Source organism: Chlorocebus sabaeus, chromosome 1 (genome assembly GCF_047675955.1).
Source record: "Chlorocebus sabaeus isolate Y175 chromosome 1, mChlSab1.0.hap1, whole genome shotgun sequence".
Lineage (NCBI taxonomy): Eukaryota > Metazoa > Chordata > Mammalia > Primates > Cercopithecidae > Chlorocebus > Chlorocebus sabaeus.
Genome location: NC_132904.1, coordinates 2119727 through 2189771, shown reverse-complemented (window position 1 = coordinate 2189771; position 70045 = coordinate 2119727). Strand labels below are relative to the sequence as shown.

The 70045-nt window shown below is 51.4% G+C and overlaps 2 protein-coding genes, 2 long non-coding RNA genes and 1 other non-coding gene across 19 annotated transcripts; 3 read left to right on the top strand and 2 right to left on the bottom strand.

Moving 5' to 3' along the window:
• The first annotated feature begins 630 nt into the window (after nt 1–630).
• Nucleotides 631–9943, top strand: LOC140713246 (uncharacterized). Its single transcript, XR_012095138.1, has 3 exons — nt 631–2066; nt 5343–5483; nt 9543–9943. It is a non-coding gene; the product is annotated as an uncharacterized lncRNA (long non-coding RNA).
• Nucleotides 9944–25816: 15873 nt separating this feature from the next.
• On the top strand, nt 25817–34098 carry LOC140709158 (uncharacterized). The gene is made up of 3 exons (XR_012089593.1): nt 25817–26063; nt 26177–26292; nt 34001–34098. It is a non-coding gene; the product is annotated as an uncharacterized lncRNA (long non-coding RNA).
• LOC119624539 (U6 spliceosomal RNA) lies at nt 28811–28917 on the bottom strand. The gene has a single exon (XR_005240705.1). It is a non-coding gene; the product is annotated as a U6 spliceosomal RNA (small nuclear RNA).
• Nucleotides 33656–48545, bottom strand: TSPAN32 (tetraspanin 32). Of its 15 annotated transcripts, none has more exons than XM_037998833.2 (11): nt 48333–48512; nt 47587–47701; nt 46461–46558; nt 41977–42051; nt 41335–41505; nt 38206–38307; nt 37427–37513; nt 35682–35765; nt 35327–35418; nt 34277–34458; nt 33773–33940 (listed from the first exon to the last, which is right to left on the bottom strand). In XM_037998833.2, the coding sequence occupies exons 1-11, from the start codon at nt 48396–48398 to the stop codon at nt 33879–33881; spliced, it is 1134 nt and encodes a 377-aa protein (XP_037854761.1). In that variant the 5' UTR covers nt 48399–48512; the 3' UTR covers nt 33773–33878. The 15 variants fall into 15 exon arrangements, with proteins under 15 accessions (XP_008005179.2, XP_037854761.1, XP_037854760.1 ...); XM_037998832.2 differs by having other exon boundaries at nt 33838–34120; XM_008006988.2 differs by lacking the exon at nt 41335–41505 and having other exon boundaries at nt 33656–33940; nt 48333–48545.
• Nucleotides 48546–48727: 182 nt separating this feature from the next.
• On the top strand, nt 48728–52748 carry C1H11orf21 (chromosome 1 C11orf21 homolog). The gene is made up of 3 exons (XM_008007106.3): nt 48728–48780; nt 49867–49960; nt 52497–52748. The coding sequence occupies exons 1-3, from the start codon at nt 48728–48730 to the stop codon at nt 52746–52748; spliced, it is 399 nt and encodes a 132-aa protein (XP_008005297.1).
• Nucleotides 52749–70045: the final 17297 nt, after the last annotated feature.

Here is a 70045-nt window from a genome sequence, read left to right as displayed (position 1 = left end):
GGTGCTGGAGCAGCAAACTTGCTAAAATCACTCCTGGTGACCTGGCAGGCGGAATACAAGAAGGCTCAGCCAGGAGCCCAAGGGGCGAAGTGGAAAAACACCACATTGCGAGTTTTGTGATAGGTCCAGTAACACGAGACGGAGACCAGCTTGAGGAAGAAGGCCCAGCTTACAAGCAGAGATGAAAGTGAACAGAGAGATGGATCCAGAAATTCAGAGCACTGCAAGGGCGGAAAAGCCAATTGCTCCAAGCGTTAGGATTTTAACAAGCTTTGGGAGACAAAGGCCCAATAAAATGCCTGAGTTGGGCCGATCAACAGAAGACAAAGATGGGATTAAGGCCCATTCAAGCCTGAGAGCCTTCTGACAGCGGCCATTGAGTTGATGGAGAGGAATGAGAGCAAATACATCCTGAAACTTCAGTTTTCTGTGTGCATTAGCCATGGCTTACTGTGGTCTGAATATTTGTGTCCCTCTAAAATTCATGTTGAAGCCTAGTCCCCAACGCAATGGTAGTAAGAGGTGGGGCCTTTGGAAGGTGATGAAGCCATGGGGGCTCCACCCTCATGGGCGGGATCAGTGCCTTATAAAAGGGTGAGGAATGAGCTTGGTGCCTGTATGCACTTTCACTTTCCGCCATGTGAGGACGCGGCAAGAAGGTCTTCTCCAGACACCTCCTGCGCAGCAAGAAGGTCCTCTCCAGACACCTCCTGCAGCGCAGGATTCCCAGCCTCCGGAACTGTGAGCAATCCATTCCTACGATTTATAAATGACCTATTCTAGGGTGTTTTGTTAGAGCAGCACACACAGGCTAAGACAGACATTGGTACCAGGAAGTGGGGCTGTTGCTGTAACAACCACCTGAAAATGTGGCGGCAGAGCTGGAACCGGGTCACGGGAGAGGCTGGAACTGTTTTGAAGGGCACGCTGGAAAAGCGCACGTTTCTGTGAACGGAGGTGGTGCGAAGGTGACTCCCGTGCAGGCCGAGGAGGGCAGGGCTGTAGAGAGAGCCTCTGGGTTGGTAGCGATGACTTCAGTGGTCGTGATCAGAATGCTGGTGGAGATCCACGCAGTCAAAGCCATTCTCGTGAGGTCTTAGACAGACATGAGAACTGTCTTATTGGAAACTGCAGGGGGGCCGGCCCTTTTACAAAGTGGCAGAGAACCTGGTTGAATTGTGTCCGTGCCCTGGGGCTTTGTGGGAGGCAGAAGTTAGAAGCGATGAACTAGAATATTTGTTGGAAGAAATCTCTAAGCAAAGCACTCTGAATGCTGCATGGCTTCTGTTGACTGCTTATAGCAAAAGGCGAGGAAAGAGAAATGAGTTAAAGACATTGATAATAGAAAGGAAACAGAACTTAAAGACTTGAAAACTCTTAGCCTGCCCATGTCAAGAATAAGAAAGCGTGTTCAGGAGAGAATAGCAAGGGTGTGGCCAAACATATTTGGATAAGGAGATTAGTATGGGTAGAAGGAAACCAGAAGCTGCTCATCAAGACAATGGGAGAATGACCCCCAAGCATCTCCGAGACTTTCTAGGCCTTCATGCCCATCACAGGCTTGGAGGGCCTGGGCCTTGAGGGCAGAATGGCTTCAAAGGAAGAGCCCAGGGCCTCCATGAGACCTTGGAGTGTGCTGCCCAGCCTTGCCTCAATCTCTGTTCCTCCCTGCAAGCTGGTGCATCACCCCTGGCCCACCCCCATGGAGGCTCACGTGGGTTCAGGTGTTCCTTGGGCTGCCTGCCCAGAAGGCACAGGCAGTAAACCTCAATGGGGTCAGCACGGTGCCATCTCTGCAGATGCACAGAGTGCACAAGCTGTGGAGGAAAAGCGCCTGCTCCTGGATTCCACTGGGTGTCATGGAGAGCCTGGGGCCCAGGCAGAGAACTGCCATAGCGTCGGGCCATGGAGAGTCCCCACAGGACAATGCCTAGTGGTGCCAAGGAAGCAGAGGACACTCCAGACCTGTAGAGCCACCAGCATGCACCACCAGCCTGGGAAAGCTACAAGCACACAAAGCCGTAGGAGTGGGGCCACGAGGAGTCTTGCCCCAGTGTGCCCAGAAGGTAGGACAAAGAGTCAAATAAAATTATTCTTAAGCTTTAAGATTTAATTTTGTCCTGTTGGGTTTTGGATTTGGTTGTGCTTAGTTAGTCCTTTCCTTCCTATTTCTCGTGTTTGGAATGGAATTTTCCATCCTTGGCCTGTGCCGCAGGGGCTGTAGGGCTGCAGCTGTCCATTTTCCGATAGCGCCTGCCTATGGAGCAGATCACCTGTAAGTATGGCCTGAGTCTTCTCTTCCTGTGTCAGCTGATGAGAGGAACTCCCTGTGCAGCAACAGATGCAGGTGGGGAGAGAGAAGGCACCTGGAACAGGAGTAGGGGCCACAGGCATTTGGGCCACTTCTTCATGTAACTTACTTGTGCCTTCAGGACCTGCTTGAGCCTGATCACACATACATCACTGTAATTCAAATGGAGCACTGCTATGCACGCCCAATTTTATTTATTTTTTAATTTATTTATTTTATGTTTTATTTTTTTATTTTTATTTTTTTGAGACAGAGTCTCACTCAGTCGCCCAGGCCAGAGTGCAGTGGTGCGATCTCGGCTCACTGCAAGCTCTGCCTCCTGGGTTCACGCCATTCTCCTGCCCCAGCCTTCCAAGTAGCTGGGACTACAGGCGCCCGCCACCACGCCCGGCTAATTTTTTGCATTTTTAGTAGAGATGGGGTTTCACTGTGTTAGTCAGGATGGTCTCGATCTCCTGACCTCGTGATCCGCCAGCCTCGGCCTCCCAAAGTGCTGGGATTACAGGCGTGAGCCACCGCGCCTGGCCGCACACCCAACTTTATAGCAACGTGGGTCAGATAATCCCCAGATCATGATGGGCAGCTCAGGCCATGTGGTAACTTGGTGGCCCTTGGTCAAGTGTTTAGTTTCTATGAAGACCTAGTCTCAGGCTGATATGGTTAGGCTTTGTGTCCCCACTCAAATCTCATCTTGAATTGTAATGCCCAGGCGTTAAGGGAGAGGCCTGGTGGGAGGTGATTGGATCATGAGGGCTGTTCCCTCCCTGCTGTTCTCATGATAGTAAGTGAGTTCTCACAAGATCTGATGGCTTTATAAGTGTTTGGTTGTTCCTTTCTTGCTCATTCTTCTCCCACTCACCGCCATGTAAAACGTGCCTTCTTGCCCTTCTGCCATGATTGTAAGTTTCCTGAGGCCTCCCCAGCCATGCAGCACTGTGAGTCAATTAACCCCCTTTCCTTTATAAATTACCCAGTCTAGGGTAGTATCTTTACAGCAGTGCGAAACAGACTAATACGCAGTCCAAGACCTGTTTCTCAAAAAGAGAGTGGTTATCTGTGGATGATGACAGGACCTTGCTCCACAATCCTAAGGGCCTGAGCTATGAGTCACCTACTGGGGCTTGGCAAAGGCTGCACACAGTGTCCCTGTCTGCCACTGATACCTCAGGCTGGATTTGCTGGGTCATCTGGCCCACGTGGCAGAGCAGCTTGCACAGAGCCTGGACCTGCTGCTGGGCCACATTCAAAACTAGCAGCTTTTCAAATCATTCAGTAAATGGGCCAGAGTTGGACACCTAAATGAGGAAGAAACTGTCTTCCTCACATCAAACAGGCTCGCTTGGTGGTGTTCTCGTTGGTTGTGGGAGGGTTCAGATGCAACAATCTATGCATCACTTTAGAGCAGTCCCCACACCACTGGACTCCTAGAAATTTCACCAAGGTAGAAGGTTCTGAATTTTAGTTGGATTTATTTCCCACCCTCTGACTCCAACAAGTATAGAATAATTGCTACTTCTTGTGCCTTATGTCCAATTAGCATAATGTCATCAGTGTAATGGGCCAGTGTGACATGCTAGGGAAGGAAAGGGTGATCCAGACCCCTGAGAATTACCTCTGACACAGGCTGGAGACGTGAGAGGCCCCTGAGGTGGGACGGTGAGGGTGCATTGCTGGTCTGGCTTCTGCTGAGCCTTGTGGATGGGGGTGGAGAAAGACACATTTGCCAGATCAATAACTGTGCACCAGGTAGCAGGAGATGGGCTAATTTGCTCAAGCAATGGAACCAAGTTTGGCCCAGCAGCTGCAACTGGAGTCAAGCTTAGGACAATCCCTTGTCATTCTCCAAAACCCACCTGCCCTCCCTACTGGCCAAATAGATGAGTGGAATAGGGCTGTGGTGAGGATCACTGGCCCTACATCTTTCAGGTATTTGATGGTGGCACTAACTTCTGAAATTCCTCTGGAAATGCAGCTTTTGACTGACTATTATCGTATCGCTTTTGACTATTTTTCTAGGTAGAGGCAGCTCTAATGGCTTCTACTTGGCCCACAATAGTAGCCCTCACCCCACACATCAGGACACCAATGTGGGGACTCAGTTGGTGGCAGAGTACAGTTGTGCACAGCATGAGGATGCTTTGGTCAAGAATGGGTACATGTATGGTGGTGGTCCCATAAGATTATAATGGAGCTGAAAAATTCCTATCACCTAATGATGTTGTGGCACAATGCATTTTGTATTAGTCCATTCTCACATGCCTAGTAAAGACACACCTGAGCCTGGGTAATTTATGAAGGAAAGAGGTTTAATTGACTCACAGCTCAGCATGGCTGGGGAGGCCTCAGGAAACTTACAATCATGGTGGAAGGGGGAGCAAACAGGTCCTTCTTCACATGGCAGCAGCAAGGAGAAGTGCCAAACAAAAAGGGGAAAAACACCTTATGAAACCGTCAGATCTTGTGAGAACTCACTCACTATCATGAGAACAGCAGGGAGGTAACCACCTCCATGATTCAATCACCTCCCACCGGGTCCCTTTCAGAATACATGGGGATTTTGGGAACTACAATTCAAGATGAGATATGGGTGGGGAAATAGCCAAACCATATCAATTACTTCTGTGTTATGTGGCGATGCTGGTGTAAGTAAACCTGCTGTGCTACCAGTCATATAAAAATCTAGCACATACATTTATGCACAGCACCACAGTACTTGACAATGATAACAAACAACTATGTTACTCGATTATGTATTTACTATACTTTTTTTTAGGGTGTACTCCTTCTACTTACATATAAAACAAGTTAAATGTAAAACAACCTCAGGCAGTTTCTTAGGGAAGTATCCAGAAGAAGGCATTGCTATCACAGGAGATGACAGTTGCATGCATGTCACTGCCCATGAAGACCTTCCAGTCACAAAACTGGTCAAGATGTGACAGTGAAAGACAGTGAACCAATGATTCTGACCCTGTGTAGGCCAAGGCTGATGTGTGTGTTTGTGTCTTAGTTTTTTTTTTTTTTTTTTGAGGTGGAGTCTGACTCCGTAGCCCAGGCTGGAGTGCAATGGCGCAATCTCAACTCACTGCAAGCTCCGCCTCCTGGGTTCACGCCATTCTCCTGCCTCAGCCTCCCGAGTAGCTGGGACTACAGTCGCCTGCCGCCACTACAGGTGCCCGCCACCACGCCCGGCTAATTTTTGTATTTTTAGTAGAGACTGGGTTTCACCGTGTTAGCCAGGATGGTCTCAATCTCCTGACCTCATGATCCATCTGCCTCGGCCTCCCAAAGTGCCAGGATTATAGGCGTGAGCCACTGCACCCGGCCTTTGTGTCTTAGTTTTTAACAAAGAAGTTTAAAAAGTAAAAAAAAAAAAGTTATTAAGTAGAAAAAATTTATAGAATATGAATATAAAGAACGAAAATATTTTTGTACACTTGTACAATGTGTTTGTGTTTTAAGCTATATGTTATTATGAAAGAGTAAAAAAGTTTTAAAAAGTTAAAACTTTATAAAGTGAAAAGTTACAGTAAGCTAAGGTTAATTTAGTATTGAAAAAAGGAATACTTTAATAAATTTAGCATAGCCTAAGTATACAGTATTTATAAAGTCCACAGTAGTGCACAGTAGCATCCTAGGCCTTTACAGTCACTCGCTACCCACTCCTTGACTCACCCAGAGCAGCTTCCAGCCCTGCAAGCGCCATTCATGGTAAGTGCACTATGCAGGTGTGCCATTTTTTATCCTTTCTACTGTATTTTTACAGTAGCTTTTCTGTGTTTAGATACATAATTAATTAGCAATGTGTTAGAGTGGCCTATGGTATTCAGTACAATAACATGTTGTGCAATCAGTGTGCAATAAAACACATTGTTTTATTGTGCAATAAAACATGTTTTAGCCTACAATCAATGGGCTCTACCCCACAGCCTGGTGGGGGCAGTAGTCTCTGCCATCTAGGCATGTATAAGTATTTATTGCATGTTTATTTATTTATGTATTGCATGTTTATTTATAAACATGTTTATTGCATGTTTAAGTATTTATTGCATGTTTTAGCCTGCAATAAAACATGTTTTAGCCTACAATCAATGGGCTCTACCCCACAGCCTGGTGGGGGCAGTAGTCTCTGCCATCTAGGCATGTATAAGTACATCCTATGATGTTTGCACAATGATGAAATCACCTAATGACGAAATCTCCTAACAATGCATTTCTCAGAATGTACCGATCATAGACACATGACAGTATGTCTATTCCAATTATGCTTTCTGTAACCTGCAAAATAACCAATAGTGGGTTTGGGAATCCACTGAGCCAACAATGAGATGAAACTCCGCCGATCACCTCATCCCCCACAAGCCCCTTCTCTGACTGCAGGGCCACAGTGACATTTCCACTCTTCTAGAGTCAGTGTCAGTTCAGAGCCAGTGTCCAGTAGTCCTCAGTCAATCTGATTATTTCATTTTCCCCAGTGGATAGTTACTCTGGGAAACTATGAGAAGGCTGGGAGAAAGAGTAACAGTATAAATTTTTGGTAGTGGACCAAGGTCCTTCCTGGAGAAGACCCAGCCTTCTCTTGATTTAAGGAGTCTGGATCTGTAAACTGGCTCAAGTCTGTGAGTTGACTGAAGGACCGTTGACTCTGTGCTTTTATGATTCAGGGCTAGACTTTTGTACATTGAACATGGAAGTTTTATGCTTATACAGATCCAATAAGAATTTAGTAGGCTTCCTGTCTATTTTACTTTGTTGAAAAAAAAAAGAAAAAAAAAAAAGCCCAACTCTGTAAAATATTTAAAGAGGTTGATTCTGAACCAGAAGGCACAGTCTCAAGAGGTCCTGAGAACATGTGTCCATCATGACTGGGTTGTGCCTTGGTTTTAAACATTTTAGGGAGACATCGATCAATACATGTGAGGTTTCTATTGGTTCAGTCTGGAAAGTCTGGACAAGTCAAAGTGGGGAGTGTGGGCTTCCAGGTCATAGGTAGATTCAGAGATTTTCTGATTGACAATTGATTGAAAGAAGTTATTATCTAAAGACCTGGAATCAATAGAAAGGAGTGTCTGGGTTAAGACAAAGGGTTGTGAAGACCAAGGTTCTTATTATGTAGATGAAGTCTCATAGGTGGCTGCCCTCAGAGACAATAGATGGCAAATGTTTCCAATTTGACCTTTAAAAGGTGCTAGACTCTCAGTTACCCTCTTCAGAACTGGGAAAGCCTGGAAGGGGAAAGATCTAATTATGCTAATAGAGACTCCTTAAAAAAATGCAAACCACCCCCCCCCCCCAACAAAAGTCAATGTTGCAGGGCCATCTCAAAATATGGCAAAAAACATATTTTGGAGTAAAATATTTTGATTTCCTTCTTTATCTGTCATGTGATGCTGTACTAGAGTCAGGCTGGAATTCACTATCTTATTGCTACAAAGTCTGGTTGTCAGTCTTAAGGTCTCTGTTTTGTTAATGCAGCTCGGTTGTGCCTGAATTCCAAAGGGGAAAAAAAGGTTAAAAAAGGTAAAAAAAAGACATGCCTGACCACCCTTCCAATCATGGCCTGAACTAGATTTTTCAGGTTTACTTTGGAAACCTCCTTGGCCGAGACAGGGCTCCATTCGGTTGGTTTGAGGGCTTAAAATTTTATTTTTGATTTACAGCTTTCAGGAACACAATGACTAATGACTAAGTAGCCAGTGCCATAGGTCTGCACAGATCAGACCTTTCTGATTGTTGCTTTGCCTCTGCTGTCCATTACAGAAACTATGCCTACCTTGCCTTTGATGGCTGAATGCCATCACTTGGTCCTGCTACTCCAGGATCAATTCTTCTCATTGCATTTATGTTTTCTGATTAAATGGCTACTATTTCCACAGTAAGAGAAGAGCAATTGTAGCACTCTTCAGGAATGCCAGGGCTCCCCTTACAAATCTGTTTCTCACAGTTTTGATGAAAGGTCTGCCTTCTGGACCCTCCCAGAGTGGGTGTGTAGGTCTTATATGACAAATCCACTGTAGCGTTCCAATCTCCCTAAGCTTTTGAATCCCCTCCTCTATGTTCAACCATGGCGTGTCTGGTATTTTCAGGTCACTCACTGTTAGCCACCTTTTGGTTCATGTTTCAACCAACCAACCAAACATACTGTTAGAAAGAGTTCTAACCTTTCTAACTCCCCCAGCTGCAGCCTTAAATTCAGACTCTCTGCTTGGTGGCCCCATGTCAATATATTCAGCCTGCTCCACCTTTATGTTCTTACCCCATTGTCCCACACCCTCAGTATCCATTCCCTCTCATGTCCCCAGATGTCTGTCTGTATAAATTAGAGAACTCAAGTAGTTCCTACGGAGTGTGGCTCACCACCTGCTGGGTTACACTGTGTGTTTCACTTTCAGACGTCTGCTGGGCCATGAGTCTAGTTACAGGTCTCAAAGCAAAGGGAAGGGGCAGGGAATTAGCACTCTCTCACTTAGTGATTACCTTAGGAGTAACACCCTATGATTAAGGCTGTGACTGTTTTCTCAGGCAGTGCAGGTTAATACCCTCAGATGGAGGTGGAAAGGCCAGTACTCCTTGAGGTGGGGAGGACACTTTCATTGACAAAGAAGACTCATCAGAATTTAGGGGCTTGGTGTCCCCAGCTCCAATAGGGTCTCTCCACATATCCACACCCCAACATACAGGATCCCATTGTTTCCCAGCCAATGTCTTCACTTTAACTGTAGGCACCCTGTGAGGCTGAGAATTCAGCTTGTGTTGTAATTCACTCAGTTACAGGATGAGGTTCTGTGTTTGATTTTCAGCAACCTCAGCCTTGGCTGCAGGAGACAAGGCTCTTCCTCAGAACATACTCAGAAGCTCTTAGGTCATCTATGTGGTGCCTGGGCTGGGAATTTTAACCCCCGAACTCGTTCTTTTCTTGAAACACTTCTGTCCAGTGACATTAAGAGAAATGAACTAACAACATTATATTCTTTATTTTTCAAAAAACATTTCAAAGTATTATATACAGGATTACTTAGCTCCTTGCTTCTTAAAAGTGACTGATGGAAAGTATCCAATGCAAATGTTTTGTGTATTTCTGTATGCAGCTTACATCATGGTCTATCAGCATGGTTTACTACTTGAGATAGAGTCATCCATGCCTTTTCAAACTCTAATAGACTGGGAGCACTCATTCGAGAACCCCTGAAACCAACTCAGAAAACTCATCCTTAACTTTCTGTTTTGCCAGAACTGTCAGGCCTCTGAGCCGAAGCTCAGCCATTATAACCTCTGTGACCTGCACATACACATCCAGGTGGCCTGCAGGAGCCAAGAATTCTGGAGCAGCCAAACAACCACAAAGAAGTAAAACAGCCAGTTCCTGCCTTAACTCATTAACCAAAATTACAACATTTTACCAATGTGACTTGTCCCTGCCCTACCTTAGGTGATCAATCGACTTTGTGACATTCTTCTTCTGGACAATAAATCTTATGATCGCCCCACAATGTACCTTGTAACCCCCTCCCCTACTAACAATAGATAACCACATTTTACTGTAATTTTCCATTACCTACCTAACTCCTATAAAGCAACCCCTTCCCCACCTCCCTCCACTGACTCTCTTTTTGGACTCAGCCCACCTGCACCCAGGTGAATTAAAAGCTTTATTGCTCACACAAAGCCTGCTTGGTGGTTTCTTCACACAGACGTGCTTGACAAGAACCACCCCTGGCACCAACATCTGTACTAGTCTGGGTTCTCCAGATTAGGGGTGCTGACCCCCTGCACAGTTGAAAGTGTACGTACAACTTTTGACTCCCCCGAAACTTTACTAATAGCCTACTGTTGATCAGAAGTCTTCCTGATAACATAAACAGCGAATTAACACAGATTTTTTTTTATATGTATTCGTGTGTGTGTGTGTATAAAGTGAAGAATTGGCTCCTGTGATCATGGAGGCCGAAGAGTCCCACAATCTGCCTTCTACAAGCTGAGATCCGGGCAGCCAGTGTTGTATAGTTCAGCTGGAGTTTGAAGGCCTGAAAACCCGGAGCACTGACTGTGTAAATTTCATGCTGAGGGCAGGAGAAGACCGATGTCCCAGCTCAACAGTGAGGCCAGAAAGAGGAGTGAACTCCTCCCTTCCCTGCCTTTTGTTCTCTTCAGGTCCTGAGTGCCCTGGATGAGGCCCCCACACTGGGAGGGGTGTCTTCTGTACGGGGCCCATGGTCTCAGGTGCCAGTCTCATTGGGAAACACCTCATTGGCCCACCCAGAAACAATGTTTAGTCAGGGCACCCAGTCGCCCGATCACACTGACATAGAGATGAAGCATCATACAACGCTAGGCCCCTTGTGTCACAGTCTGGTGTGGGCTGGGTGCCGTCCTCCACCTTGAGCTGTGCTAGAGGGGACGAGTGGCCTCTGGGGTCAAGGTGGTGAGGGAAGGGAGGGCTGGGGACAGGCTGGGCCCAGATGTGCTGTGTGTCACCTGCCTGCCTGCCTGGGTCAGCCATGCAGGAGCACACCTGGGAAGAGGAGGTGGGCCATGCACTGCCTTGCACCATCTGGCCCCGTCCCCTCACCACAGGCCCAATCCCCTCACAGTGGCCCTATCCCCTCACAGCAGGCCCTGCCCCCTCATCACAGGCCCCGCCCTTCATTGCAAGCCCCGCCCCCTCACCACAAGCCCCGCCCCCTCACCGCAGGCCCCATCCCCTCACAGTGGCCCTGTCCCCTCACAGCAGGCCCCGCCCCCTCACAGTGGCCCTATCCCCGCACTACAGGTCCCGCCCCCTTACAGCAGGCCCTGCCCCCTCACCGCAGGCCCTGTCCCTTCACAGCAGGCCCTGTCCCTTCACAGCAGTCCCCGCCCCCTCACAGCAAGCCCTAGACTGATCCCTGGCCTCTGGCCCTGGGGTCTGTATCCCTGAGCTGGGTGACAGCAGCAACCTGCACCTACAGCCTTTGTTGCTCCCCACACTGTGGTCCTCACCTGCAGGACACTGGGCATTCAGTCTCCTCTGCTTAGAAGGTTCCTCTTGCCCAAGACACACATGTGTGTGCACACACACATATGCACACACACGCATGCACACACACTCCCGGGCACACACATGCACACACACATATGCACACACACGCATGCACACACACTCCCGGGCACACACATGCACACACACATATGCACACACACGCATGCACACACACTCCCGGGCACACACATGCATGCACACACACACATGCACACACACTCCCGGGCACACACATGCATGCACACACACATATGCACACACATACATGCACACACACGCATGCACACACACTCCTGGGCACACACATGCATGCACACACACTCCCGGGCAAACACACACATGCACACACACTCCTGGACACACACACATGCCCACACATACTCTTCCTCCCTGCTTTTTGTGTCTCAGCTTGGAATTGCACCGGGGTGTCCCTCCAGCCCCCCATAGCTCCCACTCTTGCCCTTCTCTCCTCTGGGAACTGCATTGCCTGGCCTTCCTCTTCCTCCCCTGCCAGATTGTGTTGCTGGCTCAGAGCTGCTCCCCCCACCCTCCAGGCCCAGACAGGCTTTGTGGTTTGTCTGTTGGGCAGATGAGGGCACGGTTGAGCAGGCAGGTGAGGGGCAAACTGTGGCCCCTCGAACTGGTACTCCTGGCAGTGACACGTGTGGGATCTGGCCCAGTCCTTCAGTGGAAAACCTGGTGGGACCCACCCATGCAGGGGGCTCTAAGGAGACCCCCCAGGCCAGGCCACTGAGGAGCCTTGCTGGAGCCTCCAGCTCCAGGGCTGAGGCGGGATGAGGTGGCAGCTGGCACTTCCTGAGTTCTCTTTCTAATCAGCCCAAGGCTGCTCTTCAGCAGCCGCCTAAATTCTCCTGGCCCCTCCCGCTTCCGCCTGTGCTGTTCTCCCTCCCGCTTCTGCCTGTGCTGTTCAGGAGTTTGGATACTGCAGCCTGGAAGGGAATCAGCCCCAGGGCAGGGGAGGTGAAAACCCAAAGTGGCACAGGGTTCCCTTACTGCACCCAGTTTCAGGCGAGGAGGGGACTGCGCAGCTCCCTGGAGCTCCCTGAGTCTCTGGACCTGCCAAGAAACCCACCAGTCCTCTGCTTGTCAGTTTCCTCCTAGGACAAAGGGGCTGGACAACAATGGGGGTTCCTGCCATTGTCACAGCTGCCTGGAGGTGTCCAGGAGGGAGGCCCCCGAGGAGCCGCTGGGAGAGGCTAAGCCCTCACTTTCCTGGTGCGAAGGTGAGGCAGGCACCACCAGCTATGCTGGGCAGATGAGGATGTGCTGGAGCCTTATCTCCAGACACTCAGGCCTGGTGTGCCGGGGGGTGCTGCCTGGCTTCTACCTTCTGAGGCGCAGCAGGGATCCTGGGCCTGGGAGGCCCACTTGCTATGATTGTCCCCTGTTCCCTGTGGCTGGGAGATTGAAAAGGCTCAGGCTCCCCTCAGTGCTTCTGTGCCTGAGTAGCTGAAACCCCCTGGATGGGTCTGAGACCTGACCAGTGGCTTGTCCTCATGGGTCACCCTGGCATGGTCTGGAGAGACTGCCAGACATACTCTGGGGGAGGTTGGGAGGAGAGCCGGGGTCTGTGGGCACAGGACGGTGCAAAGAGCCCTGGGTGGGAGTGTCTGCCATTGGCCAGGTGCCCACTGCTGCCCACATCACAGTGAGAAGCCCACACAACCAGCCTTCTTTCCTTCCCATGGCTGTGCCTCAGTTTTCGTGCATGATAGGCGGGACCAGACCACACTGGGGCACTGGGTAGGGTGAGTCAGCCCTGGGAGAAGCTCAGGCTTGCATTCAGCTTGGTGGCTGCACCACACCTGTTGGGACCAGGACCTCCTGGAGCTCGAGACCAGGACGCAGAAGCTCAGAGCAGAGGAGGCTGGTGGCAGGGATGGCTGGGCCTGCACAGGTGCTTCTTACATTTGAAATGCTGTGAAATGTGCAATAGACACAAAAAGAGCACGTGCGATGTTGACCCGCAGTTCAGGGAATAATGACGAAGTGACCCCAGCAGAGGAAGGAGGGCGTCAGGCTTCCTCAGAGCCTGCACGACCATCTAGGCAGGGCTCACTCAGAGTGGACGCCTTGAGCGGCCAATGCACTCAGCCCCATGGCCACAGGAGGATGGGCACTGAGCCCCTAGGCTGGGGCTGGCTGTGGCCTCTGGGGACTTTGCTGGGCCCTCCTGTGGGGAGCATGAGGGAAGAGCTGTGAGGATGCTCCGGCAAGCCTGTGGCCGCCCAGCCAGGCCTGGAAGGGCAGTGTCAGGGACAGATAAGGACAGCGGGCAGGAGTGTGCCTCTTTCCATAGCACCAGGTCTTGGCTCCAGTGCTCAGGGCTGGGCCCAGGCCTACTGGGGTGAGTGTCCCCAGATGACCCCAGCAGCAGGATGTGTGGGGAGGAGGGGGCTGTCATTGTCATTCGGTCAATTCAGGCCAAGGACAGAGAGCTGGTCCAGGCTCCCTGGTGAGAGTGGAACGTGGGCACAGGCCCCCTCCATCCAGCACCCCTCAAGGCCTCTCCTCAACACTGGGCCTCGAGGGTTTCAACCAACCTCACTGCTCAGAATCATTCAGACCAGTGTCCCATCCCACCCAAGTAAGCCAGAGGCCCATGATAACAAGGTGGTTTGAACATTTATTCTAAACAACTAAGGGGCCAGGTGTGGTGGTTCATGCCTGTAATCACAGCACTTTGGGAGGCCGAGGCAGGAGGATCGTTTGAACTCAGGAATTCGAGACCAGCCTGGGCAACACAAGAAAGCTCTGTCTCTACAAAAAATACAAAAAATTAGCCAGATGTTGTGATGTGCACCTGTGGTCTCAGGCACTTGGGAGGCTGAGGTGGAAGGATCGCTTGAGCCCAGGAAGTCAAGGATGCAGTGAGCCTTGATCACAACATTGCACTCCAGCCTGGGCGACAGAGTGAGACCCTGTTTCAAAAATAAAATAAACAACTAATAGGCCAAAGAAGAAACTGTGATGAAAATTTAAAAATACGTAGAGGTGAATGATATTGAAAAAGTTGCACAAAAAACTTGAGGGATGTGGTGAAGTGGAGTTGGGAGGAAACATGTGGACTCGGTACGTGTATTAGATGGAGGCTGGAAGTGAATGAGCTGAGCATCCCGGTGAACATGTTGGATTAGATACAATGGAATCATTCCAATAATGCAGGAGGAAGGAAATAATAAAGGTAAGAGTGGGAACTGACAAAATGGGGAGTGTGTAATAGAGAGGTCCAAGAGCCAAAAGCTTCCTTGAAATGATTAATAAAATTAGCAAAGCTCGCAAATCAGATCACGACAAAACAGAAACAATGTTAGGAAAGGGAAAGGGGCCTAAGCGTGGATCGAGCAGGTGGTTAAAACGCCAGTGAGAGAATATTATATAAAGCCAGGGGCTGGTTATAAATCTCAACATGCTTTTTTTGAAGGTTTTTTTTTGTGTCTCTAGCTCCTTCAGTTCTGCTCTGATCTTAGTTATTTCTTGCCTTCTGCTAGCTTTTGAATGCATTTGCTCTTGCTTCTCTAATTCTTTTCATTGTGATGTCAGGGTGTCAATTTTAGATCTTTCCTGCTTTCTCTTGTGGGCATTTAGTGCTATAAATTTCCCTCTACACACTGCTTTAAATGTGTCTCAGAGATTCTGGTATGTTGTATCTTTGTTCTCCTTGGTTTCAAAGAACATCTTTATTTCTGCCTTCATTTCATTATGTACCTAGTAGTCATTCAGGAGCAGGTTGTTCACTTCCCATGTAGTTGAACGGTTTTGATTGAGTTTCTTAATCCTGACTTCTAGTTTGATTGCCCTGTGGTCTGAGAGACAGTTTGTTACAATTTCTGTTCTTTTACATTTGCTGAGGAGTGCTTTACTTCCAACTATGTGGTCAATTTTGGAATAAGTGCGATGTGGTGCTGAGAAGAATGTATATTCTGTTGATTTGGGGTGAAGAGTTCTGTAGATGTCTATTAGGTCTGCTTGGTGCAGAGCTGAGTTCAATTCCTGAATATCCTTGTTAATGTTCTGTCTCGTTGATCTGTTTAATGTTGACAGTGGGGTGTTAAAGTCTCCCATTATTATTGTGTGGAAGTCTATGTCTCTGTGTAAGTCTCTAAAGACTTGCTTTATGAATCTGGGTGCTCCTGTATTGGGTGCATGTATATTTAAAATAGTTAGCTCTTCTTGTTGAATTGATCCCTTTACCATTATGTAATGGCTTTCTTTGTCTCTTTTGATCTTTGTTGGTTTAAAGTCTGTTTTATTAGAGACTAGGATTGCAAACCCTGCCTTTTTTTGTTTTCCATTTGCTTGGTAGATCTTCCTCCCTCCTTTTATTTTGAGCCTATGTATGTCTCTGCGCGTGAGATGGGTCTTCTGAATACAGCACACTGATGGGTCTTGACTCTTTATCCAATTTGCCAGTCTGTGTCTTTTAATTGGAGCATTTAGCCCATTTACATTTAAGGTTAATATTGTTATGTGTGAACTTGATCCTGTCATTATGATATTAGCTGGTTATTTTGCTCGTTGGTTGATGCAGTTTCTTCCTAACATCGATGGTCTTTACATTTTGGCATGTTTTTGCAGTGGCTGGTACCGGTTGTTCCTTTCCATGTTTAGTGCTTCCTTCAGGAGCTCTTGTAAGGCAGGCCTGGTGGTGACAAAATCTCTCAGCATTTGCTTGTCTGTAAAGGATTTTATTTCTCCTTCCCTTATGAAACTTAGTTTGGCTGGATATGAAATTCTGGGTTGAAAGGATGTTGAATATTGACCCCCACTCTCTTCTGGCTTGTAGAGTTTCTGCCAAGAGATCCACTGTTAGTCTGATGGGCTTCCCTTTGTGGGTAACGCAACCTTTCTCTCTGGCTGCCCTTAACATTTTTTCCTTCAGTTCAACTTTGGTGAATCTGACAATTATGTGTCTTGGAGTTGCTCTTCTTGAGGAGTATCTTTGTGGCGTTCTCTGTATTTCCTGAATTTGAATGTTGGTCTGCCTTGCTAGGTTGGGGAAGTTCTCCTGGATAATATCCTGCAGAGTGTTTTACAACTCGGTTTCATTCTCCCCGTCACTTTCAGGTACACCAATCAGATGTAGATTTGGTCTTTTCACGTAGTCCCATATTTCTTGGAGGCTTTGTTCGTTTCTTTTAACTCTTTTATCTCTAAACTTCTCTTCTCACTTTATTTCATTCATTTGATCTTCAATCACTGGTACCCTTTCTTCCAATTGATCAAATTGGTTACTGAAGCTTGTTCATTTGTCACGTAGTTGTCGTGACAAATGAGATAGAGCTTTTCAGCTCTATCAGGTCATTTAAAGACTTCTCTACATTGGTTATTCTAGTTAGCCATTCGTCAAATCTTTTTTCAAGGTTTTTAGCTTCTTTGCGACGGGTTCGAATTCCTCCTTTAGCTCAGAGTAGTTTGATCATCTGAAGCCTTCTTCTCTCAACTCGTCAAAGTCATTCTCCATCAAGTTTTGTTCCATTGCTGGCAAGGAGCTGCAAAAAATCAATGAATCCAGGAGCTAGTTTTTGAAAAGATCAACAAAACTGATAGACCGCTAGCAAGACTAATAAAGAAGAAAAGAGAGAAGAATCAAATAGACACAATATAAAATGATAAAGGGGATATCACCACCGACCCCACAGAAATATAAACTACCATCAGATAATACTATAAACACCTCTATGCAAATAAACTAGAAAACCTAGAAGAAATGGATAAATTCCTGGATGCATACACTCTCTCAACACTAAACCAGGTCTATTCAAGTTGAATCCCTGAATAGACCAATAACAGGCTCTGAAATTGAGGCAATAATTAATAGCCTACCAACCAAAAAAAAAAAAAAAAAATCCAGGACCAGATGGACTCACAGCCGAATTCTACCAGAGGTACAAGGAAGAACTGGTACCATTCTTTCTGAAATGATTCCAATCAATAGAAAAAGAGGGAATCCTCCCTAACTCATTTTATGAGACCAACATCATCCTGACACCAAAGCCTGGCAGAGACACAACAAAAAAAGAGAATTTTAGACCAATATCCCTGATGAACATCGATGCAAAAATCGTCAATAAAATACTGGCAAACCAAATCCAGCAGCACATCCAAAAGCTTATCCACGATGATCAAGTGGGCTTCATCCCTGGGATATAAGGCTGGTTCAACATACGCAAATCAATAAACATAATCCTGCATATAAACAGAACCAAAGACAAAAAACAACATGATTATCTCAATAGATGCAGAAAAGACCTTTGACAAAATTCAACAGCCCTTCATGCTAACAACTCTCAATAAATTCGGTACTGATAGAACGTATCTCAAAATAATAAGAACTGTTTATGACAAACCCACAGCTAATATCATACTGAATGGGCAAAAACTGGAAGCATTCCCTTTGAAAACTGGCACAAGACAGGGATGCCCCCTCTCACCACTCGTGTTCAGCATAGTGTTGGAAGTTCTGGCCAGGGCAATCAGGCAGGAGAAAGAAATAAATAAAGGGTATTCAATTAGGAAAAGATGAAGTCAAATTGTCCCTGTTTGCAGATGACATGATTGTATATTTAGAAAATCCCATTGTCTCAGCCCGAAATCTCCTTAAGCTGATAAGCAACTTTAGCAAAGTCTCAGGATACAAAATCAATGTGCAAAAATCACAAGCATTCTTATACACCAATGACAGACAAGCAGAGAGCCAAATCATGAGTGAACTCCCATTCACAATTGCTTCAAAGAGAATAAAATACCTAGAAATCCAACTTACAAGGGATGTGAAGGACCTCTTCAAGGAGAACTACAAACCACTGCTCAATGAAATAAAAGAGGACACAAACAAATGGAAGAACATTCCATGCTCATGGATAGGAAGAATCAATATCATGAAAATGGCCATACTGCCCAAGGTAATTTATAGATTCAGTGCCATCCCCATTAAGCTACCAATGACTTTTTTCACAGAATTGGAAAAAAACTACTTTAAAGTTCATGTGGAACCAAAAAAGAGCCCTCATTGCCAAGACAATCCTAAGCCAAAAGAACAAAGCTGGAGGCATCACGCTACCTGACTTCAAACTATACTACAAGGCTACAGTAACCGAAACAGTATGGTACTGGTACCAAAACAGAAATATAGACCAATGGAACAGAACAGAGCCCTCATAAATAATGCCACACATCTACAACCATCTGATCTTTGACAAGCCTGATGAAAACAAGAAATGGGGAAAGGATTCCCTATTTAATAAATGGTGCTGGGAAAACTAGCTAGCCATATGTAGAAAGCTGAAACTGGATCCCTTCCTTACACTTTATACGAAAATTAATTCAAGATGGATTAGAGACTTAAATGTTAGACCTAAAACGATAAAAACCCTAGAAGAAAACCCAGGCAATACTATTCAGGACATAGGCATGGGCAAGGACTTCATGTCTAAAACACCAAAAGCAATGGCAACAAAAGCCAAAATTGACAAATGGGATCTAATTAAACTAAAGAGCTTCTGCACAGCAAAAGAAACTACCATCAGGGTGAACAGGCAACCTACACAATGGGAGAAAATTTTTGTAATCTACTCATCTGACAAAGGGCTAATATCCAGAACCTACAAAGATCTCAAACAAATTTACAAGAAAAAAACAAACAACCCCATCAAAAAGTGGGCAAAGGATATGAACAGACACTTCTCAAAAGAAGACATTTATGTAGCCAACAGACACATGAAAAGATGCTCATCATCACTGGTCATCAGAGAAATGCAAATCAAAACCACAATGAGATACCATCTCACACCAGTTAGAATGGTGAGCATTAAAAAGTCAGGAAACAACAGATACTGGAGAGGATATGGAGAAATAGGAACACTTTTACCCTGTTGGTGGGACTGTAAACTAGTTCAACCATTGTAGAAGACAGTGTGGTGATTCCTCAAGGATCTAGAACTAGAAATACCATTTGACCCAGCCATCCCATTACTGGGTATATACTCAAAGGATTATAAATCATGCTGCTATAAAGACACATGCACACATATGTTTATTGCAGCACTATTCATAATAGCAAAGACTTGGAACCAACTCATATGTCCATCACTGACAGACTGGATTAAGAAAATATGGCACATATACACCATGGAATACTATGCAGCCATAAAAAAGGATGAGTTCATGTCCTTAGTTGGGACATGGATACAGCTGGAAACCATCATTCTCAGCAAACTATTACAAGAACAGAAAACCAAACACTGCATATTCTCACTCATAGGTGGGAATTGAACAATGAGAACACTTGGACACAGGGTGGGGAACATCACCCACTGGGGCCTGTCATGGAGAGGGGGTAGGGGGGAGGGATAGCATCAGGAGATATACCTAATGTAAATGACAAGTTAATGGATGCAGCACACCAACGTGGCACATGTATACATATGTAAAAAACCTGCACGTTGTGCACATGTACCCTAGAACTTAAAGTATAATAAAAAACTAAATAAATAAATAAATAAATCTCAACATGCAACTGCCACACGGCCCAGCAATTGCACTCTTGGGCATTTGCCCAAAGTAAATAAAAATTTATGTCTGCTGATAAAAACTGTACTTGGCTATTCATAACAGTTTTATTTATAATAGCCTCAAACTGGAAATAAGTGTCCCTTAAAAAGCAAACTGTTGAATGCACTGTGGTCCATCCATGGACTACTAGTCAGCTCTAAAAAATAATGAACTTTTTTTTGTTTATTTATTTATTTATTTAGACGGAGTCTCGCTCTGTCACCAGGCTGGAGCGCAGTGGCACAATCTCGACTCACTGCAGCCTCTGCCTTCCAGGTTCAAGTGCTTCTTCTGCCTCAGCCTCCTGAGTAGCTGGGACTACAGAAGTGCACCACCATGCCTGGCTAATTTTTTGTATTTTTGGTAGAGATAGGGTTTCACCATGTTGGCCAGGATGGTCTCCATCTCTAGACCTCGTGATCTGCTCGCCTCAGCCTCCCAAAGTGCTGGGATTACAGGTGTGAGCCACCTCTCCCAGCCTTTTTGTTTTGTTTTAAAGAGAGGCTGGGTCTCGCATTGTTGCCCAGGCTTGTCTTGAACTCCTGGGGTCCAGTGATCCTCCCTTCTTGGCCTCTCAAAGTGCCAGGATTATAGGCGTGAGCCACTGCACTGGCACATCAGAATGAACTATTAATACCTGCTCCAGTGTGGGCAGACCTCAAAGGAATTATGCTGAGTGACAAAAGGTAAGTAAGCTCAAAAGGTCATTTGCTATATGATGGTCATTATACAGCATTCTTGAGATGACTCAAGTGTAGGCAGGCAAGCAGCTTAGGGGTTGCCAGGGTTGTGGGTTGCTGGGTTGCCGGGTGGGCGTGGCTCTAAATGGTCTCAGGAGGGAGCCTGTGGTGATGCAGAAGCTCTCATTTTTTATGGTAGTGGTGATTACATGAAGATATGTATCTGCTGCATGAATCATGTGATGTGAGCACATAGAAACACACACACGAGTGTGTGCATAGCTGGTGAAATCTAATATCTAGTCCATATTCCAATTTCCATACTTATCCCCCAAAATGTCTTTTTGTAATTTTGTTCAAACAGCATCTAATCAAAGTTCACATGTTTAGTTATAGCCTCCTTCATCTCTTTTAATTTAAGCCACTTCCTGTGTATGTTGTCCCACATACTGAATTTTGGCCGATTGTTTCCTGTGGTGTCATTTATTTTGTTCCTCTATTCCCTGTAGTTCCTGTAAACTGGAAGTTTGGCCTAGAGGTAGGATTAGACTCAGATTAAGCATTTTTGGCAGGAAGAATTCATAGGCGATAGAGTGTATTCATCCTGTATTAAATTAGGAGGCATATATGACACTTAATGACAGGTTGTTCCACACGTGGCAATACTAAGTGTGTGACGGTGTTAACTGCCCTATCTTCTCATTGTAAGGTACATCTACCCATTTGTAATTAGCAAATCATGTGTGAGGTGATGCCTTCGTGCCACACTCATGAGTAAAATGGTGAAATCTGAGTCAGCTCTTGGATTGGATCAGTGTTGGCTCCTGGCGTTGATACCGTAGTAGAGTTGGGTGCATTGTCAATGTTGGAGCAAAGGCTATGTGGTGCCTTCAGTGCATTTCTTTGCAACTTTTTGTTTGGCTATAATTGTCTCAAGATAGAGTGTTGAAAAAGGTTAGGTCATCAAATTTGAAAGCTTCAATGAGACGAAAACATTGCTAGTTAAATATAAGTGGGCAAGACTGACTTAAGAAATAAAATTAAGAATTTCTCAGTGGTTCCTAAGTAGTCCCAGCTGATGAAGGAAAGAGCTTCTCTTCCCAAGGGAGGACCAGCTAAGGAACACAGAAAAAGTGGCAAAAATCAACGTATTAGTTATTCATGGCTGTGTGCCAAATTAGCCTCAAATTTAGAAGGTTAAAGCAACAGGTTCATTTTACATTTGCATTTTTCTTAGTCGTAGTCAGGTTAAACACATTTTCAGGCTAGTAGTCAGTTGTATTTCCTCAGTGAATTCTCAGTTGGCGTGTCTTAATCACTTAACTATTTTTGAGGGTCAAGTTGTAAATAAATACAAAGTTCTTTTTTAAAAAACATTTTTTAGTCTTGGCATATGGTTCTATTTGGAGATTTTATAAATAGCATTCTCATCATAGTTAAGGTTTAGTACCAAATTTTTTTTTTAAGTTGATATGTCTTGTTGGTAAAAACTGTAGCTTTTAAAAATATGTTCGTCTTGGGGAATTTTCTTAAAATGTGATGTATGTAGTGCCGGAAATAAACAGCATTTCCTTGAAACACACAAACAACAATAACAACAAACCAAGCAGCATTTCTTGTTTCATAGTTTCTGTAGGGCAGAAATCAGAGCGTGGCTCAGCACTGAGTCCTCCAGCTCGAGGCCTCTCTCAAGGTTGCCCTAGTGATTGGAGCTTTGGCTTCATCTGAAGGCTCAACTAGGGAAGGACCCAGCTCCAAGCTCCCTTAGTGGCTGTGGGCAGGATTCGGTTCTTTGCGGGCTAGTGGATGAAGGGCCTTGGTTCCTCACTGGCTCTTGGGCACACGGGCCTCTCCATTGGATGGCTTTCAATATGGCAGCTGACTTCCAGTAGAGAGAGTGAGAGAGGATAAGAAGATGGGAGCTGGAGTCTGTCTGTGTTCATTTGTGTTGCCATAAAGGAATACCTGAGGCTGGGTGATTCATAAAGAAAAGTGGTTTCTTGACTCACAGTTCTGCAGGCTCTACAAGAAGCACGGCCCCAGCATCTGCTGCTGGTGAGGGCCTCAGGCTGCTTCTACTCATGGTGGAAGGTGAGCCAGCGTGTGTAGAGAACACATGGCAGGGTGGTGGGGAGGTACCAGGGTCTTTTAAAATATTTATTTATTTTTTAGGGACAGAGTCTCACTCCATCACCCAGGCTGGAGTGTAGTATTATTTTTTTAGGGACAGAGTGTCACTCTATCACCCAGGCTGGAGTATAGTGGCACAATCAAAGCTCACTGCAGCCTCAAACTCCAGGGCTCAAGTGACCCTCCCACCTCAGCCCCCCAAGTAGCTGGACTACCGGCAGGCACCACCATGCCTGGCTAATTTTGTTGTTGTTGTTGTTGTAGAGATGAAGTCTTGCTATGTTGCCCAGAGTAGTCTTGAATTCCTGGCCTCAAGCAACTCTCTGGTCTCAGTCTCCTAAAGCTTTGGGATTACAGGTGTGAGCCACTGTGCCCAACCACCAGGCTCTTTTATACAACCAGCTCTCGTGGGAACTCACAGAGCAAGAACTCACTCATTACTGTGAGGACAGCACCATACCACTTATGAGGGATCCACCCCTATGAACCAAGCACCTCCCATTAGGCCCCACCTTCAACACTGGGGATCAAATTTCAACATGAGGTTTGGAAGGTCAAATATCCCAACTATAGCAGAGTCCTTTTGCAGCCTAAATAAAGAAAGGAGGAAGTGACTTCCCATCACTTTGACCTTAATCTATGTGTTAGGAGCAAATGACTAGATCTGGCCAATGCTCTAGAGTAGAGGTGGCACATGGGTATCACTATCAGGAAGGGGATCCTGGGACTATTTTAGATGCTGCACAATCAGAAACTTGTACTTTGCAACATCTAGTGGGATGGGTGATTAAGGCAAGGACCATCAATAGATGCTCCAGCTAGAAAAGAAGATATTTGCTGGGGACCTGAATTACATCATAACACTCACAGATTGGTCGCTAGTTGCAAAGACAAGATATCACTTTACAACCGTGTCTTAGTCTGTTTGTGCTGCTATAACAAAAAGCCACAGACTGGGTAATTTACAAATAACAGAAGTTTATTTTCTCACAGCTCTGGAGGCTGGGAAGTCCAAGTTCAAGGCACCAGCACTCAGTGTTGGCAAGGGCTGCTCGCTCTGTTTCCAAGATAGCACCTTGTTGCTACATCTTCTAGAGGGGACAAAGACTGTGTCCTCACATGGCAGAAGAGATGAAAGGGGAAAAGGGTGAATGCTGTGTGAAACCTCTCTCGTAAGGTGTTAATCCAATTCTCAAGGGTGGAGCCCTCACGACTTCCCAAAGGCCCCACCTTCTAATACTGCTGCATTGGGGATTAAGTTTCAACATGAATTTTGAGGGGTCACCAACATTCAAACCATAACAAATGGAAAAATCTGGCTCTCTCCTGGTGGCCTTTGCCTCACTGATGAGGGACAAGCAGACATCATTTACCTCCGATGTGGGCTTTAAGGAGCACACAGTCTAACAGCATCCCCTGAGGAGTCTCCCATATGGTCAAGTCCTCAGCTCTGAGCTTTAGTTACAGGAATTTGCAGGGCAGAGTGGAGCAGGTAGAATGACACCTTTGGGAAATGGGACCTAGAGTCTGGGATCGTCTGGCCGCTGATCCATGCTCCTGAAACAAGTTAGTGGCTTGGGGAAAAGATTATGGGCAGGGGATGGGGAAGAAACTGGACTACAGAGACATTCCCAAAGCATGGGACTTGACTCCATCTTGGCTGAAACAAACAGCAACAAATGTGTTTTGGGGCACTTGATAAAAATTGAATATGGATTATGTTTTCAACGTGATTAGGGAATGATTGTTTAACTTAGCTAGATGTGATAGTGGGATTGTACTTTCATTGGAAAATATCCTCTATTTTTGGAGATGAATGCTGAATTTTCTGAACTATTTATTTATGATTGAGGTGCCACGGCCATGTGTTTGTAATTTACATTAATCACATATGTGTGTGTGTGCATATATATATATATGGAGAGAGAGAGAGAGAGAAAGCAAACAAGGCAAAATGCTTATGTTGTTTTAATCTAGGTGCTGGTTGTATTAGGGTTTTCCAGAGGAACAGAACTAATATAATACACAAACACAGTATATACAATATATGTATGCATTACATATATATCCATATATACACATACACAGAGACTTATTTTAAGGTGCTAGACCCTGTGGTTGTGGGTCTAGCTGGTTTGAATTTTGTAGGGTGGGCCAGTAGGCTGGAAACTCAGGTAGAGTTTGTACGTTTCAGTCTCAAGGCTAAATTATTTCTTCTCCAGGAAGCCTCGGTCTTTTTCCTTAAGGCCTCATTGGATGAGGCCCACTCACCTCATGGAGGGTAACCTGCTTTACTCAAAGTTTACTAATGTAAATGTTAATCATACATTAAAAATACCTGCACAGCAATATCCAGACTGGTATTTGACCAAACAGCTGGGCATTGTGGCCCAGCCAAGTTGACTCATAAAATTAGCTATCATGGTGGGTATTTGCATGTTCATTGTATTATTCTTTCTGCATTTTTTTCTGTATTAAGATTTTCATTAAAAGGTAAAAAATAAATTAAGAACATTTGTTCACCAGAGGTCACCATAAAGAAAGTGAAAGTCAAATCACAAGTTGGGAGACAATATTCATCCTCCATATAAACAACAAATGAATTCCATCCAGTAATACATAGAAAGACCCTCATAAACCAGCAAGAAAAATGCCTAGATCCAATCAGACAATGGGCAAAAGATGTGAACAGGCATTTCACATCATAATGGGAAACAGAAATGGCCAATAAACATGAAAACCTGGCAAGTAAATAGGGAACTAGAAATTAAACTATAATGCGATACCATTTAACACCTACCAGATTGGCAGAATGTTTAGATTTGTGAGCAGGGATACATACCAGAACACACAGGCACAGCTGTGAGCACTGCAGGGCCCCTTACCCACGGGGGCTGTGTTCCAAGACCCCAGTGGATGCCTGGAACTCAGATAGTGCTGATCCCTATATATGCTGTTTTTTTTTTCTTATTCATACATACCTATAAGGTCTAATTTATAAATTAGGCACAATAAGGGATTAACAATAACTAATGAGAAAAAACACAGTTATAACAATATACTGTCATGAAAGGTATGAGAATGTGGTCTGTCTTTCTCAAAGTATCTTATTGCGCTCACTTGTTTTTCAGACTGTGGTTGACCATCGGTCATGACAACTGCAGGAAGTGAAATCACGGAGAAGGGGGATCACCATGCATAAGCTGGGACAGGTGTTTTGTGATTTCCAGTGGAGATGAACAGGCATGTACGCAGAGATTCAACAATCTCTCCTCTACTTGTACACGCCATCAAAGCAGAGTTCTTCAACGTGGGAGCCACTACCCGCTCAGGGAGGTCTTGACATCAGGTAGTAACATAATTGCAGCCCTAGTTTCAGACATTCTTCTTTTTAAAATTTCCAACTTTTTTTTTTTTTTTTTTTTTTTTTTTTGTTATTTATCTATTTATTTATTCTTGTAGAGACAGGGTTTTGCCATGTTGCAGAAGCTGGTCTCAAGCTCCTGGACTCAAGTGATGGATCTGCCCACCTCGGCATCCCAAAGTTCTAGGACTACAGGCATGAGCCGCCTTGTCTGGTCAGTAATTTTTTTTTTTTTTTTTTAATTTATTTATTATTATTAAACTTCAAGTTGTAGGGTACATGTGCACAACGTGCAGGTTTGCTACATATGTATACTTGTGCCATGTTGGTGTGCTGCACCCATCAACTCGTCATTTACATCAGGTATAACTCCCAATGCAATCCCTCCCCCCTCCCCCCTCCCCATGATAGGCCCCGGTGTGTGATGTTCCCCTTCCCGAGTCCAAGTGATCTCATTGTTCAGTTCCCACCTACGAGTGAGAACATGCGGTGTTTGGTTTTCTGTTCTTGTGATAGTTTGCTAAGAATGATGGTTTCCAGCTGCATCCATGTCCCTACAAAGGACACAAAATTTCCAACTTTTAAGTTCAGAGGCACATGTGCAGGATATGCAGGTTTGTTACATAGGTAAACATGTGCCATGGTGGTTTGCTGCACAGATCATCCCACTGCCCAGGTATTCAGCCCAGCATCCATTAGCTATTCTTCCTGATGCTCTCCCTCCTCCCTCCTTCCACTCCCCAACCCAACAACAGGCCCCACTGTGTGTCGTTTCTCCCACTGTGTCCTTGTGTTCTCACCATCTAGCTCCCACTTACAAGTGAGAACATGCCGTGTTTGGTTTTCTTTTCTTGTGTTAGTTTGCCAAGGATAATGGCCTCCAACTCCATCCATGTCCCTGCAAAGGACATGAACTCATTTCTTTTTATGGCTGCATAGTACTCCATGGTGTACATGTACCACATTTTCTTTATCCAGTCTATCATTGATGAGCAGTTAGGTTGATTCCATGTCTTGGCTATTGTGAATTGTGCTGCAGTAAACATACGCATGCATGTGTCTTTATGACAGAACAATTTATATTCCTTTGGGTCTATACCTAGTAATGGAATTTCTGGGTAGAATGATATTTCTGCCTCTAGGTTTCTGAGGAATTATCACACTGTCTTCCACAATGGCTGAACTAATTTACACTCCTGCCAGCAGTGTAAAAGCATTCCTTTTTCTCCACAACCTCTCCAGCATCTGTTATTTTTTGACTTTTTAATAATGGCCATTCTGACTGGTGTGGGACGGTATCTCATTGTGGTTTTGATTTGCATTTCGCTAATGATCAGTGATGTTGAGCTTTTTTTTCAAATGTTGGTCACATGTTTGTCATCTTTTGAGAAGTGTCTGCTCATGTCCTTTGCCCACTTTTTAAATGGGTTTGTTTGCTTTTTTTCTTGTACATTTGTTTATGTTCCTTATAGATACTGGATATCAGACCTTTGTCAGATGCATAGGTTGCAAAATTTTTCTCCTATTCTTTAGGTTGTGTGTTTACTCTGTTTATAGTTTCTTTTGCTGTGCAGAAGCTCTTTAGTTTAATTAGATCCCATTTGTCAATTTTTGCTTTTGTTGCATTGCTTTTGGCATCTTTGTTATGAAATATTTGTCTGTGCCTATGTCTTGAATGGTATTGCCTAGGTTTTCGTCTAGGGTTTTTAAAGTTTTGGGTTTTACATTTGCATCTTTAATCCACCGTGAGTTGATTTTTGTACATGGCATAAGGAAGGGGTCCAGTTTCAATTTTCTGCATATGGCTAGCCAGTCTCCCAGCACCATTTATTAAATAGGGAATCCTTTCCCCATTGCTTATTTTTGTCACGTGTGTCAAAGATCAGATGGTTGTAGGTGTGCAGTTTTATTTCTGTGTTCTTTATTCTGTTCCATCGGTCTATGTCTGTTCTTGTACTAGTGCCATGCTGTTTTGGTTATTGTATTCCTGTAGTATAGTTTGAAGTTGGGTAGCATGATGCTTCTAGCTTTGTTCTTTTTGCTTAGGATTGCCTTGGCTGTTCAGGCTCTTTTTTGATTCCATATGAATTTTAAAATAATTTTTTCTAATTTTATGAAGAATGTCAATGGTAGTTTAATGGCAATAGCATTGGATCCATAAATTGCTTTGGGCAGTGAGGCCATTTTCATGATATTGATTCTTTCTATCCATGAGCATGGAATGTTTTTCCATTTGTTTGTGTTATCTCTGATTTCTTTGAGCAGTAGTTTGTAGTTCTCCTTGAACTACATGCCTTGTTAGCTTTATTCCTATTTTATTCTTTTTGTGGCAATTGTGAATGAGAGTTCACTTCGCTTGCGTGTTGTTGGTGTATAGGAATGCTAGCAATTTTTGCACACTGGGTTTGTATCCTGAGACTTTGCTGATGTTGCTTATCAGCTTAAGAAGCTTTTGGGCTGAGAAAATGGGGTTTTCCAGATGTAGGATCATGTTATCTGTAAACAAAGGTAGTTTGACTTCCTGTCTTCCTATTTGAATACTTTTTATTTCTTTCTCTTGTTTGATTGCCCTGGCCATAACTTCCCACTACTATGTTAAATAGGAGTGGTGAGAGAAGACATCCTTGTCTTGTGCTGGTTTTCAAGGGGAATGCTTCCAGCTTTTGCCCATTCAGTATGATATTGGTTGTGGGTTTGTCATATATGGCTCTTATTATTTTGAGGTATGTTCCAAAAATATGGAATGCATCAAGAGTTTGCGTGCCATCCTTGCACAGGGACCGTGCTAATCTTCTCTGTATGGTTCCAATTTTAGTGTATGTGCTGCTGAAGCGAGCACCAGTTTTCTTAATTGGAACAAATCAGCACAGGCATTTGTCCTGGAAAGCAGCTATTTGGCCAGCAAACACCTGTTTTGTTGTTGTTTTTCAGTCTATCCCAACATGTAGAAAACCATAAAGGTGGTTTGCTCTTAACTGGGAGGGACAGCAGTGTGGACCCGCCTTGGGATTACATGAATGCCCTAGCTCTCAGTCATAATTTAGCCCATGTGGACCTTGACCATCTCCCCAGCCCACGGGACATTGGGCTGATGTGACCTGGAGGGGAGGAAGTTGTAGGTTGCTTTAACAAAAACCATGTGTGGCAGGGTGAGAAGGAAACCCTGTGAAAACAGAGATTCCTGCTTTCTCCTGAAGCTCTCTCTGGGGTCCAACAAAGCTGGGCATGCCCACTCGGTGGTGGTAAAGGACCAGTCCTGTACCCCAAGTCATCCATGTGCAGCACTCTTTGGAGGAAACACAGACCTCATTTGCGTGTGTGCTTCCCCTGTGTCCAGGTACGCCAGCGGGTGGCCTGCTTTCCACAGGAGGCACAGCCAGTGATGATGCCCATGTGGTCCTTTTCCTGTGTGGGCTGAGCCACTCAGTTGTTGTGGCTCGGGGACCCAAGGGTCCTCTTGGGGTCTTGGCTGACCAAGGCACCCTCGGAGCCTGAGCCAAGCCATAGTGGAGGCCACAGTGCCCGTCGAGGGGAGCAGAGTTTGCCCTCTGTGGCCAGTACCTCTTCTCGCTTGGAGATACAGCGCTTGGCGTCCCCTGGGCCTGGGTGGAGACTGACCCTGTCCAGGGACATCAGGTGTAGTCTGACTTGGGTGTTGTTTGTCTGCTGAGTCCTGCAGGTGGAACGACTGGGCATTGTCTACTGTCAAGTGCATTGGATACTGAGCTCTAATAAGGTTCTTGGAACCTATGGCAGACAGGTAGCCTCTGCCCTAAGGGAGCTGGTGCTGCCCTGAGGCAGACATGGAGGGGAGGGTAGCCGCCGTGGCCCAGCCACAGGGACAGCCTGCCAAGCTCTTCCAGGCACCCCTGCGCTGTAGCTGATGCCCGATCAAGGTCAGCAGTGTGCCGTCCCGCCCTGCAGAAGGGAACCACAGCTCATGGGAGACCGATCAGTCACCTGACCATGGGCTGACTGCCTTTGGACACCTCCTTTCATAGAGAGGGTCTGGCTTTTCCCAGGGATGAAGGCAGGACATTTAGTGCAGAGGGAGGACAGGATCATTTAGGAGCACAGCTGGGAGATGCCACCGCAAGATTGCAGTGAAGTCCTATAGGATATGGCCCTGGTCCTTGATGCTCCCCCACTGGCACTATTTCCACTTCATGGGGGGCCACACCCCCCTATGGAGGTTAGAAGGGCCCCAGCATTCCTTCTCTCTTATTAGCTAAGCTACATTAGGGCCTCAGCCTAGGCTGGGCCAACTTGGTGTCCCACTCGGGACTTAGAACCTTGAACAAATTGTGCAAACATTCAGGGATATCTTCCAGCTGTGGTCTTAAATGATCCTGTTCCCCTCTCCTCGCTTACTGTCCTGTCTTCGTCCCTGGACCATGTGACTATGAGATGATGGGAAAGATGATTCTTGATCTGGACCTACTCCCTTCCACTAGCACTGCTTCCTCCAGCACCGGTGCTTTCCTTCCCAGCCTACCGCCTGCTCCTGCACGCACTGCTGTTTCTAGCCAAGGCATTGCCTTTACAGCCGCAGGACAGGGCAGTGGGGAGACACCATGGGATTCACTAGGGTTCCATGTACCCTGTCCCTCCACAGGACCCGCCCCTGCGGGATGGTGATCTGGCTTCTCAGGACCACTCGGGATTACGTAGGAGCTCAGCTAGGAGATGCCACCTCAAGACTGCAGCGAGGTCCTATAGCATATGGTCCTGGTCCCTGGTGAATGGTGCCGTTCCCCCAAACCAGAATCCACAGGCTGGGGGCCTAGGGGTGAGAGTGAGGGCAGCACTTATGGTTAGAACATTCACAAAAGGTTTGCCTCTGGGCCCGGTTAGCCCTTACTCTTCTGGTTGGGAGATTTGTTTTATTTATTATTATTTAGTTAGTTAGTTATGTGTATATATGTACACACACACACACACACACACACACACATATATATATATCTTTTTTTGGGGTAAACTCTTGCTCTGTCACCCAGGCTGGAGTGCTGTGGCACAATCTCAGTTCACCACACCCTCCACCACCCGGGTTCAAGCGAGTCTCCTGCCTCAGCTTCCTCAGTAGCTGGGATTACAGGCCCCCATCACCATGCACAGCTAATTTTTGTGTACTTTATTTATTTATTTTTTATTATTTATTTATTTATTTTTGAGATGAAGTTTTGCTCTTGTCGCCCAGGCCGGGGTTCAGTGGCGTAATCTCGGCTCACTGCAACCTCTGCCTCCCAGGTTCAAATGATTCTCCTGCCTCAGCCTGCTGAGTAGCTGGGATTACAGGCACTCGCCACCATGACTGGCTAATTTTTTTGTATTTTTAGTAGAGATGGGGTTGCACTATGTTGGCCAGGCTGGTTTCAAACTCCTGACTGCAAGAGATCCGCCTGCCTCGGCCTCCCAAAATGCTAGGATTACAGGCGTGAGCCACTGCCCCCGGCCTATTTGTCTGTATTTTGGGACAGGGTCTCACTCTGTCACTCAGGCTGGAGTGCAGTGCTATGATCATGGCTCACTGCAACCCGGACCTCCTGGGCTCAAGAGATCCTCCCACCTCAGCCCCCCAAGTAGCTGGGACCACAGGTGTGTGCCACCATGCCTGGCTAATATTTCCTTTTTGTTGTTGTAGAAACAAGCCCAGGCTGGTCTCAAACTCCTGGCTTCAAGCATCTCCTGCCTCGGCCTCCCAAAGTGTTGGCATTACAGGTGTGAGCCCACCGCGCCTGGCCTGGTTTGGAGATTTTAGTAACTAACAGGGGAGTGCTTTGGTCAGAGAATAAATCATGGAATGATGGAGCTGAAAATTGTGGATGCCATGTGGGTTAAGGGGCCCTTGGGAACAGCTAGGGTGGTCCTTATAAGAGGAAGCAGAGACCTTACTACTGAACATGGGCAAGCTTGGGTGGCCCCCAGGTCTTCCCCCATTCTGCCAAATCGAGGGATGAAATCGGTGGACAATCACAGCAACAAGGCTCAGGACTCAGACCCTGCAGGAGTGAAGAATTGGGCTGCCTGGATGAGAAAACACGGGTGTGGAGTATGTGAGCCATGAACACACCCCACGGTTTCATGACCAGCTGCAGATGTGAGGCATCTAGAGCTTCTGGCAAAGTTTCTGTTTTCATTGTGCTGTCTAAACCTCACCAGAACGGAACTCACCTTTCTCCCCTCCTTTTCTTTCCACGGTGACTGTGTATTGGACGTGTTGTTGGTGCTTCCTTTCACATTAAATCTATAGGTTGTAGAACAGCGACGTGCTGAGGACGGAAGCGGCGGGAACGCCCAACACCAGAGACCCTGGGCTGTCACCACATGTGGAACCCAGGAGACCTTTGGTGTCCTCCTTTGGAGGCCAGGCTGTGCGTTTTCAGTGGTGGGAGCGCTGCATGTCAGGCGGAGGCGGCCAGGCCCGTGCGTTTTCGGCGGCGGGGGCGCTGCGTGTCAGGCAGAGGAGGCCAGGCCCGTGCGTTTTCGGCGGCGGGGGCGCTGCGTGTCGGGTGGAAGTGTTCTCATTTTCGGAAGTGAGAGTGTCACTGGAAAGACAGGGTGGACTGTAGCTGGCCTGTGTCACTCTGGCTGCTCATCACAGGATCGCTCTTATTTGGGGGAGTCCCTCTTAGCTGGTGTTGGTGGGGGATGGGGCCACACACCCCCTATGGAAGTTAGAAGGGCCTTGACATTCCTTCTCTTTTGTCAGCTTCATTAGGGCCTTGGCCTAGGCTGGGCCAACCAACTTGGCTGGCATTCCACCCAGGACTTAGAATTTTAAGCAGATTGTGCACACATTTAGGGACCATTAGAGCTAATTCGTCATCGATGTGGTCTGAACGTCCAGTAAGAGTAGGTGTGGCAGGCAGAATATCTAAAATGTTCCCCGCTCCCCACTAAATGTCCTGCCTTAATCCCTGGACCATGTGGCTGTGAGATGACGGGAAAGCTGATAAGATTTATCTTTCAAGAATTCTGGCCGGGCGCGGTGGCTCAAGCCTGTAATCCCCGCACTTTGGGAGGCCGAGACGGGCAGATCACGAGGTCAGGAGATCGAGACCATCCTGGCTAACACGGTGAAACCCCGTCTCTACTAAAAAGTACAAAAACTAGCTTGGCGAGGTGGCGGGTGCCTGTAGTCCCAGCTACTCGGGAGGCTGAGGCAGGAGAATGGTGTAAACGCGGGAGGCGGAGCTTGCAGTGAGCTGAGATCCATCCACTGCACTCCAGCCTGGGCACAGAGTGAGACTCCGTCTCAAAAAAAAAAAAAAAAAAAAAGAATTCTGACATAAGCTACAACGTGGATGGACCTTATGGACATAACAGTAAGTGAAATAAACCAGACACAAAAGGACAAATCCTGTGTGACCCCACACAAATGAGGTCCCTGGAGCAGCTGAATCCATGGAGACAAAAAGTGGATGGTGGGTGCCAGGGACCAGGGCATAGAATGGGAGCTGGTGTTTACTGGGGACAGAGGTTCATCTTGAGAAGATGGAAAGTTCTGGAGACAGATGGTGGTGTGTTTGCACAGCGATGTGAATGTATGTAATGCCACAAACCATACACTTAAAAATGGTTACGATGGTACATTTTATGTGATGTATATTTGACCACAATTTGCTGAATGCACCATTGCTGGTTTGAAGGTGGAGGGGCCATGGGAGCAGGGACAAGGACGTGGGAACCTCAGTCCTACAGCCATGAGGAGCTGACTTGTCAACAGCCTGAATGGTCCTGGAGGCAGACGCTTCTCTGGAGCCTCCAGATGACAGTGCAGCCCACCAAGGCCTGACGTCAGCCCGAGAGACCCCTCGCAGGGCACCCGCTGAGCCCACCGGGACTTCTGCCCTGGAGAGCTGAGAGATCATAAATGGTCACTGCTTGCAGTCCTTACATCTGTGCTGCTTTTTATGCAGCATAGAAAACCGTTGCAGCTTGTGTCTGGGTGGAGCCCTCCAGGGCGTGGACCACCGGTGTCTGCAAGTCAGCCCTGGGCTGCTGCCTCCAGCGTGGCTTCCTTTGTGCTTGCACCTGGCCTGTTCCCATGGAGGGATTTGGTGAGCTACCCCTACCCTTGCGTCTGTTCCCAGTGGAGCCTGGCTCTCTGGCTGGTCCTTCACTCCCTCCTCTCCTCACAACTCGGTCCCTCCCCTCAGGGATCCCATGAGGGCTGACAGCAGGGGCGTCTTCACCTCTGTGGGCAGGCAGGTGGCGGGAGAGGGGCCCAGGTGCAGCATCGTTGTCCTGCAGCCACCGAAGACTACCTGAGTATCTTCTTGGACCAATAGCATCTGCTTCGGAGCAGAGACAACGTGCGGGTCCACCCTGGGAGCGTCTGAAGAGGCTGGGCTCCTGGGGCTGGTGGCCACATGCTCTGAGGAGCAAGGGGATCATGAGGCTGTGGTGGAATGTTCTACAGGGTACCTGGGAGGCTACTGTGGAATGTTCTAGAGGGGATCATGGGGCTGTGGTGGAATGTTCTACAGGGGACCTGTGGGGCTATTGTGGAATGTTCTAGAGGGGATCATGGGGCTGTGGGGGAATGTTCTACAGGGGACCTGTGAGGCTACTGTGGAATGTTCTAGAGGGGATCACAGGGTTGCAGAATGTTCTAGAGGGATTATGGAGCTGCTGTGGAATGTTCTAGGGGGACTGTGAGGCTGTTGTAGAATGCAGAGGACCCAGGGATGGGGGCTTGGATGGCCAAGAAGAGCAAGTGGGTGGGTTAATGGGCATGGCAGGCAGAGACAGGCCAGCTCCGTGGGGGCAGGAAGAGCTGCCTGGCTGCGGGTTGGACCCTCCCTGTCGCCTAAGCATGAGGAGCTCTGGGGTATTCAAGCACAGAGATCCTGGCCTGGGGCTGTAATCTGGGGGCCCAGAAGCATCCATCTCCAGGTCTTGGCAAGGCCTGGTGCAAGCAAAGGGGGGTCCCCATGTGGACTATGGGGTGCAGTGCATCGGGTCTGGAAACTCTCCAGGTCTCCCACCCCACCCTGGCACTCAGTCACCCCCAAAGCGTTTCCTCTACAGCATCAGCCTGCGGCTTGGTCCGGGGCTCCCTCCCGGTGGCTGGCAGAGCAGATGTGTCTCGAGTGGAGCTGGAGGACCTTCCAGAGAGGGTGGGGGCAGCAGGGGGCTGGCAGAGCAGATGCGTCTCGAGCGGAGCTGAAGGACCTTCCAGAGAGGGTGGGGGCAGCAGGGGAGGACCTTCCAGAGAGGGTGGGGGCAGCAGGGGGCCCTACCGTGGGGCCAGGGTGTATCTGCCCTTGCGATCCAAGCTGCAGCCAGAGCGGACGGCAAACCACAGGAAGGAGCTGAGGAGCAAGGCGGACACCTGGGAGGGAGACACCCGGGGCTGCCCCGCTGCTCCAGAGTGGGGGCGCCCCTCCCCAGAAAGCCTCAGGACTCTGCAGTGGGAGGGGGCGGCCCATCTGCAGGAGGCAAACACTGTCACAGCGGACCAGCTCCCTAAGGTTGGCAACCAGTGAGGCCCAAGACCAGAGATCCTGTTCCGGGTCACCATTCCATCTGAGTGGGGGGCTGGGCAGGCTGAGGGGCAGGAGGTGGGAAGGGGCGGTGAGGGAGGCAAGGGGGTACCGTGAGGGCCAGGCCGATGCTGGTCAGGCTGGAGGTGACCTGCTGGTGTATCCTCAGGATGCTCCGGATGCCCTGAAGGCAGTCCTGCGAGAGGGCAGCAGGCATGGCACCCGCCCTGACCGGCCCTCCCTGCCTGGACAAGCAGCTTCTGTGGGGCCATGGAGCTGCAGCGCCCACCTAGGTCAATGCCAGGGCAGCAGGGAGGTGGGTGTAGCACATTCCTGGGAAGCCCCCAGGGCTCTAGGGAAAGGCAGCACAAGCAGGTGAAGCCCAATGGGACAGGGCTGGCCCCTGTGGGCACCCGGGCACTGCTCTGGGCCCAGCAGGTACCATCTCCCAGCTGTCCTGAGTGTCCATCTTGGGCCACACGTTAGCTCCCCTAGGCCGGGCCACTTCTAATTCACTCTGGGTTACCAGCATCCAGCCTAGGGCCGGGCACAGCACCTTGGTGACCAGAGGACGATGACTAACAGGGAGGGCAGGAAGCCAGCAGGTGGAGGGATGCGAGGGGGGTCCCCGCAGTGTCCCAGGGTCCTGCTTCCATCCCGGACTTTCAGTGCCACCCCAGGGCATGGCACCCAGAGGCATCTTTCCAGAAAAGGGAGGTGACAGGCCTGTCTCTGAACCCTGGAGATGGTGGCAACTGGGGCAGGCTGTGAAGGCCTCTGCAGGGTGTCAGGGCTCACCCTCCTGCCCCCCGCAGGCAGGTCTGCCTCCCTCCTGCCCACGCCTGCCCATCTGGGTGGCTCCATGCCCACCACCTGTGCTGGCTTTTCTGGCTCCCCAGGAGGCTTTGCAGTCGGGCCCATGGCCCTGCCATCCCAAGGGTGCTCAAGGCAGGCCCTCGCTCCTGTGTTTCAGTCGGGGGACCTGGGACCTCTCCTTGGGTGGCACAGGGATCCTGACTGTTAGCCCTGCCCTTGATGCCGCTGGTGCCTCCCCAGCAGCGTCCCCAGCACTGGCCCTTCTGCCCTCAGAGCCTGGGCTGTGGCTCCACCCCTCGCCAGGCCTCCAGCCATTTGCTCTCTTCCCCTCTGTTTCTTGGAGGGTCGCCAGGTGCCTTCCACTGTGAGATAGGGTGGGTTTGTTTCCAGGACAGTAGGGGAGAGGAGCAGGGAGGGGGCACGGTGGACTGGGGGAGGGCTGCTGGGCACCAGGAGAAAGGGGAGGGCCCAGCTTGTCCCAGGGCTCTGGGAGGAAAGGCTTCTTGGCCTCGGGCCCCGCTCTGTTGTTGCTGAAGCCCTGGCCACACCCCAGCCTACACTGATCCTCCAGCCTCGCTTCTCCTCCTCTGAGTGCCCTTCCACTCCTTCTGATGCCCCCCAGGACGCCTGCACCCTTCCCCCTAGATAGAGCCCACCATGCTGGCTTTGCAGCCCTTGGCACAGAGCCCTCATGGATGCACTCCAAGAGGCTTCTGTGGACTCAGCTGGCCTTGGGAAGCCCCGAAACTGGAATTGACTTGAAGGAGTGAACGGCGCATCAGGCCTGTGTCCAGCTGGGCAAAGGGGCCTGTATCTATGTCTTGAGCCTAGCCCGGCCACCTGACAGGCTTGGTGTACCATGAACCCTAACTAGCCTCCGATCACACCAGAACCTTCCCTGAGCCCTTCAGCGGGCAGGTCCCAAGGCTCTGGGGAGGCCAAGGGTTGGGGTGGGAGGATGGCTATGGGTCTCGGGGTTGGGCCCTAGGGTGTCCAGCCCCTGAGGGTCTTGCCTGGCCAGCCTCCAGGTCCCCTCCTCACCTCTCTTGCCGCCTCCTGTCCCTGACACAGGTCAGCCTCTGTGCTCCCCAGACGGCTGAAAGGAGACCTCTTCCCACAGCACAGAAACTACAAGAACAGAAGGGAGGGAGTGGTGATGTGCTTCCGAGACCCCAGGAGGCGGGCAGCACATATGGGGAAACTGAGGCACCACAAAGCTCCAGGTGGGGTTCCCTGCAGGCCAGGGCTGGGGCTCCGGGTATTGCAGCTGCTTCTGCTGGGGGCTCCAGCCATCGTGCAGCCGGGCCCTGGTGAGGGGAGCTTTAAGTCTCGCTGCCTGCCTGCTGGGGAGGGAACTCCTGCTGGGGCCAGGCAGCTTCCCCGCCCTGCTCACGGGCCGTGCGTGCTTTTTTTTTAAGTAGAGACAAGGTTTCCCTATGTTGCTCAGGCTGGTCTTGGAACTCCTGGGCTCAAGCAATTCAGCTGCCTCAACCTCCTCGCAAAGTGCTGGGATTACAGGCGTGAGCCACTATGTTTGGCCCCGTATTTGCTTTAATGCTCTTGAAATCCTCAGTGTTTCTGAATAAGGGGCCCTGCCTTCCCATTTTGCACTGGGCCTCGAGAATCTGGTAGGCGGCCCTGTCCCGGGCAGACAGAGGATGGGAGCTTTGTGCCGTCAGCCCTGAGGGGCAGCTCTGGCCTACGTCCTGGAACCTCTTGGTGCCTGGCCAGACCTCTCACTGGCCACCCTGTGCCTGTTCTCTGAACTGCAGTCCAAACAGAGGCTGACTGCCCTGCCACCCAGCCGTCCCCACGCTCACTGTGTCCTGGATGGCCGCCAGCTCCTGCCGCCGGACGTGGGACGTGCCTTTCATCGCCTGCTCATATACCAGGTCGTAGGTGTCCAGCATGGCATCCTCCACCTACACCGAGAGACCACGGGGAGGTCCTGGCCCTGGTGAGAGATCCAGGGACACAGCCCCCTCCCCACAACATCCCAAAGGCTGGTGGGCCCTTAGTGGAGTGACGTCCCAGCACCGCCCTCCTCGCAGCAGGTGGATCTCCCCAAGGGGTAGCCTGGGTCCCTGGGCAGCCAGTCACAGTGCTTCCCAACATCAACAGTGGGGCCTCCACACAATGGCCGTCAGTGTGGCCCTCCTGCCCCCAGAGGGTCCTGCAGGATAAATCGAGGCCAAGCTCTGCATCTGCCTCTCCTGTGGTCTTGCAAGGTCGGCCCAGGGAAGTTTCCATCACGCTACTGTTGACCTGGAAATGGTGGATGGGGCTGGGCCTGGTGGAAAAGGCTTGAGAGACCCTGTGCCAGGACCTCAGCTCCCAAAAAGCTGGGGGATTCTAGGTCTTTCCCCAGAATCACCCAGCTGCCCTCCGGAAGCCCGGGCAGCTGGGCTCTGGGTAAGGCTTTTGACCAGAGAAGGCTTGGGCACCTGGAGTCAGATCTGGGTGGACGAGGCCACTGTGAGGCAGGGGGTGGAGAAGGTGGAAGGTGATGGGGCCTGGCTGGATGTGCTGTCTGCACTCCACACCCTAACACCACCTGGACCTCATGTCTCCACCCTCCTAAGCAAGGTGCTGTCCCCTGCCAAGTTATCCCTTCAAAGACAAACTGGAATCTCGCCTCCTACCGGAAGGCTTCTGTGACTGCTCCAGGAGTTGCTGGTCTCCTGGCACAGGGCGAGGCCCTCTTTGAGGTCCCTACCCTCTGATGTCTCCTTCCTGCCTCAGAGGCCCTCAGTTCTCCCCCAGATGCCATGCTGACAGTCGGGACACATGGAAGGGTGCTCAGCAGTTGCCCCAAAGGGCTGGGGGAGAACGGAAGCCCCAGGCCTGCTCTGGCCGCTCACACCTGCCCTCCAGAAAGGAAGCGTGGCTTCCCTCGGTTCTCATTGCACTGCGGCCCAGCCCCCGTGGCAGCCCTGACAGCGGCCAACTGGGTGGGCAGTGGGCAGTGGAGGCTCTCGGTCAGCCCTGCCCAAGCCTGGAGGCCCCAACGGGAGCCAGATGGACTTTCCAGGCCAAACTTGGCTCCTGACCCTAATGCATCCCTCCCACTGATGGCTAATAAAAGTCAGACCACTCTCCATGAGTCATCCCCAACTCAGCCAGCCTTGTCCTCCCCGCAGTGCCCTGGGAGGCAGGCGCCAAGCTGGCCACACCACTGTCGGCCTGGGCGGGGGTCTTGTTCAGCCTCAACATCTGTGAGTGTGAAATGGGGGTGGAGTCTGGCCTGGCCATTGTGTCCTCGTGGGTGGAGGTCCTGGTGAGGACTGGAGGCCTGGTGGAGTGGGCCTGGGGTTGGCTCAGACCTCCTCTCCTGCTTCCCTCCCAACTCCAATGACTCCCCATTGTCAGGCGCCTGCCATGGCCCAGGGAGGACACGGGTGCCTCTGAGGCTCTGAGCTAGGTGTCGCTATTACCGCAGCAGGGCGAGAGTGACAACGCCTGCTAGTGGCTGAGGGGCCTGCTCTGCCCGGCTCTTCCCGCTCTGCCTGCTCTTCCCGCTCTGCCTGCTCTGCCCGCTATGCCGGCTCTGCCGGTTATGCCTGCTCTGCCTGCTCTCCCTGCTCTACCTGGCTCTGCCAAGCAGCTCTCCCCATGACTGAGGAAGCAGAGCTCAGCAAGGTAGGCCTCCTGCCCCAAAGCCTGGCCCTGGAGGGCTCTGGAGGCCAGGCCGGCCACTCCCCACGGGGCCTGGGCTCCTAGGTGATGCTTCACCATCTGTCTCCATCCCAGGCTCTGGGGGCTCTGAAGGAGCCTGGGGCCTGTGTTTCTCAGGACACCTGGGGGCAGGTGCACCCTGAAGGGTACCAATGCACTGAGCTCCATCTTCCGGTGCCCGGGGGGTGCTTCAGGACAAAGACCTGGAGCAGCAGGGCCAGCGCAGAATTCCCGGTTGCTGGACCCAGAGGCCCAGGGGGAAGCCCCAGTTCCTTGCCTGGGGTCAGGCAAGGCCCTGAGAACTGACCCCTGAAGGCCAGCTGGGCGCATGGGCCAGACAAAGATGATGTGTGTGGGGGATGCTACCTGGGGCCGGGACAGGCCATAGGCAAGCCCGGCTAGGGCGTCTATCTTTTTGCACCCCCTTCCCTTCCTGGAGAGCAGGCCCCAGCTATGTTCTGTCCTGTAGCCCCTGCATGGCCCCCTCCCCTCCAGAATTATGCTTCCAGGGTCAGAGCCATAAACACACAGAAGCATGGGGCATGGGCTGCAGCTGCCCCAGACGAGCCCAGGCACCCTGACAGCTGTCTTGACCTCGGCCACCTCCACTGTGACCCAGACCTCAAACGAGCCTAGACCACTCCACAATGGACAGGAAACGTGAGGCCGAAACCATGGACCTGGCCCAGCTCATCACCCTGGTAAGACTACTGTGCCAATCCTCAAAGCCACAGCCCTCTTTAGGGGGCTCAGTCCCTCTGGGACCCTTCTGGGCCTGAGAAAATGATGTTTCTCCCACCTGGTTCAGGCGGTTCATCCCAAATGATGCCAGGGGTGGGCAGGCACTTTGGGGCCAAGAGCCTTTGTGGTAAGCCTGGAGCCCCCTCCAGCCCTGGCACTGCCAGGGTAACTTTGAGCTCCCCCCATCCCTGGAGGGCCTGAGTTCCCCCATCTGCAAACCACGGTGGGGGCCACCACACTCAGGCTGCCAGCACGGCTCAAGAACTGGCACAGCAGGCGCCCTGCAGAGCTCAGCCAGAGGACCTGCCTGCCACTAGCCTCAGCATCTATCATGGCCAAGCCTGTTTGGGGGCCCTGGGCAACCAGACACTTGAATACACGAGGCCACTAGGACTCCAGCTAGGGCTCCAAGAAATCACCTCTTGTGACCTGCCAGGCTCTCCTGTCCCACTCGATGACCCTGCCTGCAGCTGTCCCTGGCACTACCTGGCTGCCCTGGGCTCTCAAGGGGAAGGTGGGGCTGGCTGTGTTACCGAGCTCTCATTCTCTGCTGGGCCAGGGAGGCCTCCTTCCTCTCCAAGCTGCTGGCCTTTCCACGGGGACACCCTTGGCCCCTGCCCAGGGTCAGCTAGGCCAGCTCCTCCTCCAGGCAGGTCAGCAGCCAGGATGGAAGGATGGGTGATGTCCTGTGGAGGGGGTGGAGGCTGCGACACCCCAGCCCGTGGGTCTCCAGGCACTGTCTGCCCCACCAGGCCTCCATCAGGAGCGGGGGCCCTCAGGTCTCATGTTCTGGAACACTCTGCTCCTTCCAGTCAACCCCTAAGGCCAAGCCAGTGGCTTTCCTTCTTCTTCCTCCTCGATCCCTCCCCCAAACCTGAGGGGCATCAGCTCAGGAGGGGGTGGGCTGAGGGGCTTCAAGAAAATGAGGCTGGGGCGAAGGCATGGGTACAGCATAGGTCTCTCCCTACCAGGGAGCTGCTGGCCCTCACTTACCTCCAGCGCTTGGCCTCCCTGCAGCCTCAGAGGGAACCCAGGCTGCGGTCTCCCCCACCCTACCCGGTCAGTGCAAGCCTGGAAGCTGGGGCTGCCCCTCCCAGGACTGCTCCCCAGTCCCCAGGCGCCCACTGGCTTGCTGGGGGACCCTCTGCTGCAGGGTAGGGGCAGCTGGTGCTCACCTGGGTGGGGCTGTGGAGTCTCCAGAACATCACCTGCACCTGTGCACAGAACGCCAGGGAGAAGCACAGGAAGCCCTGGGGGCAGAGCGGGGCTGGTCACTGTGGGGGGCCGGTCACTGTGGTGGGCTGGTCATTGTGGGGGGCCGGTCACTGTGGGGGGGCCCGACACTGAGGGGGGCGGTCACTGTGGGGGGCTGGTCACTGTTGGGGGGCCAGTCACTGTTGGGGGGCCTGTCGCTATGGGGGGTGGCAGTCACTGCGAGGGGTGGCCGGTCACTCTTGGGAGGGCAGTGACTGTGGGGGGGCCTGTACTGTGGGGGGGCTGGTCACTGTGGGGTGCCGGTCACTGTGGGGGGTGGCCTGTCACTGTGGGGGGCCGGTCACTGCAGTGGCCTGGCCAATCACTGAGGGGCCTGGTAGGGCCTGGCAGGCCTGGGCAGGGCAGTGCCCTTAGGCTGTGCCCCCAGCGGGATGCTTGGTTGAGGCATGGATCTGAGCCCTGCTCCCCACTGCCTGAGAGGGAGACTTGGCCTGGGGAGAGCATGGGCGCTGGGTCCGTGGGTTCCATAGCACCTTCCCATCCCCTTCCTCGGCGCTTTTTGGGAATTCGTCCCTTGTTCTCCCATTTTGGCCCCCAGGGGCCTGTTGATGGCAGCACCACACCCCTGCCCAGGAAGGGTAGGGCGCCCCTGAGAAGATGGAGACCTCTGCCCACTGGAGCTGCTTGCTGAGGGGCATGGACCTGGACAGGGCCGGGCAGAGCCTCCCCTGAGCCTGAGCCTGCTGTAGGCTCTTCTGTTTTGCCTTCTTTTCTGAAACAAGCCACCAGCTAGCCCAGCGCTGGTGAGGTTTGGGACAGATATGGCGCCTGCTCAGGATGCTGTGGCCTCTCTCTTTGCAGGTGAGCCTACCTCCCTCACCTCCCTTTCTCTCCATACTCTGCCTGGGTCCCCATGGCCTGGCCAACCACTGTCCCCTCTCTCTCACTGGTGCCAGTGCCCCTAGTTGTGGAGTGGGGCGTTCTCCGGCGGAAACGTCTGCTCACCAGCCCCTGGCACTTGCCCCCATTGTTCTTTTGGTCAGGGCTTCCAGGCTTTTGAGAGCCGCTTTGTAGAAGCTGGGGAACATGAGAGACCCCCCTGAGAGCAGACAGATGCTCCCGACATGGTTTTATGGATGGCGGCAGAGGTCACCCAGGCTAAGAACCCTGGGGATGTCCTCCCACTCAGGGTCTGGGCGACTGCCTTTGCCTTCGTGCTGGTGCCCTGAGCCTGGGGATGTCCCCCAACTCGGGGTCTGGGCGGCTGCCTTTGCCTTCATGCTGGTGCCCTGAGGACCCGGAGTACCTGATGGTGAGTCTAGCCGCCGACCAGGCAGCTCCCCCAGGAGTCCTGAGGCCCTGGTGAAATGCCAGCCCCCACAGGCAGCACTGTGCCCGGCTGGGTGGTCCACAGGCTGAGGCAGGTTGGGTCTGGGCCCTTCCAACCCTGGGGACCCATTCAGGGTGATGCCAGGAGCATGAGTGTCCGTGAAATAGACAGAGACCCACTCATGCTGGCAGGCGGGCAGCAACAATGCCAGCATGCCAGGGGAAGCTGGTCAAGAGGGGCATGGAAAGAGCTGGGGAGCCCTGCTGGCCCCCAAACACAGGCGAGAGCATGGGGCCTCCAGCCCTGCAGGGATGGGGCACTGGCGGCTCCCCATGACCCTCCTGCCTGCCCTGGAGGCTGCAAGGCCTGATGGGCGATGGCCTGGGAGCTGCCTCCTCCTCCTCTCTTTTCTCCTCCTTCCTCTTCCTCCTCCTCCCTCCACCCTCCTCCTCTTTCTTCTCTTCACCTTTCCTCTTTTCTCTTTCCTCCTCCTTCCCCCTCCTCCATCTCCTCATCCCTTGTCCTCCCTCTTCCTCCTTCTTCTTCCCTTCTCCCCTCCCTCCTTCTCCTCCCCCTCCATCCCCCTCCTCCCCCTCCCTCTCCCTCCCCACTCCCTCTCCCTTCTCCCTTTTCCCTCCTTTTCCTCCCCTTCCCTCTCCCTCTTTCTCCCTCCTTCTCCTCTTCCCTCCTCCTTCTTTGTCCTCCTTCTCCTCCTTCTTGCTGGCTGAGGGCCACCGTCCCCATCTGGAAGCTATCACTCAGTGGTGCCTCCCAGGCTTGAGGCCCTGAGCCAGCTCAGGAGACCAGCATTTTCCAGAAACCTTTTCATTCCTCAGGAGAAACAGCGTCCACGGCCTCTCTCTCTCTTTCTCTCCCCCCACAAACCCCCTGCACAGAGAGGATCTTGGGCAGTGGATGGGCCATGCAGACCTCCCCAAGGCCTTCACCATCAGAGGCCGCTGGGTGGTCACGTCTGCCCTGGCCATTGTCTTTCTCCTCATTCTAGATGGAAATAAATACATACATACATAAGCGAATTGAATGTGCTTCCTTGGGCAGCGCTGCCAGCTCTGCTCTCTCAGCCCAGCAAGCTCTTTCATTTCCTGTGCGAGAGGCCAGCTAGGGGAGAGGCCGGAGGGGTGGGGGCAGGCAGGAAAGGGCCTTGTGGGGAGCCTCCAGGCACCCAGCCCATTGGAAAAAATCTTTCCACTCCCTGCTCCCTATCCCTAGCCCCTTCACCTGGGCTCATGCATGCAGACACACACACAGATGTGCCAGATGCAACACGCAGACAACACACCCATATGGCAACAGGGGCAGGTGAAGACCGGTAACAGATACTTGCACACACGCACACGCAGAGGCACCTGCACATGCACACACACACTCATGCACATGCACACACAGACACTCATACACACACACGCACATGCACACACATGTATATTTGCACATGCCTGCACATAAGTTCACCTTCATGCACACACATGCATGCAGCTCAACGGGGTAGATCTCCCAGCTCCCTGCTGTGGCCATGCTGAGCTCACCATCCAGGCCAGGTCTAAGTACACTGGGGCTTGGGGGTTGCGCTGGAGACCACCCAGCTCGGACTGGAGTGTCCTCAGGACCCCAGCCCAGTGCAGGCATCCAGCTGGGGACCTCCCAGGCTGCTCTACAAGCCTGAACCGTGTATCAAGTCACCCTGGCCTTGAGGCTGGCTGGGGACACAGAACCCGAGCCCAGGTGCTCGCTGACCGCCTTGGCCACAGATCAGGGTGCTAGGCTGGTTTGTGCATGGGGGCAAGGTGGGGTGGGAAAGGCTGGTGACCGGGGCAGGACCCCGTGGCCCAGCTGGCTTCTGCATATGTGGCCTCAAGCCCAGCACCATGGCGCCCCCTGGTGGATGGTGCTGCAGCCCCAGCGCCGGTTCTTTCTGGGCCTCCAGCTCAGACCTGGACCCCTTGGCCTGGCCCTGTTGCCAGCCTTTCCTTCCATCCAGGTGTCCCTTTGCAGGCCACACACCCTCTTGAGGGGCAGACTCCTTGCCTTGTCATCTCCCCATTGGGGCCTCCCACCTGGCCCTGAAGCCAGATAGCACAGGCTGGGGTTGTGCCTGCCCACGCTCCTGTGCCCCAGAGCAGGAATCCTGGCTAGTGCTGGAGCTGCTGGGTCCTTCTCTGCTCCCCATGGGCCCACCCAGGGCTGGTTGGCCCCGCAGCAGCTCCAGGAGGTGACTCTATTCCTATCCTTGGAGACATTTATAAACCAGGGTCATTAAACAAGCATTTGCTGAATTTGAAGGCTGAGCTGAGAACCCTGCCAGCCCTGGGGACCCAGGAGGCTGTGCCCTCAGGGACTTCCAGAGTGGTCCAGCATCACAGGCCAGACAGGGGAGCAAAGCCCCCAGCACAAGCTCCTCACGGCTGGAATGGGGAGACAGGAGGCTAGAGGGACAGGTGGGACCCCAGGGCACCAGGGAGGAGCTGCCTTAGCTGTGGTGAGAGAGAAGGGCTGTGGGCCTGGCAGGGGCAGGACAGGCGTGGGGAGGCTGCCGCCAGGTGGGGTCTGCGATGACCTTCGAGGGCTGGCAAGGACCAAGACAGAAGCCCATGGGGAGGAGTAGGAATGGGGGCAACAAGGGGCCACTGCTATGGGGTGGGGTGGAGGGGCCTATGGGGCCTCGGGGCTGGGGAGACACCCCTAGCAGCTCAGGAGAACCCAGGCTGGAGAGCTCGAGAGCCATTTCCCTTGCCCGGCCTGGCCTCCTCCGAATAGGAAATGGGATGCTCCCAGTGCCCTCCCAGAGCTTGCTGGGCAATCGAACCAGACCCTTCCAGGGACTTTGGAAACGGCTCCCAGGGTGAGGAGCACCATCTCTCTCTTTCAGGGCTCCTATAGGAACCCTTGCTGGGCGTGTGGATGACAAGGTGAGGTGTAGGGCCTGGTGGAGGAGCCTTGGCTACCCAGGTGGGGGGTCTCGGCTGGTCAGCATCCCTGGAGCCTCTGTTTCTGCCTAGTCACTCAGGTGTGGGGGTGGCGCCCAGGCCTGCCAGCTCTTCACTCCTTCCTGATTCTTTCTGGGGACATGGGCATCTGGGAACACAATGAACTCACCCCCGCCATGAGGCCCTGGGCCTCCCTCACGGTGCCTGCAGCGCTCAGCACGGCTCCCAGAGTCAGGAGGCCCACCAGGCTCAACCCCGCAGAGAAGGCTGGTTGGGAGGAGAGAGGAGGAGGGTTGGGATGCCCAGGACAGGTCCTGAGTGCACACGACCTGGGTCTGAAATCTAACTTCGGAGTCAGGGGCTGTGCGGGACTTCTGGGGGGCTCTGAGTGGGCGCCGTCTCTCCACCAGACAGGGCCCTGAGGGAAGGAGGGAGGCGGGACTCCTTCAGCCTGGGGAACTGCCCCTCCTTCCCTCTTTTCCTCCCTGCCCTCCCTGCCTGGGGGGCTATCTTAGAAGCCACATGCTCCCCGCCATGCCCTAGTGACAAGTGGCTGGACTGGAGCTGTAATCTTATCAGTCCGGACCTGGACCTGGGCCCCAGGCGTCCTCCTCCAGGGAGGCCCTGGTCCTAAGACTTGGGGAAAAGCAGTGGGTTCTAAGGCAGCGTTTTCCCCGTATCTGCCCACCGGGCTGCAGCCCTCCTGGGCCCCCGAGCTCCTGCCTGAGTCCCCTGCAGGTCTGGTTCCGGCATCCCCTCATGAAAGGGGCCTTCCTCCGCCTTACCCCCAAGTGGCCCCAGCAGACCCTGGCTCTCGCTCCCGCTCTCTGGATGTTGGATAAGTCGCTGCTGAGTCTCTGCAGGGAGGCGTCTGGCTAGAGCAGCCCCACCCCTCCCCTCCCGTGTCCCAGGTCCTGAGTGGAACATCAGCCATGTGGAGCCCTCATGGACCTGCTGAACCCGGCCCCAGGCCACTCCCAGGTGGCGCCTGCCTGGGATTCAGCCCTGACTGCACAGAGCCAGGTCCCGACCCTGCCCAACATATACCCACACTGTGCCCACGCTCCTGTGGGGCACGAGAGTCAGGCAGGAACACCGGCTGTCACCCAGACCCGAGGCTCTGTCCAGGGGAGCTAGGACTCCAGGGCAGCCCCTCCCTGCCCCTGACCACCTCTGGCTCCTGCCCAGGGCCTGGCACCACTCCGACAGTGAGACGTCCAGCTGGGCTCGGCTCCTACCAGCCACCCTTGCACCCAAAGCCCCTCCCAATGCAGCCAGGCCTGGCTCTCGCTTACCCCATTGGTGCACAGCCTGGTACGGGTTCTTCTCCAGGGACGCTCGGCGAATGACAGCAAAGTGGGCCCCGAAGTAGGTGAGAGTCACCATGGTGGCCACAGAGAGGCCCAGCAGCTGTGGATAGGACAGACTCAGAGTGTGGGACACGGGACTGCCGCAGGATGGGGCAGCTTGGCCCCAGGGGACAGGGCTAGGGCTCTCTCCAGCTTCCTGGTCCCGTGACAGACAGGCTCAGCTGCAGGGATTCCCAGTGTTTCTGTGGAGTGGTCTCAGGGGGCCTTCACTGCAGACACCCGGCACACTCACAGGCACTCACACATGGTAGACGCATACACACATGGCCCAGCTTCCCCAGACACCCAGGACCTCTGATCATGCTGGCTACGGAGTAGGATGAGCCCCACCCCTGTGCCAGCGCCCTCCTGGGCAAGAAGGGGAGACGATCCCTGGAGCCTGGCAACCAGTGCCCTCCACCCCAGCTTGCCCCAGGCCTCGGCCCCACTCAGGCCTCCTCCGGGCTCTGTGCTGCCTGCCCCTCAGGAGGAGAGACGGGGCTGCCCATGGCGGTCACTGCCTGTGACTGTCTGCCACCAGGAGCCCCAGACACATGTCTACAAGGGCAGGACAGGGACAGTAGGGCTGTTGTGTGTGTGAGAAGAGGGGTAATCCCCATGCTGAGGCCCTGCCTCCCCTCACCCCTTCTCACCCCCACCCACCACCCACTCCTGCCCGACCTGCCTGTTACCAAGATAAAGAAGCAAGTGACCAGCATCTGGCATTTGGCAACCCTGACTCGACTCCAAGGCCCCATGACGGCTCCTCTCCTCTCTTCTCCTCTTCTCCCCTCCCCTCCCTTCCCCTCCCTGTGGTTTCCAGCTGGGCAGGGGCCTCAGACCGCAGCTCCCTGCCCAAGAGGTAGGTTGCATCCGCCTCTCTGTCTGTCTGTCAACATCACCCTGGGACCGAGCTGCTGGGTGCCCCGGAAGAAGGGCAGGCAGGAAGGGGAGGGGCAGTGAGATTGGCTTCCCGCCTCAACCTCACCCTGGTGCCCCCAGCCCAGCCCAAGACACCAGGGCATTTGCCAACATCTGAGGCCCTTCTTGGTGTGGCCACTGAGGATGGTGCTGAGAGGGGAAGGTCATGGGCAGGGCTGGGTGTGGGATGCAGAGGAAACAGTGCCTGGGGAAGAGGAGGTGAGCTGCCCGTCCTGGGAGTGTGCAAGTGTGGACTGGGCCTTGGGGGCGTAATCCTTGGAGGAATTTGGAGATCCTTGGAACATCGTTATTGAGGTGTTCTTAGGAAACACCCTTTGCAATGTCCTGTGACAGCTTACGTTTTGAGAAAGTCGTTGGTTTTTAACCCTTCATGGGCGGCACTAATGGGTATTTTGTTGCAGAGCCTTCTTGGGGCCACGGGGGTAGGCTGGGGCCTCACGCACACCCACATGGGGCCTCCAGGGGGAGGCTTTGTAAACCTCGAATTTGTTACACAAAGCCGTGTCATTACCCATGGGTGGGGGCAGCGCTGCCGCCCCAATACAGGCAGGGTTTCCGTGGGCCTGAAGAGTGTGAAGATGCTCCAGGTGAGTCCACCGTTCAGGGACCACTCCAGGCCCTCCCAGGGGCGCTCTGCTCGCCCCTCGGTGCTGGAATTGCTCCTCCTACATTTGGTCGGCACCACAGCGAGGGGGAGGGGACCCCCGAGACCTGCAGGCATGGCAACCCCAGCGTGGCTGTGGGAAGAGGGCCCAGCTGCTGCCCACTCAGGAGTGCTGCTGGAGGAACTGCTCAGGCCACCTCCTCCCTCCCTCTTCGGAGAAGCAGGGACAACCAGGACCCCTGTCCAGCCCAGCTCCCCCCGGCAGCACCTTCTGCAACCCTGGCCCCCAGGAATTCCCACCCTGAGTCTGTGGGGGCTTGTGGAGACCTCAGATGCCTGGTACCCACAGTGTCACTTCAGCTGGAGGCCTAGGTGTGGCTCAGGCTGGGGCACAGGTATGGATCTAGGGGTGGCAGCAAGAGTGAAGGTACCAGGTCTAGAGGCTGGAGGCCCCCGGGCTGTGCAAGTGGCCAGCTTGTCCTCTCCAGGGAAGATGAACTGCTCTTGGCTATGTCCGGCTCATCCCTGGAATTCTTTCTCCAACCTTGACCTCCCTGGAGCTGGTGAGGCAGGCCTGGAACACCACCCGCTTATGGGGTGCCTCTTCGCCAGGTCTGAAGAATTGGAGCAGGGCAGGCCTGGGTTCTTGACCTGTCCTGGTGGGCACCTTCTCACACCAGCGCTGTGCCCAGGTGGCCTCACTTGTCATCTCAAAGTGGCGTCAAACTCCCGGACAGGTGGACGGGAACCCTAGGCTGGCCCTCCAGAGACCAGGTCTGACCACAGCCCCCCTCCCTGTGCCCCACCAGCAGGGGCAGGGAGCCAGGGGAACCCCCACGCCTTTTGCTGGGCCACACCCTCCCACCCCAACACCCCCTCTGCAAGAGGAAGTGGCTTGTTGAGGGGAAGCCACTGTGAGGCTGCTGCCCACCCCACACACCCCTGCCCACCCCACACATCCCTGCCCACCCCACACACCCCTGCCCACCCCACACATCCCTGCCCACCCCACACACCCCTGCCCACCCCACACATCCCCGTCCACCCCACACACCCCTGTCCACCCCACACACCCCTGCCCACCCCACACACCCCGTCCACCCCACACACCCCTGCCCACCCCACACACCCCTGTCCACCCCACACACCCCTGTCCACCCCACACACCCCTGTCCACCCCACACATCCCTGTCCACCCCACACACCCCGTCCACCCCACACATCCCTGTCCACCCCACACACCCCGTCCACCCCACACATCCCTGTCCACCCCACACCCCTGTCCACCCCACACACCCCTGTCCACCCCACACACCCCTGCCCACCCCACACACCCCTGTCCACCCCACACCCCTGTCCACCCCACACCCCTGTCCACCCCACACACCCCTGTCCACCCCACACACCCCTGTCCACCCCACACACCCCTGTCCACCCCACACCCCTGTCCACCCCACACATCCCCGTCCACCCCACACCCCTGTCCACCCCACACACCCCGTCCACCCCACACCCCTGTCCACCCCACACACCCCTGTCCACCCCACACACCCCGTCCACCCCACACCCCTGTCCACCCCACACACCCCTGCCCACCCCACACACCCCTGCCCACCCCACACACCCCTGCCCACCCCACACACCCCTGCCCACTCCACACACCCCTGCCCACCCCACACACCCCTGCAAACCCCACACAGCCCTGCCCACCCCACACACCCCTGCCCCCCCACACACCCCTGCAAACCCCCACACCCCTGCCCACCCCACACACCCCTGCCCACCCCACACATCCCTGTCCACCGCACACACCCCTGCAAACCCCACACACGCCTGCCCACCCCTGCCCACCCCACACACCCCTGCCCACCCCACACATCCCTGCCCACCCCACACACCCCTGCCCACCCCACACATCCCTGCCCACCCCACACACCCCTGCCCACCCCACACATCCCTGCCCACCCCACACCCCTGTCCACCCCACACACCCCTGTCCACCCCACACCCCTGTCCACCCCACACACCCCTGTCCACCCCACACACCCCTGCCCACCCCACACACCCCTGTCCACCCCACACCCCTGTCCACCCCACACACCCCTGTCCACCCCACACACCCCTGTCCACCCCACACACCCCTGTCCACCCCACACCCCTGTCCACCCCACACATCCCCGTCCACCCCACACCCCTGTCCACCCCACACACCCCTGTCCACCCCACACACCCCGTCCACCCCACACCCCTGTCCACCCCACACACCCCTGCCCACCCCATACACCCCTGCCCACTCCACACACCCCTGCCCACCCCACACACCCCTGCCCACTCCACACACCCCTGCCCACCCCACACACCCCTGCAAACCCCACACAGCCCTGCCCACCCCACACACCCCTGCCCCCCCCCACACCCCTGCAAACCCCCACACCCCTGCCCACCCCACACACCCCTGCCCACCCCACACATCCCTGTCCACCGCACACACCCCTGCAAACCCCACACACGCCTGCCCACCCCTGCCCACCCCACACACCCCTGCAAACCCCACACATCCCTGTGCACGCCACACACCCCTGCCCACCCCTGCCCACCTCACACAGCCCTGCAAACCCCACACAGCCCTGCCCACCCCACACACCCCTGCAAACCCCACACACCCCTGTCCACCGCATACACCCCTGCAAACCCCACACACCCCTGCCCACCCCACACACCCCTGCAAACCCCACACATCCCTGCCCACCCCACACACCCCTGCCCACCCCACACACCCCTGTCCACCCCACACACCCCTGTAAACCCCACACAGCCCTGCCCACCCCACACACCCCAGTCCACCCCACACACCCTTGCCAACCCCACATGCCCCTGCCCACCCCACACAGCCCTGCCTATCCTCACACACCCATGCCCACCCCACACAGCCCTGCTCACCTACTCTGGAGGTGGTGCCAGCCCCCGGGAGCCTGGAAGGCTGCTAGAGCGCGGGTTCAGCCCCAAGGAGCTGGCCCAGGAGGACAGCTGTCCTCACCTCTACCCCACCAAGGAGCCTGTCCTAAGGGCTGGGCCCCACTGCAAGCTGGCCTAGGGTCCCCTGGCTTTATTTCCAGGGAAGAGATCGGGTGTGGATGCATGTGCAGGCATGGACGCGTGTACAGGTGTGGACGCGTGTGCAGGTGTGGATGTGTATGCATGCATATGTGACGGTGTTTACCCGCCAGAGACTTCCTTTTTCCTCTCTCCTTCCTGTGAATTCCTGGGTCCCAGGTGCGCCAGCTCGCTCCACAACGTCCTTACCCACCAGGAGGCCCCTGGCTCAGGGATGCCACCTGCAGCTGCCCAGCCCTCCGCCCATGACACCCTTGTTCCACCTGCCACCGCTCATGAAACTGTGGGTCACCCAGCTCTGCACTGGCTTGCCTGCTGCTGCTGTCTCAGTTTACCTGGGCAGTTGCCCCTGGTTATCCGGCTGGGGTGGGACTTGGACTTAGAAGCAGGCCCCTCCTCTGGGAGGCTGTGTCCTTGGGCCAGGAGGTGGCAGCCTCTACCTTCCTGAGACAGGGACCCTTTCTTGTCCATCACAGGTGAGTAGCCGGGCTCTGGGCCCTGGAGCCTGGAGGCCCCTGTGCTGTCTGTGAGTGCGGCCCCTCCCATCAGGGAGGCTTTCAAGAGCTTCCCACCTGTGTCACAGGGAGTGGGGCCTGGAGCTTGAAGAGACCTGTGAGGGTCACACGGGTGCCTGAATCTGGCTCCTCTCTGTCCTTTGACTTGATTCTGAAGTTGTCTCTGCAGCACAGATGCACCCCAGGAGCTGCCTTTACAGCCTCTCCTGAGCCCAGGGAGGAGGAGGGCAGCTCCCCTTCCGGATCACCCTAGGCCTGGGTCAGCTGGGCGGGTCCCAGGGGACCTCTGAACCCCCACTGCCTGGGCAGCCCCCTTCCCCTGGAGGCACTCTGGCCTGTCCCTTGAGAGCCAAGATCATACTCAAACCGGGTTCTGGGCTCTGGGCACTGCTCTGCTCCCAACCAAGGGAGGTTCTGGGGCATGGCAGCCAGAGTGATCTCTGCTTAGGGTGGTTTCCGGTGAGTTCTGATATCTCAAACCCCAGCATCAGGGCCAGGGCAGACAAAAGAAGAGTGAGCTGGTCAGGGGTGCCCCAGTGGGGAGCTCGTTCACAACCTTTAAGGAGGGCAGGGCACAGCCCAGCAAGGGTGGCCACGAGGCCCTGGGCTTGTGGCTGAGATGGCAACTGGCTCTGGCAGTGATTGGAACAGTCTAGTCCATGGCCTTCCCTCTCAGTGCCATGGGCTGCTGCCTCCACTGGCCAACTCCAGTGGGCATTGATGGGCACTCTGCTTCCCCCCGCCCCTGGGAGCCTAGACTCTGCCTTCAGTGACGGCAGAGGGAATCCAGGGATGGTGCCCCTTCAAAGACACAGCTGTCTCCCGGGGGAGTCTAAAGGGATCCCACACATGTGTCACAGATGCCAGGGACAGACTGTAGGGGAGGTGTCTCCATCCACATCCACGCTGTGCCACCCACTAGTTTGTGGGGCCGGGCACCACCAAGCCTGCTATCCTGCCTGGGCCACTCCAGCCTGGGCTGAGACTCGGCACCCCGTGGGGGTGGAGGAGTGGGGCAGAGGCAGGAGATGCCCAGGGTAAGAGCCAGATGCCTTCAGAGTGACCCCCCGGGCCTGGGCAGGACTGGGGGCAGGGGAAGACCTGCTGGCAGAAAAATGCACATTGGACCCTCCTCCTAATGGTCCCCACACTCCCTGTGCAGACAAGGCAGACTGCAGGGCAGAGCTTGCAGCCCCATTCCTGGTGGTCAGTGTGCTTTATTTAGCCCTTGATGGAGAAACTGTTTCATGACAAACGGGGACAGTGAGCTCCTGACACCTTTAAAGCTGCAGTGTTGCCTCTCTCAGGATCCTAGAAGTGAACACCCATCCCCATTCAGGCCAGACCCTGATGCTCAAGGGTCAGGGCCCAGGCCCGTTGCCAGGCTGCCCTCTCTCTTGGACAGGTGCAGGGACCCTTGGGAGGGGCACAAGGTTGCAGAGGATCTTTAAGCAGAATGAGGAATCTGGTGAGAGAAAGCTTTAGGAGGCGGGTTCAGTGTCAGCGTTCACTATGGACAGAATCGTTTTCCTGCACAATTCATAGGTTGAAGCCCTGCCCCCCAATGAGATAGTGTTAGGAAGTGGATCTCTGGGAGGTAATTAGGGACAGATGAGGACATGAAGGTCCCTGGTCCCACAGAATTAGTGCCCTTATACAAAGAGTCATTTAGGAGCTCCCTCTTCTCTCTTTCTCTCTCCTTACACGTACTGAAAGACAGCTGTATGAAGACACAGAGAAGGCGGCCGTCTGCAAGCCAGGAAGAAAGCCCTCTCAAAGACTGGAATCAGCAGCACCTTGATGTTGGACTTTCAGTCTCCAGAACTGCAAGAAATAAGCACCTGCTGTTTACATGCCCAGCCCTTGGTGCTTCCTTATGGCAGTTGGAGCTAACTGAGACAGCTCCCAACACTCACCCATTCATTCATTCATTCATTCATTCATTCATTCACCTCATGTCTACTGAACAGCTCTGGGATGGCTCTGGGAAGCTGTGAGTCACATATATTGCCCCAGCAATGTGTGAAATATGTTTAGAGACAGTGGGGAGCAGAGAGGGTAGATGCCCTGAGAACCCCAGCAGGGCTGGCCAGAAACACAGGCCTTGTTGGGCTGAGGCTGGCATGGGGTGAACTTGGGAGCCTTGGGGGCAGAGGTGATAGATGTGGGGTGTTTAAAGGCAGTGAGACAAAGAAGGGAGATGGATGGTGCCCCCCCATGCCAGGCTTTGCCAGCCTCCCAACACGTGAGTGTTCACCCGCCTGGATGAGACACCACCGTGGACTTGGGAGTGAAGGTGGTGAATTTGGGCAATGCTGGAGACCATGCAGGTGGGAGGTAGGACAGGGGCAAGAGGCCGGGGCCCAGGCAGGAGCCGACAGCCTGCCAGTGCTCCCCTGAGAAGCAACCTCAGTGGGTGGCTTGGGGTCTGCTGGGCTGCCCCCACACTGACACCCTGGCTGCAGGGCCCCCTGTGTCCCCAGTGATGGCTCTCGGGATGGCTGTGTGGCCTACTCAGGGCCATCCCTGCAGCCCATGATCTCTGGGTCACCAGTTGCCAGAAGTGTCCCCCCTGCCTTGGGCGGAGGCTGAGGACCCCAGAGTGGGAGGGAAGGTGCAGTGGGGGCTCAGCCAACACTGCTCAGCCTGAGAGTCCCTCACATGTGACTGCACCCTGGCGTCAGCCAGAGTGATCTCTGCTTAGGGTGGTTTCCAGTGAGTTCTGATATCTCAAACCCCAGCATCAGGGCCAGGGCAGACAAAAGAAGAGTGAGCTGGTCGGGGTGCCCCAGTGGGGAGCTCATTCACAACCTTTAAGGAGGGCAGGGCACAGCCCAACAGGGGTGGCCACGAGGCCCTGGGCTTGTGGCTGAGATGGCAACTGGCTCTGGCAGTGATTGGAACAGTCCAATCCATGGAACCCTGTGGCCTTGGCCGGAGGCTCATGGTGCCACAGGAACTGGAGCAATGGGTGGCCTCCCTCACCTGGTGCCCGAGTAAAGGAGGACTGGGTGCCCCTGAGGAAGGACGTTGCCATACTCTCACAAATTTACATTATTCTTCTCTCCCCCAGTCTCCCCTCAGGGACCTGCAGCCATTTGCTGGGGTGGCTAGTCTGTCCTCAGACTCAGGGGACTTACTGGACACTAACTCTACCCTGACACCCACTCCTGGGGACACAAACACCCATCAGATCTAATAGTCAGAGGAGGGGCGTGTGGAGGCTAGAGTACTCATGGAGCTCTAGCTCAGGTCCAACTCTCGGTGGGTGCAGAGGTCACTTCCCTAGCCTCAGACAGGTGAGTAAACAGACTTATGTGGCAGCCAGCAGAGTCCCCACATTTGTCCCCTGACCTGAGGGGTGGGGGCTGCTATGGTGGGAAAGGCCAAGTAGAAGCCATGGGGTGAACTCTGCCTAGGAAAATCGTCAGTTAAAAGCAACCTGCGGCCCAGGAAGGACCGCAAAGGTCAGTGCTGCCATTGAGGACTTGGAAGATGCAGGGTGACGACCACTATGGCAGCCTCATTCCACTCATTAAATTGGCTTGTGTGGAAGACAGCGGGGTCCTGGAGAAGGAAGGACAGTGAATTCTGGTAAACTTAACCAGGACTCCAATTGCAACTGCTGTTCCAGATATGACTACTGATCACCGGGGCAAATCAAAGCATCCCTGGACACCTGGTCTACAACCATTGATCTGGTGAAAGATTTAATTTTTAATATAGATCTTATTTTTTAGAGCAGTTTCATGTTTACAGAGAAATTGAGCATATTTGAGAGTTCTCATATAGCACCTCTCCCCACACACAGTTTCCCTTATTATTAATATCTGGAATTAGTGCGATACATCTTTGCAACTGATGAACCAATGTTGACCTAGTCATTGATCAGGTTACATGAGGGTTCACTCTTGGTGTGTACATTCTATGAGTTTGGGCAAATGTGTAATGGCATGTCTCCACTATTATAGTATCACACAGAATTATTTTACTGCCCTAAAATCTGTCTGTGCTCCATTTATTCTTCCCTCCCTCCCCACTAACTCCTGGAAACCACTGATCTTTTCATTGTCTGCATAGTTTTACTTTTTCCAAAACGTCACATAGTGGGAAATTATACAACCTGAAAAGGTAGGTACACTTCTTCAGATTGGCTTCTTTCACTTGGCAATATGCATTTAAGGTTCCTTCACATCTTTCCATGCCATGATAGTTCATTTTTCTTTATCACTGAATAATATTCCATTCCTTGCGTATACTAGAATTTGTTTAACTATTCACGTATTGAAGAACTTCCTGGTTGCTTCCAAGTTTTGACAATTATAAATAAAGCTGTACAAACATTAATGTCAAGGTCCTTGGGTAGACGTACATTTTCAGCTTATTTGGGTAAACACCTAGGGCATGATTGCTGGATCATATGGTAAGACTATGTTTGGTTTTGTAAGAAACCACCAAACTATTTTCCAAAGTGGCTGTCTCATGTTGCATTTCCACCAGCAATGACAGAGTTCCTGTTGCTCCATGCTCTTGCCACCATTTGGTGATGTCAATGAGTTCCTGTTGCTCCATTCTCTTGCTACCATTTAGTGGTGTCAGTGTTTTGGATTTTGGTCATTCTTATAGGCATCTCATTGTTGTTTTAATTTGCAATTCTCTAATGACATGTGATACGAAACCTCTTTTCATGGGCTCATTTGCCATCTGTGCATCTTCTTTGGTGAGGAGTCTGTTCATAATTTTTCCTATTTTTACATTCAGTTGTTTGTTTTTTCATTGTTGAGTTTTAGGAGTTCTTTGACTATTTTGGAGGCAAGTCCTTTATTAGATATGTGTTTTGCAAAGATTTTCTCCCACTCTGTGGCTTGTCTTTTCATTCTTTTAACGGTGTCTTTTGCAAAGTAGAAGTCTTTATATGTTAATGAAGTCCAACTTATCAGCTATGATCTGGTGAATGCTTTTGATTCCTTGATACCTCTGAGTAAAGACCACCAGAAGCTAGTTGCTTTCAACTGGCAAGGGCAGGAATACACGTGCACTGTCCTGCTCTGGGGTACATCAACTCTAGGTCATAATCTAGTCAACAGCTACCTTGACCAGCTTTCCCTTCCACAACCTTTCCCCTGGCTGGTTGCACTGACGATGGCAGCTGATCTTGCTGCAGAACTGGTCTGCAAACCTGGTGAGCAGAACTGGCAGTGACTCAAGGACAACTTGATAATATGGTGTGTGCTGGGGAGGGTGGGGAATGAATTCCATACAAATTGGGGCCCTGACCCTTTGATGAAATTGCTGGGGTTCCAGTGGTCTGGGGCATGCTGTGATCTATGTCTGACCCTTCCTTCTACCTCAGAGGAAGCACAGTGCCTCGTGGGTGTCTTTGGATCTTGGAGGCAGCTCGTATGTGATATCCCGACCCATGTAGGAATGACCTAAAATGCTGTCTGCTTTCTGTGAGTCCCAGAACAAGAGAAGGCTCTGCAGCAAGTGCATGTGGCCATGAAAGCTGCTGAGCAACTTGAGCCATGGGACCAACAGATCCTATGGCATTTGAGGTGTCTGTGGCAGATAAGGATGCTGTGTAGGGGCCATGATAGGCTCCAGTCAAGCTCTGCCATCATCTGTGGATAACTCTGTGGATTGCATCTAGTCCTCCAGAGAGACTGGACAGGCCACTAAGTCACCATGTGATTGGAACTATACATCATGAGTGGGATGTTGCTGAACCCAGCAAGCCATAGAGTCGGGCTTGCATAGCTATGTTCTGTCTTCAAGTGGAAGCAGCATATACAACCCGGGTGGCTCAGGCAGGCCCTGAAGGCACAAGCAAGTTACATGTAAAAATGGCTCCAACACCTGTGGTCCCTACTCCTGCCATTCTGCAGTCACTTTCTCAGCCAGCACCTGTGGCTTCATAGGAAGTTCCCTGCAGCCTGATCATTGTGGAAGAACAAGTCTGGTCCCAGCTTACAGATGCTTCTGCATGATACACACAGATGACCATGGAGCTCAGCCCCTCTGAGCAATGGTAGTGAAGGGAAGGGCTCCCAGCGGGCAGAACTCTGGGCAGGGTACCTGGGTGTTTTCATTTTGCCTGGAAGGAGAGGTCAGAGCTACAGGTTCCACCCACTCATGATCAGTTGCTCCTGGCTCGGCCAGATGGATGGTCAGGGACTTGGAAGGAACGCATTTGGGAAAACGGTAACAGGAGGTGTGGGGAAGTGTTGTGTGGTTAGTAGAGCCCTCTGAAAGAGCGGAGTGTGAAGATCCTTGCAGCCCACGTGTCATTTGCCAAAGAGCAACCACCTCAGCCGAGGAGAAGCTCACTGACCAGGTAGATAAGACGGCCCTTTCTTCGGCCATCAGTCAGGCTCCTTCCCCAGCCACCCTTCATTGCCAGCGGGCTGGTGAAGACAGGGACTGAGGTAGCAGGGATGGAGGTCACACATAGGCTCAGCACAGGAGCTCCACTCACCAAGGCCCATCCACTAAGTGCCCACCTGCCCCGGTGTTGCAGGGGATCTACCAGCTTCCAGGTGGAGTGGATGATATGAGACAGCTGCCGGCATGGAACTGGCACTGCTGTGCTTTCACCAGGATAGAGGCTTGCTCTGCAGGTGGACTGGCCCTCCGTGCTTATGGTGCTTTTGCTGAAACCACCTGTGGACTCTGGAGCGCCTCATTCAGCATTCTCACACTGCTGCTCAAGGAATTCGCCACAGTTAATGGAGTGGGGCAAAGGCCCCATGCTCGTGACTTTGAAGTTCTTCTGTGGTCCTCCTCTCCCCGAAGCAGCTCACAAACATGACCGTGGAATGGCCTTCTGGAGACTCACATGGTGCCTGCTGAGTGGGGACGCTTTGCAGAACAGGATGTGTCCTCCAGGAGGCGGTCCAGGCTCTGAATTAGAGTCAGTCTATGGAGTGGTTTCTCCTGCAGCCCAGCCTCATGGTTCTGGGAGTCAAGGAGGGGAAGCAGCAATGGCTTCTCTTTCACCCTCATGAAATTCTGCTGGTGATGCGTTTGCTCCCTGTCCTCACAACTCTAGGTCCTCTTGGTGTAGAAGTCTGAGTTCTCGAGGGAGGAGGGTTTCCCGCAGAGGCACCACAATGGCTCCACCAGACTGGAAGGTGAAATTGCACCAGGTCATTTTGGGATCCTCACTGCAGAGAATCAACAGGTAAAGAAGGCAGTTACTGCCCGGGCCAGGGGACTGATTTTATCAGGCAGAATCGGCCAGGTTGCACAAGGAGGATGAAGAGGAGCACGTCTGGAATGCGGAGGGTCCCCTGCAGCGCCTCTTCATGTTCCCATGTCCTGTGATTAAAATCATGGAAAACCATCACCCCCGATCCAAGCAGGGCCACTCATGACCCAGGCTCTCCAGGAATGAAGGCTTAGGTCATCCCACCAGGCAAAGAGCCTCATCAGCTGAGTGCTTGCAGAAGCAAAGGCTATGCGGGAGACAGAGGCTGAAACACTAGTTCCCGCTGCACGGTTGCTGCAGAAATGAAGCCTACAATACATGTGGGTGTTTTTTTCTTATTTTGATCCAAGTATATTAGGTAGGACCACATTAGCCACTGTTTCTTCTCCTCTTCCCTACCACTTCATACGGTACTACTGTATGAAGTGTACCGTTGATAACAGTTGATATTTAATTATCTCAAACATCTCAGTGTTTGAATTTTAGGCTATCAGTCCAGGCACGGTGGCTCAGGCATGTATTCCTAGCACTTTGGGAGGCCGAGGCAGGCGGATCACCTGAGGTCAGGAGTTCGAGACTAGCCTGGTCAATGTGGGGAAACCCCATCTCTACTAAAATACAAAAATTAGCCGGGCATGGTGGCCTGTGCCTGTAATCCCAGCTACGTGGGAGGCTGAGGCAGGAGAATTACTTGAACCCAGGAGGTGGAGGTTGCAGTGAGTCGAGATTGCGCCACTGCACTCCAGCCTGCACAACAGAGCGAGACGCTGTCTCAAAAAAAAAAAAAAAAAAAAAAAAAAAAAAAAGGCCAGGGGCAGTGGCTCACGCCTGTAATCCCAGCACTTTGGGAGCCCAAGGCAGGTGGATCATGAGGTCAGGAGATCGAGACCATCCTGGCTAACACAGTGAAACCCCATCTCTACTAAAAATACAAAGAATTAGCCAGATGTGATGGCGGGAGCTTGTAGTCCCAACTACTCGGGAGGCTGAGGCAGGAGAATGGCGTGAACCCAGGAGGCGGAGCTTGTAGTGAGCCGAGATTGTGCCACTGCACTCCAGCCTGGGCAATAGAGCGAGACTCCGTCTCAAAACAAAAAACAAAAAACAAAAAAAACCCTAGGATATCAAAGGGAGAATAAGAGTCAGCTGAATCCCATGCCCCTTTTGAAATCTTTTTTTTTTTTTTTTTTTTTTTTTTCGGAAGGGGAAGGAACACCACCCAGAGATGAATCAGGATCAGGGGCTCTCCTCTTCTCTGGGGCAAAGGGGAGCACGTTGTTCTCTTGTATACACTTGGCCGCATCTTGTTGGGTGGAAGAGGGATTTGACTTTGTCTTTATTTGGAAGTTAAGTATGATTAAAAATTGTGGGTGGGGAATCGGAGGACTCCATTCATAGGAGATGTCCAGAACGTGCAACTCCATGAAGGTGGGAAGTGGGTCAGTGTTTGGCAGAGGCTGGTGTAAGGGGAGCGGCTGCTAGAGAGTGGGGAGTTGTTTTCGGGGGTTCTAAGTGCTGCGGATGTTCTAAGGTCAGACCGTGCTGAGGGAGGCATGCCTCTGTGAATATACTGAAAGCCCCTGAATGGTACAGTTAAAAGAGTGAATTTTATAGTATGTGAATTATATTTCAATAAAGCTGTGTAGAAAGCAAGAGGTGCAGGTGGAAGCCCGTGGGAGGGATTGGCACGGTGTTGCCCTAGCTGAGCGGAATGTACATCTTCCAGGACTCCCGGAGTTGCCTCATTAGGGGTAGGGTGGGTCACACGTGGCCTGAGTCAGCTCTGGGTGGTGGAGGGACGAGGCGGCCATGCTCTTTTGAAGCCTGGACGTTTGCTCAACGCACCAGGGCCCTTGCTGCTCTGCTGTGCACTGCAGCCGGCCTGGGCAGCAGTGGCATCCTCCTGGAAGTCTGGGCCCCAGCCAGCTGCCTGCCCTGCTGCCAGGCCAGAGGAAGTGGTGTCCTGGATTCCATGTCATTCCTGGGAGTCCCCTGACTCTCAGGAGTCACCAGTGAGCTCTGCGCTCCCAGGTCCAGCAGGCCCCTTGTGCCCTCACTCCAGCCCTCCAGGCATGGGGGGACCAGCTTCTCAAGTCTTCCTCGTGTTTCTGGTTGCTGACTGTGTTGCCCTTTCTCAGCCTCTCCCTAACTCTACCCACTCCGCCAGGGAAGGGAAAGGGCTCCTGCCTTTTCTCTTCTCTCCTGCTTCTTGCATGGTCCCTCATTGCCCAGGGGCTGGGTTGCCACTGACTGCAGGGGACCCTCCAGCCCAGCCCCTCCCATGAGCCCCTCAGCAACGGTAGGAGGAATCAGTAAAAGTCTGTGGGTCCTAGGGCTCTGTGCTCTAGGGCTCACGCCACTTCTCTTTCATTTGTTAAGTTTTTACTTCGAGTTCCTCACTGGAATTTCAGTAGTGGCCTCCCATTTCTGTGGGGATAGTTCCCAGGTACCCCAGACTCCACGCATCCACCCAGGAGCCCTGATCCCTGCAGCCCTTCCCCCGAGGGCCAGCCTCCCTTCTCATCTCAGACAAGAGCCCAACAGCCACTGGAGCTGACTCCTCACCCCACCCCCACAAGTAGTACTGACACTTTCTCCAGGATGCTTCTTTTTAAAAACAGTGTGGTAAAATCGACATAACATAAAACTGACCATCTTAACCATTTTAAACTACATTTCAGTGGCATTAAACATGCTCATGCTATTGTGCAGCTGTCACCACCCTTCATCTCCAGAACTTTCTCATCTTCCCAAACTGAAACTCCATCCCCATTAAACACTCACTCCTCATCCCCTCCTCCAGGTCCTGGCACCCACCATTCACTTTCTGTCTCTATGGATTTGATCACCCTAGGGACCTTTTACCCATGAAATCACACAGGATTTGTCCTTTTGTGACCAGCTTCTTTCACTGAGCCCAGTGTCCAGAACGGCTCTCAGGTACGCACCTATCTCCTGGAGCCCATGCAGCTTGCTGGTGCCTCTTGTGCCTCTGCCCACAATAGCCCCCTTGCTGGACTCACAGGTCCCACCCTTCCCCCATCTAATCTGTCCACACAATAGGCAGTGTGACCATCTAAAAGCTGGCACTGGCTGCCGGAAAGTGTACCTTGCCCAGGCTTCCGTCCCCAAAATCAATGCTGGAGAAACTCCAGCATCTAGAAGGAGAAACAGCCTTGAGGAAAAATCAACAATGCAGTAAATCTCTAAGAATACTATAAGCTGTGGTGAGCTGGTGTGCATGAGCATATGTGTGTGTGTATGCATTGTGCATGTGTGTACATGCCTGTGTGTGCAAGTGTGTGCATGTATGGGTACACATGTATGCATGCGTGCTGTGCTGTATGCGCACATGTGTGCATGCATGCACGCATGTGTGTGTGCGCACATGTATGTGGTGTTGGGAGCTGCAACCTGGGGAGGAGACAGCTAGAAGCAGTGACAAGAGCAGTAGTTGGAGGCAGGCTTGTCTTTTCCCAGGTTGCCTTGAGACAGTTGTTGCTGGCCGCTTCGCTGCAGAAATCAGCAGCAATGGCCTGGACAGCAGGGAGAACAGCAGGGCAGAGTTAAAACCTTACATAGGGGAAGGGGGATGGATATAAACAGGTGCAGATCCGCCAGCTGTCTCCAAGCAGTTGTTCCTTTATCCTTCTGCTCTGGTCTCAGGGCTGGAGGTGGCCACACGGGCAATGGCCTCCTCCCAAAGCAGATTTTTTTCCAGAGAGTTAATGGTAAATTTCACACAAGGTGCCTGGCTAGCAGCAACAGTAAGAGGAATCAACAAAATTCTGTGGGTCCTGGGGCTCCTTACTCTAGGCTCACCCCACCTCTCTTTCATTTTTTAACTTTTTGTTTTGATACCATTTCCAATGTGCAGAAAAACTTCACGAATAGTACAAAGGATTCCTGTATCTCTGCCTATTCTCCAACTGTGGGCACCCTGCCACCACTGCTTTATCACCCTCTTTCTATTAATCGACCTTCTTACACGTGGGGCACCTCTAAAAACAGCTGTTTCAGTCCTCGTCTGGTCACAGTAGCACCTCTGGCCTTTCTGCACCGGCCATCACTGACTGGTTTTTCTCCTGGTTCTGGGTCATGTTTCCCTGTTCCTCTGCACGTCTGGCCTTTATTTCCCTCCCCCCACCCAAATATTGCACGGTCAGGTGCTGGATTTTGTTGTATTCCTTTAGTTGTTATTGGATTTTGTTCTGGCATCCATGAGTTCCTGATACCCATATGATCTTTGGAGCTCTGCTTCTAAGCTTTGCAGGATGAATCCAGGGCTGCCTTTAGTCTAGGGTTGGTTTAGAATCAGCACTCGAGAGAGGCTCTTACGAGGACCCTTCCCAACATCCTGTGTATTATACAGTTTGGTGGGAACACAAACTGTCTCCAGACCCATGTGGGCTGAGCTGCGGGGGCTCTTTCTCCAGCCTCAGGTGGTTTTTCTTCATGCATGTGTGGATCCATATTCAGCCAAAGACCTCAGGGTCTCTGCAAATCCCTGGAGTTCCCTCTCTTTCTCTCTCTCTCTTCTCCCCTTTCTATCTCTCTCTCCCTCTCTATATCTCTGTTTCTCCCTCTGTCTTCATCTCTTCCTCCCTCTCTTCCCTTTCTCCCTCTCTTGCTCTCCCTCTCTCCCTCTCTGCGTATCTCTGCCTCTGTCTCTCTCCTCCTCTGTCTTTCTCTCTTCTCCCCACCCTTCAAATATCTGCCCTGAAAATTCTAGTTGCCTCATCCTTGCTGAGTTCTGACCTCTGTCTCCTCACCTTGGTAAGACCCAGGCCCCAGCCTGGAGACTCTCGGTCGGCTGGAAGATCACCAGGCTCCCCTGGCTGGTTGCACGTCTTTCACAGGTCATCCATGGCGCATCGTCCAGCATTTGAGAACTTGCTTCACAAACTGTGCGACTGCATCCCGGTTGCTGGTTGTGTGCAGTGAAGGCCACGTGTGGTCCTAACTGCTCCATCACGGCCCAAAGAGGAAGAAAGACCTGGTAGTGTTAACTTGAAGCACGGTTAAAGCTGTAACTGGGGGGCCGGGCGCGGTGGCTCAAGCCTGTAATCCCAGCACTTTGGGAGGCCGAGACGGGCGGATCACGAGGTCAGGAGATCGAGATCATCCTGGCTAACACAGTGAAACCCCGTCTCTACTAAAAACACAAAAAACTAGCCGGGCGAGGTGGCGGGCGCCTGTAGTCCCAGCTACTCGGGAGGCTGAGGCCGGAGAATGGCGTGAACCCGGGAGGCGGAGCTTGCAGTGAGCTGAGATCCGGCCACTGCACTCCAGCCCGGGCGACAGAGCAAGACTCTGTCTCAAAAAAAAAAAAAAAAAAAAAAAAAAAGCTGTAACTGGGAGGTTTCTCCAATGTCACGTTGATGTTCTCAGCTTGGTAATTTCTATTTTGTGGGGAGAGACTTGATGCTACATAACTTCCTGTGGCTTCTGAGACTTTTACTCACTAGTTTTAGCATCAATTGAGGATTTGTGCCTAAATAATTACTGTGCCAGTTGCCAAATGACACTGGTAATCTCGTTCTTCCTTCTATATTTATTAGTTGGAATCCTACTATATTTGCTAGTTGGGAGGAGAGGGGAGGGGAGGAATAAATATGTTTTAAGTGTTAAAGGAAAGGGGAAGGGAAGGGAAGACAAGGAATGTTTTCCTCTTCTTCCGCGGCCTGGGATGGCCCAGCCAGGGCCAGGCCCTGGATTGTCCTGCAACACACTGCCCGACGCAGTTGCTGTCACTTCAGGCAGAGCCCGAACTCCTGGACGTACCTGCGAGAGCGGAGAGGCAGCAATCTGATCATCACATTGCATACAAACAAGACCTGCTGAAAAATATGAACTGTGAGGCTAAAGCAATCCTGGTAGAAACTCAAAAACATGGCTGGGCTGGGTGCACTGAGTCATGCCTGTAATCCCAGCATTTTGGGAAGCCAAGGTGAGCGCATTGCTTGAGCTGAGGAGTTCAAGTCTAGCCTGGGTAACAGGCTAAGATAATTAATTTTAAAAGAATGTGTATTTTGCTGTTAACAGGTGGGATTTTCTATTAATGTCAACTAGGTCAAGTAAGTTGATAGTGTTGTTTACCTTTTCTATATTTTTATGATGTTCTATTTATTCTATCAAGTATCTAGAAAGGAGTGTTGAAGACTCTGACTATAATTGTGAGTTAATCTGTTTCTCCTTGCAGGTCTATCAGCTTTTGCTTTATTCATTAACATTTGAGATTGCTATGCTCTCATGAATGACCCCTTAATTGTTATGAAGTGACCTTCTTAATGCCTGGTAATATTCCTTATCCTGAAATCTTTTAAAATGGCCATTCCTGCTTTCTTTTCATTAGTTTCAACACAGAATCCTGAACTTCATACTATCTACTGCTGTCTAACAAATACCCCAAAACGTAGTGGCTTAAACCAACAGATACTTATCTCACAGACTCCTGTGGGCCAGGAAACTAAGCACAGTTCAGCTTGGTGCCTCCGAATCAGGGCTTCTCAGAAGGCTGAATTTTCCCTTTTGCTTCAGGCTCCAACAGAGGCTCAGCATGGTATGATACTGTTACTCATCCTGTCTTTATTTAAAATTCTGATAATTTGGTCTTCATATATTTTTGCATTAATTTGTATTTTTAAAAATATTGCATTAAAATATTATTTGTCTTGATTACTGAATTTTCTGGTCCTTCTTTGAATTTCATGACTGAGGCAAGTGGTTTATTTGCCTCCCCCTAGTCCCAGCCATGGGTGTGAATACTAAGATACCTGGGGCCTCCTTAAAAGCCTCTTACCATAGCACCATCTTACATTGAACATATTTCTATATTTACATTTGAAGCACGTTTCTTGAAGGGAGCAGAGAGTTAGGTATTACTTTGTTATCCAACCTGACTATGAAGTTTTAACTGGGTATTTAGATCATTGACATTTAATGTGTTTATTGTTGTGGTTAGGCCTGACTATATAAAACTGTCATTTCTATTTGTTCTATCTGTCTTGGTCCCATTTCCTCTCTTTTTCTGTTTTTCTTTTCTTTTCTTTTCTTTTTTTTTTGGTGGTGGTGGGAATTAATTGAATAATTTGTTAATGATTCCATTAATTTTTAACTACTGTAATTCTTTGTTTTTAATTTAGTGCTTCCTGTAGGGTATATAGCTTACATCTTCAAATTATCACAGTCAACCTTAAAGTTAAATGATACAACTTCACATATAGTATAAGAACTTTATAATAGTATACCTTCATTTCTTCCCTCCTCGCCTTTGTGGTATTGCCATATGATCTATTTTTACATATGGTATCAACTCCCTATCAGTTACTGTTTTTGTTTAAGTAGTCACTATTTTTTAAAAATATTTACATAGCAATAAAATTTATATGTATTTATCCGTATAGTTACCATTTCTGGTGTTCTTCATCTGTTTGCATAATTCTATAATTCTATCTCATATAATTTTCCTTCTTCCTGAAAGACTTCCTTTAATATTTTTGTAGTGCAGGTCTGCTGGTGACGAATTCTTTCAGCTTTTGAATGTCTGAACAAACAATTTCATCTGTACTTTTGAGAGATATTTTCACTGGGTATAGAATTCTAGGTTGACAGTATTTTTTAGTTGTTTAAAGATGTTACTCCATTGTCTTCTCTTTGCATTGTTTCCAGTGAGAAATCTGTATCATCCTTTTTTATTTTTGTATTTTGTCTAATTTTTTAATTGTGGTAAAATATACAGGACATACAAATTTACTACCTTAGTCACTTTTAAGTGTATAACTCAGTGGTATTAAGTACATTCATATTGTTGTGCAGCCATTATCACCGTCCATCTCCAAAACTTTTTCATCCTTCCAAACTGAATCTCGACCCCATTAATCACTAACTCCTGGTATCCACCATTCTACTTTCTGCCTTTATGGATTTAATGACACTACCTCACGTAAGTGGAACCATACAGTATTTGTGTCTGGTTTATTCTACTCAGCATAATGTCCTCCAGGTTCATCTATGCTGCGACATGGGTCAGAATTCCCTTGCTTTTCAAGGCTGAATGATATTTCACTGCATGGATGGACCACATTTTGTTTATTCATTCATCATCAATGGATAGTTGGTTGCTTTCACCTTTTGGCTATTGTAAATAGTGCTGCTATCAACACAGGCATACAAATATTGTTTCATCCATATTTCTATTCCTCTGTACCTAAGTCGTTCTATTGTACATATGTAAATGTATCATTTTTCCTCTGGTTGCTTTTAAAGTTTTATTTATTTAGTTAGTTTTTGCTTTACTACTGGTTTCAAGCAATTTGATTAAGATGTGTCTTCCTGTAATCCCAGCAGTTTGGGAAGCCAAGGTGGGAGGTTGGGAATTCGAGACCAGCCTGACCAACATGGAGAAACCCCGTCCCTATGAAAAATACAAAATTAACCGGGCGTGGTGATGCATGCCTGTAATCCCAGTTACTCGGGAGGCTGAGGCAGGAGAATCGCTTGAACCCAGGAGGCAGAGGTTGCGGTGAGCCGAGATCGCACCACTGCACTCCAGCCTGGGCAACAAGAGTGAAACTCCATCTCGGGAAAAAAAAAAAAAAAGATGTGTCTTGATGCTGTCATTTTCTTCAAGTTCCTCCTTACCACAATTTGTTGAGTTTTGTGGATCTGTGTGTTATAATTTTCATCAACTTTGGAAAATGTTCTGTCATTTTTTTCTCCTAATACTTTTTCTGTCTCTTCTGTCCTTTCATTCCGGACTTTGATTACATGTATATTAGACCACCTGAATTTTTCCATAGCTCACTAATGTTCTCTTTGCTTTGAAACAATTCTCTTTTCTCTCTATGCTTAATTTTGAATATTATCTATTGCAATGTCTTCAAGTTCATTAACCTTTTCTTTCATAATATTCTTACTGTTTTTCCAGCTCAGTGTATTCTTTATCTCAGACATTGTAGCTATCATCTCTAAATAAATAAATAAATAGTCCCAAATGAACCTGTCCTGTCCTGAGTGTATGGCCACTTTCTCCATGATCTCTTATCCGGACAGCTTCTGGTTGCATGGGAGAATGACATGAGGTTGACAGAGGGGCAGCCTCTCCTCTTCCAGCAGGCTGGGGGTGCTGCCTCTTGCCGGGGATTGGCTAGTCCTTGGAGTGCAGCCATAGAATCCCCCTAAGTAGAGACATAGAAGACACGTGTGTGTGTGTGTGTGTATACACACACACACACCACACACACACACACACACACACACACACCTCTTCCATGTCTCCACTTGGCTTTCAACATAGGAAATACAAACATAACACCTGTTTTAATGTTCTTTCCTTGTTAATGCCTTTGTCAGCTCTGGATATTTATTTACTTTTTATCTATATCCTTATTAGATGGCATATTTTTCTGCTTTGCACATGCTTGGCATTTTTAAATGGCATATTAACTATCATACATTGTAATCTTTATCTTTTTAGGTGCTAGATATTTTATCTTTTTAGGTGCTAGATATTTTTGTACTTCTATTTTTTAGTGTTGCCTGGGGCACAGTTGAGTTACTTAGAAACACTTGATTTTTGGGGGTGAGGTGGGATTGGAACAGTGTCCAGTCTATAGCAAATGATCCCCGCCAGTGAGGTAAGAGCCTGCTGTATACTCTGTCCATGGTCTCATGAACTATGAGTTTCCCATGTTGGCTGATTGGGACAGCCCTCCTCCAGTCCTGAGTGAGAACTGGGCACTTCTCTCTGATCCTTCAGGACAATTTCTTCCCTAGCCTCTGGCTCTTCACACACATCCCTGATCAGTTCTCTGCTGAGTCCTTGGAGGAACTTTCTGCAGCTCTCTGGGGTTCTCCCTCTATGCAGCTCTCTCCAGTCCACTGCTCTGTTCTGAGAACCCAGCTGCCTGGGCCTCCTTGGCTCTGAGCTCTGTCTCCTCCTCCAAGCACTCCACTGGGCTCTGCCTGGGTACCTCCTTCTGGGCCACGGCTGAGAAACTCAGGGGAGCCGCTGGGAAGCTG

Bases quoted from the DNA above. Each gene is read 5' to 3' on its own strand.
- TSPAN32 (XM_008006121.3), bottom strand. From the start codon at position 48,398: ATGGGGCCTTGGAGTCGAGTCAGGGTTGCCAAATGCCAGATGCTGGTC. The intron at 38,308-41,334 runs GTAACACAGCCA...CTCTCGGTGTAG, and splicing joins CAGCAGAGAATGAGAGCTCG to GTGGAGGATGCCATGCTGGA. The intron at 37,514-38,205 runs GTGAGCGTGGGG...CTGTTCTTGTAG, and splicing joins TGGCGGCCATCCAGGACACA to TTTCTGTGCTGTGGGAAGAG.
- C1H11orf21 (XM_008007106.3), top strand. From the start codon at position 48,728: ATGGGCAGGGCTGGGTGTGGGATGCAGAGGAAACAGTGCCTGGGGAAG. The intron at 48,781-49,866 runs GTGAGCTGCCCG...TTCTCACACCAG, and splicing joins CAGTGCCTGGGGAAGAGGAG to CGCTGTGCCCAGGTGGCCTC. The intron at 49,961-52,496 runs GTCTGACCACAG...CTTACCCACCAG, and splicing joins GCTGGCCCTCCAGAGACCAG to GAGGCCCCTGGCTCAGGGAT.